The 72,089-nt window shown below is 37.7% G+C and overlaps 1 protein-coding gene across 1 annotated transcript; it reads right to left on the bottom strand.

The window, feature by feature from the left end:
• Positions 1–39,613: 39,613 nt before the first annotated feature.
• On the bottom strand, positions 39,614–40,309 carry LOC307184198 (transcription initiation factor TFIID subunit 11-like; the record flags this gene model as incomplete). Its single annotated transcript, XM_079917521.1, has 1 exon — positions 39,614–40,309. Exon 1 carries the CDS (start codon positions 40,235–40,237, stop codon positions 39,614–39,616), a length of 624 nt encoding a protein of 207 aa, XP_079773647.1. The 5' UTR covers positions 40,238–40,309.
• Positions 40,310–72,089: the final 31,780 nt, after the last annotated feature.

Genomic DNA, 72,089 nt, shown 5'->3' with positions numbered 1-72,089 from the left:
TCCAAGAGAAATGACATCCTACCATTTTTGGCATTATGCTAAGGAAATAAGTCAGATAGAGAAAGACAAACATTGCATAATACCGCTTATATGTGGAATCTAAATAAGCCAAACTAGAGATTATCATACTAAGTGAAGTATTGTAATTCAGAAAGAGAAAGGCAAATATCATATGATATCACTTATATATGGAATCTAAAATATGATATAAATGAACTTATTTACAAAATAGAAACAGAGTCATGGCATGGAAAACAAACTTAAGGTTACCAAAAGGGAAAGGGGGTGGGGGAGAGATAAATTAGGAGTTTGGGATTAGCAGATACAAGCTACTATACATAAAATAGATAAACGACAAGGTCCTACCTTATAGTAGAGAGAACTACATATAATAACCTGTATTAAACCATAACAGAAAAGAATATATATATATATATATATACACACACACACACATATATAAAACTTTGCTGTATATCAGAAACCAACACATTGTAAATCAACTATATTTCAATTAAATTTTTTTAAATAATTAAAATTTTAAAAAGCCAAACTCACAGAAACAGAGTAAAATGATGGCTACCAGGGGTTGCAGAGCAGGGAAATGGAGAGATGTTCAAAAAGTACAAACTTCCAGTTATAAAATGAATAAATTCTGGGGCTCTAATGCACAGTATTGTGATGATAGTTAACAATACTGTATTATATACTTGAAGGTTGCTAAGAGAGTGGATCTTAGATGTTCTCACCACAAAAATAAATTATAATTTATGTGACATGAGAAAGATGTTAGCTGACACTACAGTGGGGATCATATTGTAATATACAAGGGTATTAAATCAACACATTATACACCTTAAACTTACACAATGGTGTATGTCAAGTATACATCAATAGAGCCAGAAAAAAATATTTTCAGCCAACCCACATGTCTTGAACATGAATTGTTTCACCAACTTGAATTGAATTGTTCGCCAACATCCATTATATAATTTTTTAACTTTCTAGGACTGATCAGAAAAGAAGCTAGCTAGCACAATTTTACCAGCCACCTCTGGAGGCTTTCTGGGCTTTGATTACTTTTTAAAATGCTAAACAACCACTTCTGGAGTGTGTATTCTTTGTCAGCATACTAAAAATGTTAATTAACTGATCCAAGAGCTAGAGTATACCGTGTGTGTCTCTGCGCATGTGCCTCCCACTGACTATGCCAAAGAACTTCAAAATAAATCACGTTCAATATAGTCATTTTCAAGGATTCAGATAAAACCCTCACTCAGCACAACTTATGGATTCTCTGGGAGGTGTCCTAGATTTGACCTGAGAAGTGTGAATTAAAGGTTTCTGAATTATTCCCCTTCCCCTCAAAATCCACCACTCTAATTACTGTAAACAGGACACAGGCATAATCAACAAATATTTTTGGAATCAAATTGAACTGTCTGGACTCAAAAAGAACAGAGTCTTCTCACACCCCTTTAGGCTCCAACTTCAGAACAGCCAGCAACCACACTGGAACCTGATTTGTTGTTGATAAAGTTCACTGCCACGCTCCCAGAGCTCAAAAGTCAGGTTCAGGGATTTCCCTGGTGGTGCAGTGGTTGAGAATCCGCCTGCCAATGCAGGGGACACAAGTTTAAGCCCTGGTCCGGGAGGATCCCACATGCCGCAGAACAACTGAGCCCGTGATCCACAACTACTGAAGCCCGCGTGCCTCAACTACTGAGGCCTGCATGCCTGGAGCCCGTGCTCCACAACAGGAGGGGCCACCGCAATGAGAAGCCCGCGTACACCGCAACGCTCGCCGCAACTAGAGAAAGCCTGTGCACAACAACGAAGACCCGACACAGCCAAAAAAATAAATAAATAAATACATTTATTAAAAAAAAAAAAAGTCACGTTCAGATAGGAGCTAAATTACCCCCGTGGAACTGTGAAGACAGCCCTTATCCCAGGGCTCAGACTTTCCTTTAAATAAGATTTCAGTTTTTTTTTAAATACCATCAAATACTTTATGACCATAACGCTTCAGATGTCACATATTGATATTTCCACTGTCTTATTTTTTTCTCTGCTTTTTGAAAAAAAAAAAAAAAAGGTGTTTTTAAAAATTGCCCAGGATTATGCTAAGAAAAAAAAGAAAAAAGCCGTTTTTCAAAGAGGGAAATAAATATCTACATTTGATAGCTCTGGTTGTAAGGATGCTCAAGAATCTGGAACAACCTCCCTCGAAAGCTCATTGACTTTTATTGCTGGCAGACCGTTGAATGTCGACAGGTCCTTAGTGTTTAGCTTAGTGGGACGTTTCTGCTTGGCTCACAAACTACGTGACTGCTGGGAAACCTGCCAAACTTGAGTGTTTCCTGACAGATCTAATCGATCTCACAACTAACCTCTTCTTAGTTGGAGCTCTATTTTTCATACCTGCCCATTGAGAAGGGCCGTGGTTGAAAAGGAAAGGTCCTTTAGTCACACAGTCTGAAGAAAAAGAGATTATATTTCCCCCCATCATTTTGGTATTTAGCTGCCAAAGCAATTTGATTTCAAAATCAAAGTTCACAGTGCATGGCGTTTAGTGTTACTGTCGACATTCAGATGTGAGACAAAGGTCACTTAACGGTACTGTGTGAACCTGGAACCGCACTGCTGATTTGTGCTGCCACTAACTTCTTTCCTGCCTCGCTTGAAAAAAATGACCTTTGACCCCTACTTTAGTTCAAATAATTCTCTGTGCTGCACACCAGCATTAAATAACATTAGAATCAAATTTTTTGTGTATGTTTATCTCTCCTACAATAATACAAACTCTTTAAAACCAAAGGATTCATGATTGTATCCTTAGCACTTAGCATGACAACGTGCCTGGCATGTTGTCAATACTCTTGATGGGTCCAGGGGGGTTTAAACATTATGCACCTACTCCTACCCCTGCTAGATAAGTTCTCAGCCCAACAAATTTAACCAGTGACTTCATTAGCCCTAAGAATATGAAATCCAGGCTATGAAATAAATCCACTGGGAGCAGGACAAGAGTGGATTTTCTCCCCATGACAAATATCAGAGAAAATGAGCAGGACAAAGGATTGGTTATTTCCAATGTTCTGTACTTAAATAGCAAGAACAAGCCTAGGTACACTAGAAATGGCAAGAGTTTCCTGCCAGGCAAGAAAGGAACCTGGCAATTTGAGACAAGAGGACCCATCAGAGCAGGGATGACATTGAGACCGGCTTCCCCAAATTCATCACCATGCCTTGTGTCAGCTCTGGCATTAAGATAGGATTAGGAAAATTTGAAAGCAAAGGAAATAAGCAACCTACTTCCAAAGCAAAATGAAGAGTGAAAAATATAGTGTGATAAGATTTCCTTAATCTAAACGGAAAGTGTAAATTACTATGATTAACATGAGGCAATTTTCCTAACTCTGTCACTGAATGCTGAATTAGCTTTTAGCCATCCAATTAATCATACTACAAATATGAAATATGATTGATGACTGGCTAGAGATAGAGATAGTTGATTGATAGTTGATAGATAGATAGATAGATAGATAGATAGATAGATAGATGGTAGATAACCTGCCATAATTCAAAATACACAGTGGGGTCAGTATCATATGGAATAGGAAAGGAAAGTTGCTTGAAATTAAGTACTTTAATGCATCATGCACAAGGGAATAAGCAATACTGAGTTGCAATCTGGATGCCTGAATTCATATTTTGGTCTCATGTTGCTTCCCTTTCAGTTCTTGCCTGTCAAAGGAATAAGATGAAAAGACAAAGGCTGACCCCTATTAGCCTAATTTTGATGAGCTAAAAGTCCAAAGGAGGAAAGAAATTACAACATTAAAAGGACAGAAAAAGAGGAGCATGCCTGATTAAAAGAAGCTATTTTCTTCAAAGAGTAAACATATTAAAAAATGTACTGTTTGCAAAATCACTTCATTCAAAACATTAATATGTGACTTTCATTAATGTGTTGAGGGCTGTACATTGCAAAATAACAGATAAGATAAAAGATGGGAATAAACCTTCCCTAAACCATTGCAATTGCATGGGGTACAGGGTTATCAGATAAAATACAGAACACTCAGTTAATTTTGAATTTCACATAAATAATGAATTTTTTAGGATAAGTCTATCATAAATATTTTATGGAGTATGCTTATACTAAGAAAGTATCTGTTATTTATTAAAATTCAAATTTAACTGGGCATCTCATGTTTTCATTTGCTAAGTCCAGCAACTCTACTTGAGTGTCAAGATACTTCTGAATTTCTAAACACAGCAAAAGTCTCATTTAGCTTGTCATAAAATTACAGTCAAATGCTCAAATTCTGACGGATATTCAGAGACTATTACAGCTTCCTGCCGCTTGCAGCAAAAACTGAACTATAAACACTGCCTGTATTTTAAATTCATAGCAAAAAAGAACATTAGGAAAAACAACGAGAATTCTTCTCTTCTTCCAGTACCTGAAATCCTGGCCATGCTATTTCCCTTGTTTTTTATAGCAAATCAGCAATTGGCAGGTATAAAGTTGTCTCACAAAGTTCTATGGTGACGAATACAGTGAGCTCTCACCAGAGCACAAAATTTAAGGGAAGGTACCAAAAAAAAAAATCAGTAATCATACTAAATAACATTTTATTGCAATATTTTTTAAAATAAAAATTAATGCAAAAAAATTTCATGATGAACAAAATATCAGACATTTAAATGAAGACGGGATCTGACACTGCATTTTCGTAATTTGTACCTACTTGCCTCCCTCTAATTCCAGCCCTAGCTTTTAATCTTCATGACCCTGATCGACACCCATGTTCACCTTGAAGCTTTTCCTGCCTGCTCTTTGGTAGTGATAGCTCTCTCCTCAGCTCCTGTGATCCAGCTACATGTGTTGTTATCTTCATAGCCTGGACTGAGAGTCCCTGAAACCAGCCCAGGCCACCCTTATATCACCATGCAGTACAATGCACTGCAGTGCTATACCTAAAGGGATACCATTTCTGTTGTAGATATCATTGTTGAGGGAAATTTTCATTTTTCTAATTTGTATTCAAATGCTCTATGGACAAGCAGTGACTCCATGACTTTTTAAGATTAGTCTTAAACTGTAAGGTAAACATCTTACCTCTCATAGCCAGAAAGTGCTGTCTCTCAAGATGGAAATATGGGATGTTTGCTTGCCCTCATTTTAGGTAGATAATCCTCTTTCTGCATGGTAGTATGGACCGTATAAATAATTGATACTGTCCATAATCAGTGGGGAAAATTACAACTTTCCATGACCTTTAAAAAGTTTTGGAAACATATTTTAAAATTTCTGTTGGTTATAAATATACATGAAAATGAAAAATAATAAAACTGATATTTATTTAATGCACTCTAATTGGAAGCATGAAAAATATGGAGAATTAAAATATTTTATTTCTTTACAACCAAAACAAAAATTTCTCAAGGGCAGTTTGAACCTCCTTTGATTTTCCTCATCATACAATTCACAATATGGCATGATCATCATTTCTATGCCTTGGTGAATTGTCATACACCTTTCTAAGTTTGGATTAGCTTTCAACATTTTTTCCTTTACGTTTTTATGTTGTGAGATATCACCAAAAGTTCCTCTAATGTGAAGTTTTTCACCAGTTTTTCGTCACTTCCTCTGAGATATCTTCATCCTTTTCGTCACGGCCACTTTCCTCATCCATGTCGGTAAGTTCTCCACCAAGTTCCTCTGGCTGCACATCTAGAGCCTCTCAAATGGTGGGAGTGTCAAGGTTTCCATGGTCAGCTAGTCCTTCTATATCTCCACTTGCTTTCATGCAAATTTCACTCTCAGCATCATCACTTTTTGTTTCTCCCCTGGGTGTTCATCTATGTTGGTCAATTTCCTCTTCCTCCTACCTGCTTTTGTAAAATGTCATGTAGGTTTATCACTGAAGGAGGCAACACAATTACATACTTTGCTCTTGGTATGTGAACCAAATAACTGATGCACAGTAGCCAATTGCCAGTAGGCTTTAAAAGTGATATGACTGGTCACTAATCATGATTCACATCTGTTATCTACTAGTGATTTGTGGATTACAAAGAGTTAGCAGTAAGTTTATACTTTATGCAATTACACACAGTTAATGTACCATAGTAACTGAAATTTGAACAATATTGTACTACTCAACTAGATTATGGTAACTGAAATTTATGCATATTGGAACTATGCAAAGTAAGGACTGCCCGTCTTCTAATCTCTCTTAATACTCCCTCTAAAGCTGAAGTAGAATTTGCTGAATATAAACCAAGTTACATAATGGAATTTAGAAGATTTTTCTCCTATTTTTCTCCTATTCTCATTCAAAGTATATTTTATACAAAATGTGTTTTCTTAGTTTCTCAGGTTCTAATAAACCTGTCCATGCTAAGATAGTCATAGAGAAGGATAAAGGGGATGCCTAGGACCCATTCTCCTTTCTAGATAAAACATGTAGATTATTGCCTAAAGTTTCAGCAATGCTGCTGAGGTCAGCTCCATCCCAATCTCCTTATGGCATGCCTCCCTATATAAATCAGAACCTGGAGGATTTCACAGCCTCCCCGGAAGTGAGGATTCTGCATGTGAACCAGTATGTACTAGCAGATACAACCACGGAGACTTGGAAGATGGATTCAGCACTATGAGCCTTAGGCTTACCTGTGGTCCTCTGCAGCAGTAGCAGCAGAGGTATTTTAAGGTTCAGTCTTTAATTTCCTGAGAGCCATGAAGCAATCACAGCCTCAGAAGTGGGTTTCTACTGGAAGAGGCTCATGTCCTGTTGTAACATACAAGTTTGGTTATCTGGCACTCCTGCAAATTACGTAAGCAGCCCTACACCCTCTAATAAATCCCTGTCTGCTTTAACTAGCTAGAATGGAAATTGTTAGTTTCATCAAGCACCCTGAGAGGGACAGGTGTTAATTTGCAGCCTAGCTCAAATGATGCTACTTTCTTTCCTGCGTAAATTTTCTACAGATAAAAACAATTTAAGTGAAAGAGAAATCATCTCTGACAACAAATCAAGATAGTTCTACCTTAATCTAGTGAACTATATGTATTCTATTTTCAATTCATCAAACTTCTTAAAATTAAATCAATGAGACAGAAAATTCAGACGTCTTTAAGTTCAAATGTGTTTTGAGATTCCCATTTGATTAAAAACTGGCTTCCTAAACACCTAGATTTCCAATTCTTTCTACTGGCCCATGATGATTCTCTCTTAAAACTAGAACCCATACCTTCTATTAATGGCATGCCTTTCAAAGCAAAGCAAGGATGGAGTTAAAAGAGAAAAAACAGTTGTAGGAAAAACAGTAAGAAACTGCTCACTATATCCCTTCAAAAAAGATAGATTGGCAGTTAGTTCCACAAGAGAAGAAAGTAAATAAATACATTTTTTTTAAATGTCATGGAGATGTTTATCTCCAGTAAAAGCCTAGGTTCATATTTAGTCTAAAATATTGAAAGTGCCATATTCTTTACTGTTCTCCCTCTTGCCATGATATTTAACATTTACAATTAGACTTTGGCAAATGAAAGACCTACATTTTTATCCAAGTTCTGGTACCAAATACCTTTGTGAGTTTAGGTCAGTCATTGAACCCTGAGTCGCAATTTACCAATCTATAAAATAAGAACTGTGGTCTAAATGGTCTCTAAGATTTCTTCCTGTGCTAACCTGGTTAGTTTTTACAATTATGAATGTAAATTTACACTAAATTGTTTGTTGAATTAATAAATAAGACAATTATTATGAGGTCTGTGAATAATTCTGCACCCAATGGAAAAGGAGAATACATCTGAAAAAATTTATTGCAAGCTAAAAAATTAATAAGAGATTATCTTCTCAGTGTTCTCACTAAGATACAAGAATAGATGTTATGTAAAACTGGAGTGGGAATTCATAGAAGAAAATATGTTGATATGAATGCAAAGATGAAGAGGAGGCAGGCTGAAGAAACAAAAAATGCAATAACAAAATGTAAGTCTACTTTCATGGCAATAAAGTATAGAATTGAGATGTATTCTATCCCATGATTTTGCATTTTCTGATTACAACTGAGGTTGACTATTTTCTTTCTCACTGGACATTTCTTTACAGTTTAGCAAAGATTAATATTATATTTACTCAAATAACTTTAAATTGATTACCTACCATATGCCAGTTGCTGAATAAAGAACTCTCCATCATTGTCTCATTGAATCACAACCATATGAATTCAGTAGGGTTTCCCCCCTATTTTACAAATCATGAAACGAGAGCTGAGGGCAGTTAAGTAACTGTACCAGTGTCACTAAGCAGGTGTACTACATAGAGCAGTGCTCAGTGCTGAGAAATGGACTCAAAAGCTCTTTTACGCATATAATATGAAAGCTCCCACTTTATAATTTCTCATGATTCTGTGAGATGACTGGTGAATTCTCCTCCCTGTGGTCACTACTGGGGCCACACTTGTCTGAGTCTGATCTCGACTTGTCCAGCTCCTTCACATGCTGGAAAATTGCCTGACTCTTGCCCAGGAGGTCAGCCAGAACTGTCAATCAGAGGGCCTTAGTTCTCCAGTGGCATTGGTTTCTCACAGTATCGTAGCTGGGGTCCAAGAAGCAGGAAGTAAAAGGTTATGAACCTCTTGCATCCTGAGAACTTCTCTTCTGCTGCATCCTAATAGTCAAAGCCAATCAAAATGAGCACAGAATCAAAGAGAGGGCAAATAAACCCTACCTCTTTTTCTGTTTTTTTTTTTTTTTTTTTTTTTTCAGTACGCGGGCCTCTCACTGTTGTGGCCTCTCCCGTTGCGGAGCACAGGCTCCGGAAGCGCAGGCTCAGTGACCATGGCTCACGGGCCCAGCCACTCTGCGGCATGTGGGATCTTCCCGGACCGGGGCACAAACTCGTGTCCCCTGCATCGGCAGGCGGACTCTCAACCACTGCGCCACCAGGGAAACCCCAACCCTACGTCTTTACCTGAAGAGTGACAAATGTGTACCACAAATGAAGAAATTCTTGGTGGCCATCTTTATAGAAACCACCCAATAATTCATAATAATATATGAACAAGAAATAAACGTAAGTTATTTCAAACTAAAAACTTCTTCACAGCAAAAGAAACAATGAGGAAAATGAAAAGGCAACATACAGAATAGGACAAAATCTTTGTAAACTGTATATCTGATAAGGGGTTAATATCCAAAATATATAAGGGACTTATACAACTCAATAGCAGAAAAAGAAAGAATCTGATTTTTAAATGGTCAGAGGAACTGCATAGACATTTTCCCAAAGAAGACATACAAATAACCAACAAGTACATGAAAAGATGGGCAACATCACTAATCATCAGGGAAATGCAAATCAAAACCAAAATGAGACACCTCCTCACACCTCTCAGAATAGCTATTATCAAAAAGATAACAGGCAAGTATTGGTGAAGCTGTGGAGAAAAGGAAGCTACTCTTGGTGGGAATGTAAATTGGTGCAGCCACTACGGAGAACACTATGAAGATTCCTCAAAAAATTAAAAACAGAACTAGAAAATGAACCAGCAATCCCACTTTTGGATATATATCTGAAGGAAATAAAATCACTACCTCAAAGAAATACTGGCACCTACATGTTCACGGAAGCATGATTCACGAAAGCCAAGACACGGAAAATGCCTAAGTATCCAACAGCAGATGAAAGAATAAAGAAGATAAGGTATATATACAATGGAATATTATTCAGCCAGAAAAAAGAAGAAAATTCTGCCTTTTGCAACAGCATGAATGGACCTTGAAGGCATTATGCTAAGTGAAATAAATCAGACAAAGATAAATATTGTATGATATCACTTATAGGTGGAATCTAAAAAAGCTGAACTCATAGAAATAGAACGGTGAAGCAGAAGTAGAACGGTGGTTGCCAAGGGCTGGGGAGTGGGGGAAATGGGGAGATGTTGGTCAAAGGGTAAAAATATCCAACTGTAAGGTGTGTAAGTTCTGGGGCTCTAGTGTACACCATGGTGACTATGATTAACAATACTGTATTACATACTTGAAAGTTGTTAAGAGAGTAGATCTCAAATACTATCACAACAACAGTAAGAAAAAGAAAGGTAAATACAAATATGTGAGGGGATGGAGCAGTGTTAACTAACCCTATTGTAATCATCATTTCACAGTGTATATGTGTATAAAATCATGTTGTGTACCTTAAACTTACATAGGTTATATGTCAATAATATCTCAAGAAAACTGGGGTGGATGCAGAAACATTGAAGTGCTTCATGGAGATTCACCTTAACCAAGCTGTGCTTTTAGAAAGTAAATGGAGTATGGTTTGGAAGAATCGAATTTAAAGTACTGCCTTAGACTGTTTGGCTTGCTATAACAGAATACCATAGACTGGGAGGTTTCTAAACACCAAGTTTATTTCTCACAGTTCTGGAGGCTGGGAAGTCCAAGATCAAGGCTCTGGCAGATTGGTGTCTAGTGAGGGGCCACTTCCTGGTTCATAGACAGTGCCTTTATCACTGAGCCCTCATATGGTGGAAAGGGCAAGGGAGCTCTCAGAGGCTTCTTTTATTGGGTTGGTCAAAAAGTTCGTTTGGGTTTTTCCATAATATCTTACAGAAAAACCCAAACGAACGTTTTGGCCAACCCAATAAAAGGGTATGAATCCCATTCATGAGGGCTCCATCCTCATGACCTAATCACCTCCCAAAGGTCCCACCTCCTAATAACACCTTGGGGATTAGGTTTCAACATATTAATTTGAAATAAACACAAACATTTAGTCTATAGCAGACACCTGGACCAGTTAGAAGTTTATTACAGTCATTTAGTATGAAATGTCAAAGAAAAGATTGGAAATTCACATCTGGTGACCATGTAAGAGACTATGGTTATATAAGTTTCAGGATAAGAATAGACAGTCCCAGTTTCCTAGCTACTGGTTCCTAGAAACTACATTTTGGCATTATCTCCTGGGCTTTAGTCAATAAAGTTTGCCACATATTTATTTGGTTTATTTGCTTGGGATTTATTGGTACAGGCAGTGTGTGTGTGTGTATGTGTGTGTGTGTGTGAACACACACACACACACACACACACACATGCACATATGCAATTTATCCTGACTAATGCAAGAAAATAAATTAATCAGAAACAAAAATCATAAAAATTATTGACTCAGGACTTGCCAACTTACTAGTTTAATATGCCAGAACACTCAGCACAGTAACAACTGAATTGTCCATGGCAAGGAGAATGTATTTTCTTTCACAGTAAAAATTGCCACCTAGGGACTTCCCTGGTGGCGCAGTGGTTAAGAACCCGCCTGCCAATGCAGGGGACACAGGTTCAATCTCTGGACCGGGAAGATCCCACATGCCGCAGAGCAACTAAGCCCGTGCACCACAACTACTGAGCCTGCATGCCCCAACTACTGAAGCCTGTGAGCCTACAGCTCGTGCTCCACAACAAGCGAAGTCACCACAATGAGAAACCCACGCACCGCAAAGAAGAGTAAGTAGCCCCCGCTCTCCGGAACTAGAGAAAGCCCCACGTAGCAACGAAGATCCAACGCAGCCAAAAATATAAATAAATACATACATACATACATAAATACATACGTAAATAAATACATTTTTAAAAAAATTTAAAAAAATTGTCACCTAACAAATTCTTTTTCTATTGCTGTCATTTGACATTTACTTATACTCTAAAGGATTACTGCACAGCCAAAAAAGCACATAGTTATTATGACTATATAATAATTAACTTTTTATATCCCCCAAATCACAAATTCCCACAGATCAAAGCTCCCACTACTTAATAAACAAGTAAAATTTGGACATGATCATAAAACTGAAACTGTTTAAAGTTCTTATGAAATTTGAAGTTAATAAAAGTCACATGAAATAATCCCCTGCATATAGAAATCTACTGATTTACATTTTAATGAAAACTGAGCATTACTTAAGAAAAGTAGACCTTTAAAATCATATGAAAAGAAATTCACTTGAGCACACCATTCTGGAGTTCTGAAAACTTTTCTGGTCTTTTAAACCTACATCCTCAGAAATTCTTCAGAGACATAGAATTTGTAGACATACTTCATTCTTCCTATCCCTACTCCTTATCTCTCTTTTTTTATCCTAATATACAGCATTTGTCAAGCCCAGATAGGATGAATGTAATATAAACAGGCAGCTATGGACAGATTTTGTTACAAAAATAGAAACTAAAGGCTTGGAGCTGTATCCAAATCTCATTTGCTTGGCAGCAATGTAGATGTTCAGACAGGACAAACTTTCACTGGAAGGTATGGCTATAAATAAAAATGTTCCCAAAGAGAAGGCAACAAAATGGCATCACTTTCTATCTTAGCCCATCTTTGAGATGGATTCTTTCCTCTTCTTTATTAATCAGAATTAAGTTGGGTTCCCTAACCTTTAGATGAGAGACATTTATTAGAGTCCTAGTTATAACCTGGAGCAAAACCCCTCACTATTAACATGAACTGACGCATTTTATAAGTAAGTAGTCAGAGGAACTTAAAGGCAGTTCAGCTAGTAGTTGGTATGAAGAAGGACTTGGAGATCATAAAGGCACCTTGCATTGGCTCAGGGCCCATCTCTGTCCCCTCCAGCTCACACTTAAGACAGGTGCCCTGTTCTGTGTTTTAGCACCAGTGCAGTCTCTCCCATGGCAGCAAACATTGAAACCCATTTTTACTGGAATAAAAACTAGTTCAGGGCTTCCCTGGTGGCGCAGTGGTTGAGAGTCCATCTGCCGATGCAGGGGACACGGGTTTGCGCCCCGGTCCGGGAAGATCCCACATGCCGCGGAGCGGTTGGACCCATGAGCCATGGACGCTGAGCCTGCGCGTCTGGAGCCTGTGCTCCGCGACGGGAGAGGCCACAACAGTGAGAGGCCCACGTACCGAAAAAAAACAAAAAACAAAAAAAACTAGTTCAGATAACTGATCTGTCAAGCAATTCTTAGGGGCATCCTTGGCTGAAGGAAGTTATGAATCATAAAAAATGAATAACTATATCACTTTTCAAGGGCAAAACAAACACACATTCTTTTCAACCAGAAACGTATGTGATCCATATATTTTAAGAACTGGAAAGCTGAAAAACAAAGAGTGTTGACAGAAGAAAGGAGAAGTAGTATCCGAGGTTGATGGCAGCTTAAGGCAGCAGAGTCAGAGAGTGTAAGCAAAAATTCACCTTATCTAAACAGCATTTTGAACTAACCTAGTGGAGATGAGGAAGTTGATTGAGAAATAGAGACCCTGCTTCTGCTTGCAGCCTGGAAACTCTGTAAGTGATCTCAACAAAGCCTCCTCACCTAAAATTTCCTTCCCAGACTTTCAGAAGGTACATATCCCTGTTTATGAGCATTAAAATTCCATATTCTTTTTTAAAATACAGAGCTTGTATACAAATAAAGGTACTTCTTTATTACAGAAATATAAAATTATATATTAAATATAATGTTTTAAACTATATACACTACACTCAGATAGTATGCTTTGCCGTTGTTTGAACTTTTTTAAAATCTAATAGTCAATAGGAGTGTCCTTCCACGTGTTTACAGGTGTTAATTTAATTAGGTACTATGACATTGTGTGTTACCAAGCAATGTAGATTGAATGGAAATTGTCAACTGTAGATTCTGGTAGAAGACCCAGTGCCACAGTCACTGGTTTCCCTGCCACACTGCTGCCAGAATTCCCATCTCTCCAAAAAACAAATTTGATGCCATCACATACCACTTTTCACACTTCCCTTTCCTTGTTGCCTTCAAGTTGAATTCCAAATCTGATACACCATATACAGCCCTTCACAGTTGACCCCAAATTGACATTTCGATCTCACCTCCCATAATCCACATATTCTCACAAAATCTGGGCTTCAGCTAAAATGACCCTCCCTTTCCATTTATAACTTCATCTGTATATTTTATTATCTCTACCAGGAAAATAGCCTTCTTCGCTCCTTGTGGCAAAATGCATGCTCCTTGCTCATGTTCTTCCTCAAAGTTCCTATCTTTTGTGTGACCTCCACACTACTCTAAGCAAAAATAGTTACCCTGCCCTCTTTGCCCACAACATCTATCTATAGCACAGTTACAGAGTGAAACTGGCCTCTGCATAGCCTGACATTCAGCATTTAGGATCTTCCCATTTATTACGTACAAAGGACTGAGATAGATACAAAAGGAATACCAGGATGAGAAAGACACGATCCCTATCCTGAAGATGCTACATAAATAGCTCTTCATTCCAGGCATAATAAGGATCCCCAACAATTTAACCAACACATTATTGGAATTCAAAGGTGAATATAATTACATCTAATTTTGGAGATCAGAAAAATCTTGCAAGAAGAATTTGAATTTGAGGGTGAGCCATGAAACTTAAGTAAAACTACTTGAAGAAAGTTGTGTTAAGCGAGTGGAGGAAGTGTGTTTGGGAAAAGTGGAGTCCTCTCATTGGCCTGGAGCATGGGAATTTGGGAAGAGAGGGCAGCAAACTTTGAATGAGGTCTTCCTTTCAGACAATGGTCATGCATTCCTGACTGAGAAATTTATGTCTCATTTCCATAGCAACATGAAACCTTTAAAGACTTTGGAGCAAGGAAATGTCAGAACCAGAGCTGCTCTAAATTTGCTAAAAGTCCCTATGAAATTTTCAGGGAAGCTTGTAGCCAACAAGAATGACTGTCCCCAAATGATTTTAGAAGATTCAGCCAAAAGAATATTAAAAAAAAGATTTAACTGTCTTAAATTTTACCACTTGGCCATTAGAAGATAAATAACATAACATATGTGCATGTTTGAAGTAGGATAAACAGAGAAAGAGGCTGTTGCTATACTATAACAAAAACTGTATTTTGAGTCGGCATGATTAAAAAGTTGTTTAAGTGAAAATAAATTAATCAAACCAATTAATATCAAGTAAGTGAAGCAACAGGTACTATGAAATTTTTGTTATTCAGGGTTTCTTTGTTATATTTTCAACTGGAAATCAGTGTTAGAGAGTTTCTTCGAGCTTATGGTATTGGAAATATAGCCAAATCTAAAGTAAATTTACCTCCTAATTCCTGCTTTAACCATTACATAATTAAGTTAACATTTATATTCAAAATAATGGTTCCAAGTAATATTTTAATATATTTTTATTATGCAGAGGTTAATATGGTAGTTTATTATAATATATTTAAAAGAATAATCCCCTTCCCAAAAGGGCAAAGTAATGATTTTTGAACCTAATGGGAAAAAAATCATTAGCTAGGAAATAAAGATTAGGCAGATAGACTTATCAAAAAAAGAAATAGAATCCTGAAAGACAGTACCAGGAATCACTTCAAATTTGCAAGTCTTAAACTGGTGATCTTACTGATACCCAATAAGATATATTTAGTCGCAGGATTGTGAAAAATAATATATTTTGCCATTCAATTAGTTACACTTCAAGCTTCAGCCAACCTATTTTTAACAGTAACCACTGCTGCTTATGTTTATGATAAATCTAAAAATAAACCTAGTGCTATGTCAGCTCTTTTGAGTTATAAATATTGGTTTCTCCTATCTACAAAGGAAAAATGGTTTTATTAAATCATTAGTGGTAAAGATGATAAAGTTAAAATTCTACTCATTTTCCCCAAAATTCTAGGAACTCATGTTGATCTTAACCATGGATTAAACTAGAAAATTGTAAAATACCACTAATTTTTTTATCACTTCATCCCCAGTGGAATTTCTCTGGTTAGGAGGAGAAAAGTAACCATTAAGGAAGGAACACGCATCCCCTAAAGGCATGACTTACCAGCCACCAAATGCACAAATGCCATTAACTCAGGAAAGAGTTTGCGGAAAGTATCTAAGGATGTACATGTTTCCACGTAGACAAATAAAAACCATACAAATGGGCACTAAACCACATACTCCAAAATTTAAAGAAGTCACGCACAACTGAAATGGCCAAAAATATAAATTTTAACAGTGTTTCTGTAAGCAGTCTTTGGAGAACAATGCTTGCAATCTTAGTTAGATCTATCACACCAGGATCCTAATCAAAACACCTCCATAATAGACTGTTTAACCTGAAATTGTGTAGACACAGTAAGATGATTGAGAACTGAATGAAAAGTTTTGAGTGTATTATGTACACATCATTTAAGATATGATGCTATTTTTAATTGTAAATAATATGTAAGAATAATTACAGAGTGGTTCCGGTGTTAATGACTTCTTGAGAAAAGCCAAAAGTCATGGTTTTCATCTAGAAAGAGAATATCATCTCAGTGTGAACCTCTCCAAGAGATGGGCCCGCCTGCTTTCTGCCTCTTGTCTATTTCTACATCCTTTGCTACTTCACACCAATCACCTCCTTGTATTAAACCAATATACTGACTGCATGCTGTTTTATTTGTCTGAATTTGCTCAAAGTCCAATTCTTAAAGTATATGCTTTCTGTCTCAACCATCAATAGCTCTTGCTTTCTATTTCTGTTTCTTCTGATACTGCCTTTTTCTGTTTTTAATTGCAACAATTAGGAAATCTGTACAAAGCTGGAACCCCAAGAGGCATGACACTCCTGAGAAACTCCCTTGGAAGGCAAATGTGTTTTACTAATGCCTTTTGCTATGACTATCAATGGAGGAATTCTGGGGTTTTTTCTTTTCATAACTTCAAAATCCTGAAAAAAAAAAACAAAAAACCTTTCAAGGGTAACCTAAAAATATCTTTTCCAATGGGCAAAAGAACTTTTCTTCTCTCATTGTGTCCTGTCTCAATTCACAGAAGTGGCTGAAGTAAAACCTATTCCTTGGGATATTGTTTTAAACTTTTAAATCCACTATGTACATATTACATATTAACATGGTTTCTTTGGGATTTTTTTAAAAGTATAAGAACTGTACTTGTTAGAAAATATCGCAATATGTTTTACACAGATTATCAATATATATTTATTGAACAACTATTAGACAATGAGCAACGATAATGTAAAAGTCACTGGAGGTTATACAAAGGAATACAAGAAAAGATCTGAGCCCTTATGAAGTTGATAATCTGTTTATAAACATAGGAAACAAATTCACTAAAAGGTAAACAACAAAAATGTCAAATGAGGGGTATAGAGTCTTAAATCTACCTGGCACTTTACGAAGTACTCTCATATTCATTACCATATTTAATTCTCATGTATTAACCTCATGGTATAGGCAATTCCATATTAAAAAAGAAAACACTAAGGTTCAGAGAGATGAAATTATTTGCTCAAAAATATAGCTAGTAAACAGCAAAGTAAAAATTTTTTTTAATTATTTATTTGCTGAATACAGAGTTTTTCCTACTATATCACTCTATCAGTTAAAATGTAGTCAAGAAAATAGAGATGATGCAAGAAACTTTACAGAAGAAATTTGACTTGAGAAAATTAATTACAATTATTAATTGCAAATGCTTACAGGCAAAACCATGTTACAGGGAAAGGTGAGGCATACTAAAAGTTAACAATGGCCACTACTCTCTCTAGGTCTGGAAAGACATTAAGATGCTATGATGATATTACCACAGCCCATTGGCTCAGTTGCCTAGTGAGAAATAACCCTATGTGAGAGATGCCTGGTAGGTCTAAGACCATGAAGGATGGGCTTCCTAGAGGAAGCTAGAGCTCCAAAGAAGTCATAATCTGATGCTGTGGGAGAGAATACAGAAGGAATAAAAAGAAAATAAGACACTGGAACTGAAGAAAAAGCACTCAGTAAGTTTACTTCCAGGCAGTGAACCTAATACAACAGATGTAACATTCTAGGGGTTGATTCTTAAGAAAAGTGGTAATCCCTTTTAATATTTTTGAAAAAAAAATTGTATCCATATTAAGAAAGTGAAATATCTATGTGCTATGGATTGGATGATGGTGTCTGGGATAATTGATTAGGCATTGTGTCAACTCTGGGTTGGCCACAGTGGTCTTTCCAAGAAGAAGTCTTTGCCATATACTTGAGATTATGGCTATGGTGTCCCATTTGTCTTCTCTGTGAATGTGATATGCCAGATTCAGCATTATGGTGCTTCAGTAGCTCTTGGAGCAACAATAAGTTCTTCTCCAGTGTCAGCAGTCCAGACAAGCTTATTAGGATTTGTAACTGACTTCTTATTTTCTCTCAATTTCTAATCTCCCTCCAGTGCTTCCAAATGGCCTAACATGGAGGGAAGCCATTTGCCAAGGGAGACTGGCAAACATACTGGCAAAGTCCAGCTCTCTGAGATACAGAAAATAATAGAGAAAGAGTAGAATATGGGTCTGTGTGTGAATGCTTGAATATGGGCCTGAGAGCGAATGCTTGAATAAGATGCTATTCAAGAAGCAATTCAAGATGTTATTCATACATCAGAGTTCATCTTTACCATAAAATTATTCTGATTTTTTTAGCACCAAATGACCTTTTCTTCCTCTAAACTCCGATTGCCCTGATTTTTTTCATTTCCAATAGAATTGAGTGAGGCAATAACTCACCCCCCAAAAAAATCAGAAAAATTTTATGGTAAAGATGAACTTTGATGTAGGTCGTGAATAGCATCTTATAAACATGTAAAGAAGAGGGGAAGATACAATAGGAGAGTAAGGGAGAATACAAAAAGTTACAGAGTCCAAGAAAAAATATCTTAAAAATAAATAATGTAAGCAGTTGGCAGAGATATCAGGAGCTAGTGGGAAAGGAGATTGAGAATACATCGGGGAGAGGCTCAAAGTGTAGACCAAGGTGCACTGTTAAACACATTCAGTGTGCAAGAGCAATAGCAGGAACTCTGGCAATCTAGAAGGAGAATGAGACAATGGAAGTGGTGCGAAGCTCAGGCGAATGTGTCAGATAAAGCAAAATGTTGATTGCTAGTCAATTTGACTACTCATATCTCCTGAATCTATCCACTTGTCCCCATAGCCAGGACCTTAATCCAAACCACCATCATTTATCACAGGGCTGCATTCTGTTTGTAAGTAGCCTTCCCACAGCTCCTTTTATATTCCACCTACATCCTAGTCCACATAGTAGCCAACATGATCTTGTAAATTTTTAACTGAATCTGGTCATCCCTCTGCTTAGAACCCTTCACTTGTGCCCTGTTGCATTTAAGACCAGAATTTTTAACATGCCACGTTTCTCATGATGTGATACTGCTTCCCTCTCCACCTCTTCCCATATTATACTTTCTCTTGTTCCCTCTGCTTTAGTCACACTGGTGTTCCCTTCTTTCCTCAACTATGCATGTTACTCAAGGCTACTGTTCGCTTCACCAGAAACAATTTCCTTCTTCTCATTCTTCCATTCAATGGAGGAAATTAATTCTTTCAACTTCAGGTCAAAAGTTATTTCTTCAGGAAAGACATACCCAATTATCTAGACTAAATAAATCCTCTCAGTTATATACTTTTATACTAGCTTCAAAATGTTATCACAGTTGGAATTCAGTAATGTATGAAGAGAGATGACAGAAAAGGAGGAGTCAAAAATAAACCACATTTCTGACTGGCATAGTGATTGAGTTATAGGAAGGACACATAGGGAAGCAGAAATTTACTTGGTGAGGAAGACCAGCAATTGAGATTTGGACACGTGGAGTTTAAGGTGCCTTTATGAAAAGCAGATGAGATAATTAGATAAGAGTTTTGATGTTCTGTTCTAGGTCACATCAAAGAAATCAAACCAGGTCCAAACATGCTGCCTTGAGATTTGGAGGTACCATCCTTGACCAATGGTTCAAGATGGCAGAGTAGAAAGACATGCACTCACTCCCTCTTGCAAGAGCACTGGAATCACAACTAACTGTTGAACAATCATCAAGAGGAAGACACTGGAACTCATCAAAAAAGATACCTCACATCCAAAGACAAAGGAGAAGCCACAACGAGATGGTAGAGGGGCGCAATCACAGTAAGATTCAATCCCATAACTGCTGGGTGGGTGACCCACAGACTGGAGAACACTTATACCACAGAAGTCCACCCACTGGACTGAAGGTTCTGAGCCCCACATCAGGCTTCCCAACCTAGGGGTCTGGCAATGGGAGGAGGAATTCCTAGAGAATCAGACTTTGAAGCCTACTGGAATTTGATTGCAGGACTTTGACAGAACTGGGGGAAACAGAGACTCCGCTCTTGGAGGGCACACACAAAGTAGTGTGTGCATTGGGACCCAGGGGAAGGAGCAGTGACCACAGGGGAGACTGAACCAAACCTATATGCTGGTGTTGGGGGGTCTCCTGCAGAGGCAGGATGGGCTGTGGCTCACCATGGGGACAAGGACACTAGCAGCAGAAGTTCTGGGAAGTACTCATTGGTGTGAGCCCTCCCAGAGTCCGCCATTAGCCCCACCAAAGAGCCCACATAGGCTCCAGTGTTGAGTTGCCTCAGGCCAAACAAGCAACAGGGAGGGAACCCAGCCCTGCCCATCAGAAGTCAAATGGATTAAAGTTTTACTGAGCTCTGCCCACCAGAGCAACAGTCAGCTATACCCACCACTAGTCCCTCCCATCAGGAAACTTGCATAAGCCTCTTAGATAGCCTCATCCACCAGAGAGCTGACAGCAGAAGCAAGAAGAACTACAGCCCTGCAGCCTGTGGAATGAAAACCACATTCACAGAAAGAAAGACAAGATGAAAAGAACAAGATAAAATCCCAGAAAAACAACTAAATGAAGTGGAGGTAGGCAACCTTCCAGAAAAAGAATTCAGACTAATGATAGTGAAGATGATCCAGGACCTCGGAAGAAGAATGGAGGCAAAGATTGAGAAGATGCAAGAAATGTTTAACAAAGACCTAGAAGAATTAAAGAACAAACAAACAGAGATGAACAATACAATAATTGAAATGAAAACTACACTAGAAGTAATCAATAGCAGAATAATTGAGGCAGAAGAACGGATAAGTGATATGGAAGATAAAAGAGTGGAAATAACTACTGCAGAGCAGAATAAAGAAAAAAAATGAAAAGAATTGAGGACTGTCTAAGAAACCTCTGGGACAACATTAAATGCAACAACATTCGAATTATAGGGATCCCAGAAGAAGATGAGAAAAAGAAAGGGACTGAGAAAATATTTGAGGAGATTATAGTTGAAAGATTCCCTAATATGGGAAAGGAAATAATCAAGTCCAGGAAGCACAGAGAGTCCCATACAGGATAAATCCAAGGAGAAACACACCAAGACACATATTAATCAAACTATCAAAAATTAAATACAAAGAAAAAAAATTAAAAACAGCAAGGGAAAAAAGACAAATAACACACAAGGGAATCCCCATAACGTTAACAGCTGATCTTTCAGCAGAAACTCTGCAAGCCAGAAGGGACTGGCAGGACATATTTAAAGTGATGAAGGAGAAAAACCTGCAACCAAGATTACTCTACCCAGCAAGGATCTCATTCAGATTTTATGGAGAAATTAAAACCTTTACAGAAAAGCAAAAGCTAAGAGAATTTAACACCACCAAACCAGCTTTACAACAAATGCTAAAGGAACTTCTCTAGGTATGAAACACAAGAGAAGGAAAAGACCTACAATAACAAATGCAAAACAATGAAGAAAATGGTAATAGGAACATACACATCGATAATTACCTTAAATGTAAATGGATTAAATGCTCCCACCAAAAGAAACAGGCTCGCTGAATGGATACAAAAACATGACCCTTATATATACTGCCTAAAAGAGACCCACTTCAGACCTAGGGACACATACAGACTAGAAGTGAGAGAATGGAAAAAAGATATTCTTTGCAAATGGAAATCAAAAGAAATCTGGAGTAGCAATTCTCATATCAGACAAAATAGACTTTAAAACGAAGACTATTACAAAAGAAAAAGAAGGATACTACATAATGATGCAGGTATCAATCCAAGATGAAGATATAACATTTATAAATATTTATGCACCCACAAAGGAGCACCTCAATACATAAGGCAAATAGTAACAGCTATAAAAGGGGAAATCAACAGTAACACAATCATAGTAGGAGACTCTAACACCACACTTTCACCAATGGACAGATCATCCAAAATGAAAACAAATAAGGAAACACAAGCTTTAAATGATACATTAAACAAGGTAGACTTAAGTGATATTTATAGGACAGTCCATCCAAAAACATCAGATTACACTTTCTTCTCAAGTGCTCATGGAACATTCTCCAGGATAGATCATAACTTGGGTCACAAATCAAGCCTTGGTAAATTTAAGAAAATTGAAATCGTATCAAGTATCTTTTCTGACCACACTGCTATGAGACTAGATATCAATTACAGGAAAAAAATCTGTAAAAAATACAAACACATGGAGGCTAAACAATACACTACTTAATAACCAAGAGGTCACTGAAGAAATCAAAGAGGAAATCAAAAAAATCTAGCAACAAATGATAATGAAAACACGAAGACCCAAAATCTATGGGATGCAGTAAAAGCAGTTATAAGAGGGAAGTTGATAGCAATACAATCCTACTTTAAGAAACAAGAAACATCTCAAAGAAACAATCTAACCTTACACCTAAAGCAATTAGAAAAAGAAGAACAAAAAAAACCCAAAGTTAGCAGAAGGAAAGAAATCATAAAGATTGAATCAGAAATAAATGAAAAAGAAATTAGTGAAATGATAGCACAGATCAATAAAACTAAAAGCTGGTTCTTTGGGAAGATAAACAAAATTGATAAACCATTAGCCAGACTCATCAAGAAAAAAAGGGAGAAGACTCAAATCAATAGAATTAGAAATGAAAAAGGGGAAGTAACACCTGACACTGCAGAAATACAAAAGATCATGAGAGATAACTACAAGCAACACTATGCCAATAAAATGGACAACCTGGAAGAAATGGACAAATTCTTAGAAATGCACAACCTGCTGAGACTGAACCAGAAAGAAATAGAAAATATAAACAGACCAATCACAAGCATTGAAATTGAAACTGTGATTTAAAATCTTCCAACAAACAAAAGCCCAGGACCAGATGGCTTCACAGGCGAATTCTATCAAACTTTTGGAGAAGAGCTAACACCTATACTTCTCAAACTCTTCCAAAATATATCAGATGGAGGAACACTCCCAAACTCATTCTACAAGGCCACCATCACCCTGCTACCAAAACCAGACAAAGATGTTACAAAGAAAGAAAACTACAGGCCAATATCACTGATGAACATAGATGCCAAGATCCTCAACAAAACACTAGCAAACAGAATCTAACAGCACATTAAACGGATCATACACCATGATCAAGTGGGGTTTATTCCAGGAATGCAAGGATTCTTCAAGATACACAAATCAATCAATGTGATACACCATATTAACAAATTGAAGGAGAAAAGTCATATGATCATCTAAATAGATGCAGAGAAAGCTTTTGACAAAATTCAACACCCATTTATGATAAAAACCCTCCAGAAAGTAGGCATAGAGGGACCTTTCCTCAACATAATAAAGGCCATATATGACAGACCCAAAGCCAACATCGTCCTCAATGGTGAAAACTGAAACCATTTCCACTAAGATCAGGAACAAGACAAGGTTGCCCACTCTCACCACTCTTATTCAACATAGTTTTGGAAGTTTTAGCCACAGCAATTAGAGAAGAAAAAGAAACATAAGGAATCCAAATCAGAAAAGAAGAAGTAGAGCTGTCACTGTTTGCAGATGACATGGTACTATACATAGAGAATCCTAAAGATGCTACCAGAAAACTACTAAAGCTAATCAATGAATTTGGTAAAGTAGCAGGATACAAAATTAATGTACAGAAATCTCTTGCATTCTTATACACTAATGATGAAAAATCTGAAAGTGAAATTAAGAAAACACTCCCATTTACCATTGCAACAAAAAGAATAAAATATCTAGGAATAAACCTACCTAAGGAGATAAAAGACCTGTATGCAGAAAATTATAAGACATTGATGAAAGAAACTAAAGATGATACAAATAGATGGAGAGATATACCATGTTCTTGGATTGGAAGAATCAACATTGTAAAAATGCCTATACTATCCAAAGCAATCTACAGATTCAATGCAATCCCTATCAAACTACCAATGGCATTTTTCTCAGAACTAGAACAAAAAATTTCACAATTTGTATGGAAACACAAAAGACCATGAATAGCCAAAGGAATCTTGAGAAAGAAAAACAGAGCAGGAGGAATCATGCTCCCTGACTTCAGACTGTACTACAAAGCAACAGTAATCAAGACAGTATGGTACTGGTACAAAAACAGAAATGTAGGGGTTTCCCTGGTGGCGCAGTGGTTGAGAGTCCGCCAGCTGATGCAGGGGACATGGGTTCGTGTCCCGGTCCGGGAAGATCCCACATGCCATGGAGCAGCTAGGCCCATGAGCAATGGCTGCTGAGCCTGCACATCCAGAGCCTGTGCTCCACAATGGGAGAGGCCACAACAGTGAGAGGCCGCGTACCACAAAAAAAAAAAAAACAAAAAAAAAAAACAAAAAACAGAAATATAGAACAATGGAACAGGATAGAAAGCCCAGAGATAAATTCACGCACATATGGTCACCTTATCTTTGATAAAAGAGGCAAGAATATACAGTGGAGAAAAGACAGCCTCTTCAATAAGTGGTGCTGGGAAAACTGGACAGCTACATGTAAAAGTATGAAGTTAGAACACTCCCTAACACCATACACAAAAATAAGCACAAAATGGATTAAAGACATAAATGTAAGGCCAGAAACTATCCAATTCTTAGAGGAAAACATAGGCAGAACACTCTATGACATAAATCACAGCAAGATCCTTTTTGACCCACCTCCTAGAGAAATGGAAATAAAAACAAAAATAAACAAATGGGACCTAATGAAACTTAAAAGCTTTTGCACAGCAAAGGAAACCATAAACAAGATGAAAAGACAACCCTCAGAATGGGAGAAAATATTTGTAAATGAAGCAACTGACAAAGGATTAATCTCCAAAATTTGCAATCAGCTCATGCAGCTCAATATCAAAAAAAAAAAAACAACCCAGTCCAAAAATGGGCAGAAGACCTAAATAGACATTTCTCCAAAGAAGATATACAGATTGCCAACAAGCACATGAAAGAATGCTCAACATCGTTAATCACTGGAGAAATGCAAATCAAAAGTACAATGAGGTATCACCTCACACCAATTAGAATGGGCATCATCAGAAAATCTATAAACAGTAATTGCTGGAGAGGGTGTGGAGAAAAGGGAACCCTCTTTCACTCTTGGTAGGAATGTAAATTGATACAGTCACTATGGAGAACAGTATGGAGGTTCCTTAAAAAACTAAAAATACAAATACCATATGACCCAGCAATCCCACTTCTGGGCATATACCCAGAGAACGCCATAATTCCAAAAGACACATGCACCCAATATTCATTGATGCACTATTTACTATAGGCAGGTCATGGAAGCAACCTAAATGCCCATCGACAGATGAATGGATAAAGATGTGGTACATACATACAATGGAATATTACTCAGACATAAAAAGCAACGAAATAGGCTCATTTGTAGAGGTGTGGATGGACCTAGAGACTGTCATACAGAGTGAAGTAAGTCAGAAAGAGAAAAACAAATATTGTATATTAAACCATATATATGGAATCTAGAAAAGTGGTACAGATGAACTGGTTTGCAGGGCAGAAATAAAGACACAGGTGTAGAGAACAACCTATTGACAGTAAGGCAAGAAAGGGGGGGGGTGCGGGGCTGGTGGTGGGATGAACTGGGAGATTGGGATTGTCATGTATACACTAATATGTATAAAATGGATAACTAATAAGAACCTGCTGTTTAAAATATATAATAAAATTAAATTTAAGAAAAGTAAATCAAATCAGGTGTCCTTATGATATCTTAATGTCTTAGCCATTGATATCCAAGCTGGTCCTCATCCATCTTCCACCAGAGTCTACATGATCCTCAATCTATGTCATGAGTTCTCTTGCCCCTTATATTTTCTTCCTAGGTGATTTCTTCCCTTCCCCTGGATTAAAAATTTTATCTTTATAGACATAATTCTAAATTTCATACTCCAACCTGATTTTTCCTCTGGGCACTAAGAGCTGAACGGAGTAATAGTATTTTGAAACACATTGAAGAGAAGGAAAAGTATTCTAAGGATTTGGTGGGGAATTAAGATGAAAGTAAAAACCAAGGTAACACAAATAATTATAGATTATGTACATTATAAATCGTTTATATACATCTAAATTGTGATAAATATTATGAGAAAAATTAAAATAAGAATAACAAGTGGAAGCCCACGTTTTTTAGGTTGGTCAGAGGGGCAAGGAAGATCTTTCTGAATTAAACTGAACCTGAGAAATGAAAAGGACCAGATTTTCAAGCATGATACGTGTGGGCAAAGGCAAGAAAGGACAGTCAGGTGAAAAATACTTTTCAGACAGAAATGCAGCATATATGAGGGCTCCAAGGTAAGAAGGCTCATGGCACTGAAAAAGTTTGAGGGAACCTGTGGCCCATGGTGAGGTTAGAGAGGTCGGCACAGATGAAATAATGAGGGTCATCCAAGTTCATCATCACCTCCAAACCCTTATAGCTTGGCCAAATTGCCCTTCACCATCTACCCCCATCTTTCCTCTGGAGGTGGATTTCCTATTACTCCACCCCACACACACCGTGCTATAGGTCTACATGTCCTCATTTTCTTTACTGCAACATTCTCTTCTATTATCTCCCCTTTCTCTACCTTTCAGTCTTTCACTCATCTTTCAAGTACCAAACCAAATAGCAAGCAGAAGCAGTTTCTCCATCCTCCTATGACTGTAGTACAATACTTTGTCCATACCTCTACTTTAATGTTTGCCGCAATACATATGTAATTTACCTTTTATATGCTACTTGAATATAATATCCTCTTTAAATCCTTATCTAACCATATCTTATTTATCTTTGTATCCTCAGCACTTAGTCTTGGCAAACAATCAATAAATGTTCCTTAAAGAATGGACAGATTTGTAGGCAAGAGATAAATATTAATGGCTTAAAACATTATTTGTTTGGGCAGATGAAAGCTGCATGGATTACATCAAAAAGAATAACAATAATTCCATGTTTTATAATCTCTGCATAAGGACTGAGATAATTTGCATTTTCAGAGCTAAAAGCAACTTGTGCTTTTTTGGCCATTATGTTAAGGAAGATAGTGACTCTTTTAAGCCAGTCTGAGTCTTTGAAACATTAGCATAAGTGTGTTCTCTTGCTCCCACTGAGTCCTGCTTTGTATTCCCTATCTCACATAGCCGTTCACATACCTCTATTGTTTGGTTGATATTCAGCCAACAGGTCGAGCTGATGTGATAGAGCAGGCAGTGCAGGAGCTGCAGAGGAAGAAGGCAAATCCCTGCTCAGTTTACCTGTTTCCTCCATCCTTGGCAAACTATGTGAAAAAGAGATGGCTCTCACCACTATTCTGTTCCACCTAAGTACTAAGATTAGGGGATTTCCTATCATTCCATATTATATTGTCCTTCTACAGGTGACAATTAGAGCTACCAAGTGTTTTGGCCATTGAAAAGAGGAGTATACATGTAGGCCACTTTGGATGGAACTCAGCATTTCCTCAGTGCTAACTTGACTGTCTCAGTGGGCCTGCCAGGTGTGGTCCACACCGCCAAGGCCCTCTTGCAAAGACAAATCCCATCAAATGCTCTTTCCTACTCCTGGGAAACCAGGATGTTCTGACTTAGTCTCCTAGCAAATCGAATTCTTAAGATATTTTCTATTTCCTTTCCAATCCAGTGTTATGACCTAAACTCTATATCCTGCCTCCTTCAAGGATCTTTTTTGAGTCTCGTGAGCATTACTGCTCTCAACAAGATCAAGCTTTTACAGATATTGACTGATTCTTCTTCTTGCATTGCTGGTACAACAATCAGAATTCAACTCCAAGCAAAGTGGAAGTTTCCTTCCTCAGAGGAAGAATCACATACAAGGAAATGCAGAAAAGGAAAGTACAATGATTAATACATAGCATTTCAAAAGCTTATTTCCATGTAAGTTCTCAGCCATATTTATCCATTCTCAAAATGGAGATGTCTGCCTTTCCTGTTTCATGGGATTGTTGTGACAGTCACAAGAAATAATGTGTGAAACTATGTAAGTGGAATCTCATCTTAGGCAGGAATTTGGCTCCTAAATAGCAAGATAAAAATCCTATATGGTAAAAAAAAAAAATTACCACTGAATGTTTCTTAAACTGTCAATAAGGCACAGTACAAGGTTTGGTGTCTACAATCCTGTGCTCTCAGTTTTCGGCACACTGAATGTTGTGAACCACTGAGCAAGATGGAAGTAAGAGACAAGGGAAATCTATATGCAGAGTTTCAGGCACTTAACTAATTTTGTACTTAAGAAAACCATCAAGCCCCAGAAAATGACCAGAAAATGGGTGAAAATGTTCTGTACTGCCTACCTAGTTTAGTCCATTTGGGTTAATATTAAGCTACTATAATATTAACAGATTTGGGGAAGTTGTAAAAATTAAAGAAAATAGTAATGCAGTCCCTTGCTTTCTATTATGGTCTCAAATATCAGGGAGACAACATTGCAAGGCCTTAGAGCAGTACGCCAAAGGAGTCAGTTCACAAAGTGTCAGTGTCATGATCAATGACTGGATTTATACAAAAGCTTATCAGAAGACATAGCTGCTCCTTCTGAAAGAGCCCAAACCAGGGTCCTCTGCTGCCGGATACTGCTGTTAAGATCCAGTCCTCTCACCCTGGGCATACCCCTCATTATGCAAAGACATTTGTCCCAACTGCTTAAACTCTTACTGTTAAGATATAATTTTATTTGAGACGGAGACATCAAAATCTCACTTCTCACCTTAGTGCCAGACTAATGGTGACAGCCCATCGGCACTAGTCATAGTGTGGACGCAGCTGGCAGGCATTTTTCCTCTAATCAAAACCACCTGACATGTAAGACTTATGGAGTTTCTGGTACCTTTTATCTGGAATATTTTGGATGAGTGTAGGAGAGTTGAAGGCAAAAACCTTCCTAGAAATTCTACTTTAAAGCACTGGCCAGACCTTTCAAAACTAAAATTAACTCTTTTTGTAGCAGTGGAAAAATATAGAAATATATGCCCTACATTTAGCAGTAACTGCCACTCTATCCTGCTACGTAAACAAATACCCATCATATACAAATCAGTGCTTCCACTTTACCTTAAGTGGCACTAAAACCTGCTCACTACACATCTGGTGGCCATATGATTCTCCGAAATCGCATAGCTTTAAATTTTACCTTAGTCAGTATAAGAAGGACGTGAGCTCTGAAGAGCAAGAAATAGTACCTGCGCATTCCAAAAAATGAATGGTTAAGGGTTTAGGGACATGGACGAGGATGATGGATGTTGCTATAAAGAGGTAAAGAGATCTTTGTGATAGATCAAGACACTGCTCCGTGTCTTGATTATAGTGGTGGTTACACACATCTATACGTGTGATAAAATTGCATACAACTTTATATATACGCAGTTGAGTGCATGTAAAACTAGTGAAATGTGAATAAATTCCTTGGATTGGACTAATGTTAATTTCCTAGTTTTGATATTGTCTATAGTAGGCAAGATATTACCATAAAGGTAACTAGATGAAGGATGCATGAGAACTAAATCCTCAATTCTACAATTCCCTTATTTTTGCTAGTTAGTGGTCAAATTTTACCATATTCAAATTAATTTCTACAATATCAGAAACTATATGAACAGCCTTTTCATTTTGTTAGCAGAAAGCCTTTAGGATTTATCTCTTCTCATTTTTGAATAAGAAAAATATAAAATGATGAATCTGATAGATTTATAACTTTTAAACTGCATGTATCAGTGATCTTTAGTCCATCAATACCTTATAAAAGTTTTTCTCAAAGTGTGGCTTCTGGACCATCAGTATTAAGAATCTTGTTAGAAATGGAAATTATCTATTCCTCTTAAGAAAAACCCTCCAGATGATTTTTATTCATGTTAAGGTTTGAGAACCACTGTTCTACACCATCACTGCTATAAGATATCAAGCAAACATTCACATTAGAAAAAGAGAAATCCAACAAACAAGCAAATATGTGCAATTTTAATCTCTGGCGTGGAGCCCTCTCTGTCACACCTCCGTCCACAATATGAGAACTACTGATAACTCCCTGAAGACGCAGGTCCATCATGCCAGATTATAGAACTCCAATTTGCTAATTCGAAAACAATTCTTAGAAGCTCCATCAAGAATACTGAATGTAGGGCTTCCCTGGTGGCGCAGTGGTTAAGAATCCGCCTGCCAATGCGGAGGAATGGGTTCGAGCCTTGGTCCGGGAAGATCCCACATGCTGCGGAGCAACTAAGCCCGTGCGCCACAACTACTGAGACTGAGCTCTCGAGCCCGCGAGCCACAACTACTGAAGGCCACGTGCCTAGAGCTCGTGCTCCGCAACAAAGAGAGCCCGCTCAACGCAACTAGCGAAAGCCCGCACGCAGCAACGAAGACCCAGCGCGGCCAAAAATAAATAAATGAAAAAAAAGAACACTGAATGTAGACGAAGTCTGATTCACTGGCATCCAATTCTGTTCAATTAATGTTTGAAAACTGTTGTCTTCATGAGCAGATTACGTTATAAACCCCCAATAAATATTCATTGATTATGCTTTCTATATATCCCTGTTTTAATCCAGTATGTCTAAAGAAAATCTGTTGATTGACAAGACTAATGAAGTAGTCTGCTCTGGATAATTCAAATCAAATAAGTAATCTTAAAGTCATTTCTGTTTAACTTAGAGTCGAGCACATGATTTTTCATTTGTTTTTTGGGGGGACAGTAGATGAGCTTCTTAATCATACTCTTCTTAGGCTGATATCAGCATGAGTTCACAGTGTTGGTATGAATTTAGTTAGCCTGGAATATTCTGAGTGATATTAACAATAAAAAAAACAGTGCTAAAATTGGCTATAATTAATCCCCAGAGGTCACCAAGCCATAGGCTTCAATCCACTTCCACATTCATACCAAATGTGTAACTCTCCACTTCAGACACTACCTGAATTGATATATCTTACTTGCATAAATGAAAGGGCAGTGAAACTTTCTGATCAGATAATCATACCACATTGTCCCAGATGCTTTGAAGTTAATTACTTAAAATTAAGTATGCCTAAACTGGCAAAATGTTAGCCTTTAAAATATTTCAGAGAAGAAATGGAATAAGAACAGCTGTGGGTCCAGACCCACCCATCCCTGTAGTTACTAGTATTCCAAGAGGTAAGAGTAATGCTGTTTCACATGTTATCTCAAGATGTCTCCAAAGAACAAGAAGAATAATTCATCTTTACAAAATTCAGACTTGAGAACTGTGCACTAGTAAGCACTTCAACTCTTAGTAGATATCTACCTGTAGTGTCAAATAAACCACCACCACTCTGAAGGCAAAAATGAGGATAAAGTCATAAGAAATATAAACAGGAATTTCACATGGTGAAGGTGTTCTCCAAAATGGTGATATTTCAGGTAAACAGTGAGAACTAAGTTTACTCTTTTTTAAAATAATTCATTTCATTTTTTAAAATTACAAAATCAATATATGCTCACTAAGGAAAAAACTCAGAAAATAAAATTTAGCAAAAAATAAATAAATGCAAATACCTGTAAAATCCTCAAAGGGAAAGTAAAAATGATCTTGCTAAATCTTTCACAGTCATACTTTACCTGTGAGAGAGCATTATATCATGAGAGATGCCATGCTGGAGTGCAATTTAAACAGAAAAATGCAGTCCTTATTAGAATTCATTGCTTTTCCACAAAGCACCAAAGCAAAACAAACACAGGAACACAAATAAAACAATACAGGTAATACGGGACCACTGTGCCCTGTTATTTATGATAGCAGAAATTTGTCTTTGTTATGAGAAAAGCAATTATAGGCAATGAAGGAAGTGATTGGAGCATGCACCTGCTTTAATTCATTCAAAAACTGTGTTTTAAGTACATACAAAGTACTGGGGCTATAGCAGTGACCAAGACATAAAATCTCTGCTCTTGGGGAATCTTACAAGCTAATAGGTGAGACAAGAATGTGGATTTACTCTGAAAATAAGAAAGCAAAGCACCAGGGCATCTTATTTGCCAGGGTCTTTCCAAGAGATCTTGTATTTAATTTGTACTCAAAATTCTGAGTTATTTTCTTTAAAAGGATGACTAAAATTGTGTAAGCTTCAGATTTGCCCCTGGATTAGATAGATACTTACTTGCTCAGTATACAAGATCATTTCAAGTACTGACAACTGCTACGCAGGAAGTAGAAGAAGCTGATTTGATACAGAGTGACAGGGCTAGTTTAAAATGCGAGATCAGGAAGAACTCATGAGCTGAACGTAAATGAAAATGCCTTAGAGGGATTTGGAAGAGAAAGGGCTGAAAATTTTTAAGCTTTTACATTGAGTTTATTTACATACTTAGCATGTGTTAGATAAGAATTTATTCTTGCAGTAGAACGATGTTAAATTTAGAGAGATTAATTCTAAATTTGCGGAAGTTAAGCCCTGCTCATGTTTTGTTTTTCACAGGTATGTTCAGTAGAACTCACAAAAAAAGATCTCTTTTATGATTTCCAGAGTTTACAACAAATATATTGCTGTTTGTTCTAGTTATTTTTCTTCTAATATCTCATGACTCTTCTCCTAGAAATATTTGAACATTTAAAAATCAATACAAATATATATTATCTAATATTTATAGGTATACTGTAATTTATAAATACATAGAAACTATCTTAAAAAACCTAGTGAACTAAATTATTCCGAGTTAAAACACGATGTGCATGTGTATCTAGTTCTGACTGTAATTGTTTTCATTATTATTCATCTACATGGGAAAAATAAACCAAAGATGTTTTACTGAAAGTAAAGTGTAGAATTAATGTCCATATAATCTTTAAATGACTTTTATGTTCTACTGTAAATAGGATAATTAGGAAGTAAGAAATGCTTAGGTTCTAAACACCATATTTTAGGTCTAATAGCGATGTAAAAATATTAACTGTGATAGTTTATATTCATACTGACCAAATAGCTTTTTTTATATCTTTTCATATTAAGAATTAGAGACACCTTGCTATAAGTTCTCAAAGTTAGTGGTCTTTTTTTAAAATTTTCATTATAATGCATTTGTCCTGCGTGAAATGTTTCCATTGTTACAAGCTATACTTCTGAGTTCTGAGTCCACAAGTATACATTAATAAAGATATTTCTTAACTACTGTTAATTTCCAAATCAATACATTTCAGGCCAAGATCTATTTGGAAAATACCTATGTCACTAGAATCAGTTAATCAAAAATAGCTTTCATGAGACTCACATCCTACTTCATAACTGTGATTTCCTTTGTAATAACAAGAAGAGTATTGATGTTGCAATGATGACTACAGAGGTGAAGAGGAGAAAAAAGATAAAGAAGAACAGAGGGGAAAGATAGAGTCACAGGATAAAAAGGAAAGTAGGAAGGGTTGATAGAAAGATAAAACCCCATAGTAAAGGAGACACTCAGAATTGAGTAGGCATCAACTCATACTTTCTTTGACTTTTCTTCTCTAAATGAGCTAAACTTCTACTCACTGTTTATTAAAGTGGTCAACTCTGCTGCTGGTGCCTCACATTTACCCCTAAGGTCAATGGCAGTCTCGTGTCTTTTTATTGCATTCTGTACTACCCAACATTATTTTCAGTCTCCTCTTGCAAAGCAGTAAGGTCCCCAAACCAGGATTCAACATCTGAACTCCTCCAGATCTTTGAGAATTCCCAAGTCAGGAAATTCTGTCTGACTCCTGATAGCCAGGTCTATGCTTTGGTAAACATGATTCTTCCATTTTTTTCATGAGTACTAGTATTGACATTATATGATGAAATGAATTAAATTCTGAATTCTAAAATCTAATTGAAATAATTACATGTTGGAAAATCTTGATAAATGCAGTATCTCCATAAGATGAATAGTGCAATATTGCAATATCACTCCCATATCATCAGGGGTAGATAATCTTCATATAAGAATAGAGATTCTTTACCATATAAGAATTCTGACTACCACAATATTTTATCATAATTCTAAATATTTTCTGTGTTCTGATATGTCTCAGACAGTGTTAACATTTTTTCTATTGTGGGTTTTGATTTTTTTTTTTCTCCCAGAAATTGGTTTTATTTGATGGACCCAAGTCTTAAGTTTCTCAATAAAGAAAAAAAATCTCCATTATATATATATATATATATATATATATATAAGCTGAATGTATCAAGTCTGTTCAAAGTTGAAGTGTTGATAACAAGATATTATCGATATAGGGGATCAGAGAAACAAAATTGTATAGTACCAAACAGAAAAAATTAGACATTCAAAGAAAGAAATTCGTTGACTGCAGTTAAGGAGAAGAATTTAGTGATTATGGTATGAGAAGAGAGATACAAAAGAGAATCAATTTAACAAGTTAGAGTTAAATGAATTTTCTGACCTTAGGAAAAAATCCATTCCCAACAGAGATAATTCTTAGATTAAAAGCTGCTAAAAACATTGACTTGTTTTGTGCCATAAGAATCAGATGTCTGTTGGTCCTCTAGCCTCTTGCTATTCAGGGTGTGGTCTGCTGACCAGGAGCAGCCGCATCACCTGGGAGCTTAATTGGAATAAGGAATCCTGGGCTCCACCCCATACATACTGAGTCAGAACTGATATTTTAACAAGTCCTCCAAGTGATTTACATGGGCACTAAGACTTGAGAAGCACTGCTTGATCCTACAGTCTCAATGATAAGCAAATGTACATACATTGATAGGTTCTGAATTTATTCTGATAAGTAGTAATTAAGACTTTTCAAAACTGAGATCTGCCATATTGTTGATTTCTGGTAGCTACTGAATAGAAATTATTTTTATAACATAATTTAGAAATATTGTTTAGAGTACATCATTTAATGGACTTGATATTATATAATAAGTAAACCATGTGAGCTAACAAAAGTTATTTATATGCTGGTATGTATATCTAAAACCTAGAGCACAGAAAGACAAAGAATAAGAAAAATAAAACATCTGTTTCAAAAATAAATTCTGGATCTTGATAAGAAACTACTGCTGTCAATAGCAAAGATACTGACAGTTTCAGGTAGAAAGATCCTTCAGACACCCATGAACATATGACAATATAATTATTGTACACACAAATGTCAAAAGATTGGCCTTTTAGTTCCTACAGCAGAGATTAATTACCAAGAACTATTTATGATGTATTAGACAGTAGCTGCATCAATTCTAAACCCAGTCCTTCTAGACTCTTTCCTAGATGATTCCATATGTTCTAGATTTCACTGGTCCTGTTACCATTTTTTTCTTATTCCTATACAAATAGTCTCTTAAAAGCTATTAATCCACTCAGGGCTCAAAATGTTAAGAGAAACCCAATAGAAATAAAAATCAATACAGTAAAATGGTGCCTTAGCCATGGAAAACAGTGTAGCAGTTCCTCAAAAAATTGAAAACAGAATTATCATGTGACCCCCAAATTCCACTTCTTGATTTATACTCCAAAGAATTGAAAACAGGGTCTTGAAGCAATATTTATACAGCCATGTTCATAACATTATTACTCCAATAGCCAAAATGTAGGAGCAACCTAAGTCCTTCAACAAATGAATGCATAAACAAAATGTAGCATATATGTACAATAGGATATTATTCAGGCTTAAAAGGAAGAAAATTCTGACATGTTACAATACAGATGAACCTGAAGGACATTGTGGTAAGTGAAACAAGCCAGTCACAGAAAGGCAAATACTGTATGATTCCACTTATATGAGGTACTCAGAGTAGTCAAATTCATAGTAAAAGGATAAGGGTGGTTTCAAGGGGCTGGGCAGGGGAGGGGGTAGTGGAGATTTATGGTTTAATGGGTACAGAGCTTCAGGTTTGCAAGATAAAGAAAGTTCTGGAGATTGGTTGCACAAAAATGTGAATGTACCTACACTTAAAAATGGTTGAGATGGTAAATTTTATGTTATGTATATTTTACCACAGTTAAGAATTTTGTTTTTAATTTTTTAAAGGGGAAAAATACAAGACAGAAAAACATACATATTCAAACATAATAAACAAACATAAGATGTTTATTTTAGCATTATTCGCAATGGTAAAACACTGGAAATTTTTTTTAAGCTGATTAGGAAGAGAATGGCTGAATGATTTATGACATATTCACACCATAGAATAATATAAAGACATTGACTTAAGGTAAATCATTTGATTTAAAATGATAACTGATTGAGGAAAGTAAGATAAAGAAAATTGTACATATCACATTTTTTAAAGCAAGCTATCAACAAATGTAATAATATAATAATAATTATTCTAGAAACTGACATTATTGTATATTCATTATATAGCAGGTACTTTTCTAAACACATAACATGAAATAATGCACTTAATATTCACAACATTACTGTTAACCTCACTTTAAAGGAAGAAAACTGAATCACTGAGAGGTTAGAAATCTTCTTCAAGGTCTCAGAGCAAGTGCCAGTACCAATGTGCAAATCCAAAAAGTTGACCTCTGGAAGCCTATTCTTCAATGTGTGTATGTATGGGTGTGTCTTTGCATGCATGATTCCAGATTAAATATATACAATAATACATAATAGCTTGATGATATGAGGTAGAACATGCTTCATAGTCAAATCAGTATGGAAGAAACAGCATTAAAAAAGTTAAACACATCATTTGTACCTCAAATCATCCTGTATCACTTAATATGCTAACGATTATTGTGATCCCCCAAAAGGAACTATAAAGTATGCATCATTTTCCCACCTTCTTTGGCTAAAAGGCACTTTTTAAATGCCGCACCTATTAAACATTGGCCAAAAAGTGATTCCACAAAGCAGAATCTAGGAGCTAATTACCTACAATATAGCTTTTCTTAACCTTCAAAACTGCCAGAAAACCATTCTGGAAAGAGGCAATGGGATGGAGAAATAAAGAGTAGAGAGGTTTTGCTTTTTTTTTTTTTTTTTTTTGGTTCACCATATCATGTTTTTGCATTTGATATTTTGCCTTGCACAATATATTGGTAGCAGAAAATTAAATAGAAACTCAGCTAAATGTTTCACTTATCTTTTTGAAAATATTTTCACTCACATAATAAAGTCAGTTTATTGACCAATAGTGTCATAGTACCTAGTTTTCATGGATGAGCTTCATATTATTTACAAACTAATGTCTAAAGCTATTTCTGTTAATGTCTATTTTTATCTATTTTACTGTGTTAAAAGTTTTGTTATCAATCCTTAATAGCCTACTTCAAAGTAACAAAAAACTCCACCCCCAAATTAATTAAGATCCCTATAACTGCTCTGATCTAATTATTACCACATAGGAAGTAATCAGTATTTAAAAGTTACAGGAGATTGATTCAATGAGTATCCATGTTTAAGGCATTTCCTTAAGGGCCATGGGAATCCTAAAATAAATACCTTATACTTCCTTCAAGGTAGTCATAATCTACTAAAGGAAGCAGAAAATCTACACAGTGACTGAAATATGTTTAAGGAAATAGGAATAAAAAGAAAGAAAAAATATTTTATAACATGGTCAAAGAGATCATTTCTACTAACGAGCTGCCTTTGTTGGAGGTTTGACAAACACGCTGGCAGGAATACAAATGTGTTATGAGATCTTTTTTTAAAAAATAAAAGTATAATAGATTTACAATGCTGTGTTAGATTCAGGTGTACAGCAAAGTGAATCAGTTATACATACTTATATATATTTTTTTCAGATTGTGTTCCCTTACAGGTTATTACAAAACATTGAGTAAACTTCCCTATGCTATACAGTAGGTTCTTGTTGGTTATCTATTTTATCTATAGTAGTGTGTATATGTTAATTCGCCAGAGTGCTTTCTTTGACCGTATTTGCTCTGCTGAAGGCCCTAGCCCCAAATAGAGTCCCATTGGCGGTTTGGGCTTCAAGAGATGAATTTGTCGCGGGGCATGCCCCTCTAACCATTCACAGTGGCTGTCCAGTTTCGCATTCTCAGCAGCAGTGAACGAGGGTTCTTTTCTCAGATCGTCAGTCCTAGCTGATGCTCTACGTCAGGCCAAGCTAATCAAACGCACAGGCCTCGGGAAGAATGAATCAAAGCGGGTTGGTTCAACAGATTTCCTACACCATTATGTAGGAAAACCAGAAAAACTCGACCAAAACTCAGGGCGGAAATAACCCTCCTGGGATTGACAAGTGATTGATCCTAGCAAGGTTGCAGGGTACAATGGGAATGAAGGTACATAAGTCTGCTGCTTTCTGATAGGCCATCAGCAAACAGATGAAGATGCTTTGATGCTTTCTTCCCGATCGCTAAGCCTTTTAAAACTTTGCCTGACCTCGGCCATTAGCTAGGACCTCCGGCCCCAGGTAGGAAACGAGTGGTGAGAAGACAGATGCTTGCCTCTTCCCAGGATCTTGCTGGGAGAGCTTCGAGTTCCTTCCTCACCATTTGCAAGAGTGCTGACAAGCTGCAGCTCTTTGCAAGAGGTTCCTGATCAAGCTACAGTCCTCTGCCTTCCTAGTTTGATCAGGAGTGGGTGAGGGGGGGACTTTGTCCGAGGCTTTTGTCTTATCTCTCGGTAGGGTCCTGTGATTTTTCTCCCTTGGCCTGTGCATGGGTCATGGATCCCATCCAAGGGTGTCTGAAGGCTGAGCCCTCCCTGGATACCTAGGATCCATCTCACTAGCTCCAGCCATCTATGCTTCTTCTTACCCATGGCTAGATGTGGTTAGCTGAAAGGTGATTCAGGGTTTTGGCATCTCTCTGTGTGAGAGATCGTCACGTCTAGTTCTCTGGGAATGCCTTGGGTCACGGGATGAAGCTAAGGCTGGTCTCATGATATGAGTTAGGAAGAATTCCCTAAGCTCCCACCTCCTGGAAGAGATCGTAGAGGAGCGGTATGATTTCTGCTTTAAGTGTTTGCTAGAATCCATAAGCGAACTCCTCTGGGCCTGGTACTCTGGGATAGGGATGGTTGTTGAGTACAGATTCAATGTCTATGACAGGTAGAGGCCTTTGCAGAGGTCTGTTTCTTCGTGGGTGTGTTGTGGCAGGGGGTGCCTCTCAAGGTATTGGTTCCTTTCTTCTGGCGTATCAGATGGATGGGCGCGGAACCGTTCACAACATCCCTTTCTTACAATTCCATTGCCCACGGGTTCCAGAGTGATGTTCCATGTTTCACGTTTCGTTTCTGATACGTGTACACTGGGTCTTCTCTCTTTTCTGATGATTCCTCCAGCTGTCTAGAGGCTTCTGGGTGTTCTTGGTCTTTTCAGAGAAGCAGCTGGAGGTGTGGTGGATCTTCTCTCTCCAATTTTCTTCTGTTTATCCATCCTGGGGAAATCCCCAGTGGCCTGAGATACAGGAGCTGCATGGGTGGGGCAAAGTCTCAGAGTCAGGAGGCTGCTCTGCCAGCGGGACTGGTTCCTCAGCGACAGGCCTTCGCTGGCTCTGGCCTAGAAGAACAGGATCTTCTTGTGCTTGCTGCCGGGGATTTGCCCCTTGGAGCGTAACCTCCGAACAGCCTCCCTCATATGCTTGGGTTGGAGTGGGGGCGTTTCCCCCCACTTCTCACACACGTCCAGGGCCTCCTCAACCACCTGCCCGACGAAGACCTTGGCCACTCCGGACATGGCAATGACCGTGTTCTGGGACACCGTCGAGCCGGCCACGGTCTGGATCAGACGCTTCATGGTGGCCTTGGGGAAGGCTGATCGGCGATACACTTCGTAACGGTCCAGCTGCTCCTGGCTCATAGAAGACACGAGGGTTCTCATCTTCTGAGCCTCCAATTCGTCCACTGCCCGTTTCCCGGGTCTCTTCCCCTTGGTGGCCACTTTCCGTCTCTTGGCTGCAGGAGGACGTGACGAGGAGTCTGCCTCTTCACCTGCCCTTGGACGCGGGCCGTCCTGACGCCTGAGCTCGCCTTCCTCGTCACAGGCTTTCCTCAGTTCCTCAAATCGGTCCCGCGGGATTCGGTCCAGGCAGCTGGGGCTGGGGTCCAAGGGCACCACTCCTCCCTCACCCGACACACCTGTGACCCGACCTTTGCCTGGGAGCGACGCGCTGGCCTCGGCCATCCCAGCGCCGCAAGATGCAGGGGCTCGGGCTAGGCTCGTCTGATCGGCGACCTACAATGACAAAGACGAGACGAGGGAAGGTCAGCCTTGCTGCTGTATTTATACGTTCACACACACACACACACACACACACACACACACACACACACTCACACACAGAAACACAGGTTTCCACTGCCTCCCACAATGCAAAGACAGTTGCCCTTGGAGATGCCTTTTCTATGAGTGGATAACGAATGCCCGCAAACTCGGCACCTTAAGCCCCACTGACTGGTTGAAAGCCCGTAGGTCAGAAAGCTCTCGCCCTGGGTCCTTTATTCTGCAGAGTCCGCCGCGGAGAACCTTCCTCCGGCTGCAATCCCCTCAGCGGCAGGATCCCTGGACAACAGTAAGGGCCCAGCCGCTTTATATAGCACTCCGGGGCTGGGGCCACGCCCACCTGGAAGTCAGGTGATTCCTCAGCCCTCGGGGGCTGGGCTCCTCCCACGCACAAGGGAAGGGGCGGGCCGAGGGTTGGCCGCCCAGACTTCCTCCCGCTACAGTTTCTGAAGGCTTCACATTTGTTTGAAGGAAATATATTTGAAGAAATATATTTGAAGGAAATATAGACCCTCAGAAGAAGACAGGTCTTGAAAGCTGGCTTTCTGAAAGCCTTCCAGGACCCGCCAGAGAACCCAGTTCAGTAGGCAACAAGTCCTCTCTCGGGTGCACCTCAGAACTCGCTGGCCTGCAGAGGGGAATACAGAAAGCCCGGAGGGTCACTCCTGCAGGCGCCTTTTGTGCCAGGCCATTGTGACCCAGGCCATATTCTCCCCCAGGTCATAGACATGGAAATAGGTAGGTGGGCCTCATGGGAAGTCCTTCTTCCTCTTTAAATACTCTTGTATTTTCAAACATTTTCGGGTTTCCTTGGGGTCAAACCAAATGGACCCGTCCCCTATCCACCCTAGTCCCTACCCCCATCTTCAGACAGGTCTTCCCCCACCATTGACATCCAGAACCGCAGGGGGAACATTTGTTTTACGGGATGCACCCCCTTTGACACATCCTCCTCCCCCAAGGTCCATAGTTTCCATTAGGCATCACACTGACTGTTGTATATTCCATGGATTTTGACCCCTCCCTTATCATGTCTTGCATCCACCCTTAGAGTATTGCACATAAGGCTTGGCTTTCCTGCCCTCAACCTGCTCTGTGTTCCGCCTAGCCCTCTCTTCCTCCACCCTAATCCCTGTTGACTCGTTTCCATGGTCTCCGTGGCTTAACCCCTCCCACAGTGTCCCTCTCATTGGAATGCTGAGGTCTCTAGCCGTTTCACATTGGTTTCTTTCGCTCCATCAGAAGGACTTTGGAGCTCCACATCTCATGTAGGCCTGCTGACTCTTTTCTTTCTAGTGCCGAATACTAGTCCAGTTTCTGAATGGACCACAGTTCACTGACCTTTCTTCCCCACCAATTGGCATTTGTTTGCTGCTGAGTTCCGGCAGTTTAGAAAGCAGATTCCATTAACGTCTCTGTGCAGGTTGCCCTGTGCTCGCACCAATGTTCTCCTCTTTTGGGTAAACCTCAAGGAGCTGGATTGTATAGAGCGTGTGCTATTTTGTAAGAAACTGCCACAGTGTTTCCCCAGGTGTCTGCCTTAGTGGGCTAGCGTGTCCCCATCCGAAGACACCACAGCCTGGAGGCTTGCGCTAACACACGTGTATTTATTTTCTCACCCTTCTGGAGATTGGAAATTGCCTGATGGGGTTGTGAGCCGACTCGTTGTTCAGTGATGCCTCTCTCCTGGGCTGCACCTGCCCACCGTCCGGCTGTGTCCTGGCATGGCCTTGGCTCTTGCTGTACTATCCCCGGTGCCTCGGTCTCTACTTCGAAAGACACCAGTGCTGTTGGATCGGGGGCCCTCCAGAAGTGGTTCCTTTGATCTGAATCACCTCTTTGAACTCCTGAGGGAGCGCATCCGCTCTAATACCTTTATTTCATACTTCTCGTCATCTGAATGATGAGAAAATAAGGGTGTTTTTTGCACTGTGATTGTTAATTATATTTGTCAATTTAACTGGTTTAAAGAATGCTCAGACTGCTGGTAAACAACATTTCTGAGTGTGTCTTTAATGGTATTTCTGGAAGATATTTGTTTTTGAATCAGTTGACTGAGTAAGAGATCCACCCTCCTCACTTTTGGTGGGCACCATCCAAACTGTGAAGGCCCCAGGAGAACATGAAGAGGGTGAGCAAATTTACTGTTTCCTTTCTTGAGCTAGGACTTCCATGTTCTCCTTCCCTCAGGCATCAGAGCTTCTGGGTCTCAGGTCGACTGACTCCAGTAGTTTCATCAGTGGTTCCCTACCCTGTTTTTCAAGCTTTTGGCCTCAGACTGGGGATTACACCTTTGGCTCCCCTAGTTCTCAGCTTGTTTACTTTGATTGAATTATACTGCAGGTTTTCCTGGTTCTCCATCTTGCAGTTGGCATTTCATAATATCGTAATCTTTCTTTTTCCCTGTAGAGTACTTTGTTCTGACTATCTGCCTCTGGGGCTGTACCTCCTGCATACCTATTCTTCCCCTATTCCAGGTTCTGTAAACTTGCATTCTAGAACAGAGGGTTTAAACTTGAACCCTTATGGCAAGTAATCAAGAAAAGAGACTATTTGTTTAGTCCAAACTTAAAACAGATTCCCCTATTTTATGGAAAAGTATAAGCAAGATTACTTCTCTGTAAAACCTTTAAATACCCCTGGTCTAAAGGATTCTGGAATTATCACTGTCTAGCCATGTTACTCTCAATATCACCTAGATTACATTTAACTTGTATATTTGTTCTTAAAATGACGGTACATAAAAATAGTTGCCTAATAGTAAAGGATCAAATTCCTCTCTCCCTCTCCTTCTCTCTCTCTCTCTCTCTCTCTCTCACTCTCTCTCTCTATCTCTCTCTCTCTCTCTCACACACACACACAAGGAAGACAGAGATTCCTACCATGCACTTATCCCAAATACAGTTAGAAAAATGGAAGTGCACTGTGCAAAGTTCTATGTTGGAAGACATATTCAAAGAATATGGCCTTGGATTTCACTTAGAAGCTTGCAATATGGATTTACAAACCAGAGAGCTGAACTTGTATAACTGAAACTAAACTATCCAAAGACTGCAAAAGTAAAGCAATATATAATATACTAGCAAATCTATCAGTTAACTATCCTTTGCTACATTCTCTCATTATCCTTTGTTACATTGCTGTTCTTAAGATAGGGCTCTCAAACATTACAAATATTCTTTCTTGAATATCTTTACATAAACGTATGCTGTGATTCAGCTTTCTCATATTCTTTATCATTTTTATTTTCTGAATGATTTTTTTTTTATTTTGACCACCTCTTTAGGTTAATCCTTTAAATATTTTGTTATCATATTTCAAACTCATCTTATAAAAGATAGCCTATCTCCTGCATCTACATCCCTAAGCAAACCAGTACACATACACATACACCAAGATGCTGAAGGATGAAAACAAATTCACAAGGCCAGTCAATAGCAAAATAGACACACTTTGGTACAAATAGTTTTACACGCTAATTCAATCGATATTCTGCCTACTGAACCATGCTACTTCAGTAGGACATCCAGTTCTCTGTTACCGATCAGCAATTGCCAAAAGTTTAACTACCAGTGAAAATAGCTTTGTGCTCAACCTATGAATGATATCCATATCAAAGCAAAACTGCTCCCAAGCACCACATTATTGTCCCATCTATTGTTTCCCAAATCCTAGGCCAAATCCTAGGCCAGCCAACAAAATCAGCCTTTCTTGGTGGGCTTAATTACCTTTTTTATCCCAGTCATAGCTCCCCCAGTAAGAATAGCAATCCTGACTAAAGCAAATCACAGTGTTACCATTCTGGAAAGAAGGGCTTGAATGTGGGTGATTACTGTGCCGGCATTACTTGCCAGGTGAAAACACGGTGGAGTGTCATGAGATTTCCCAACAAAGACATGTTTGGTCCCCTCGTGACACAAAGGGTTAGATGTGACTCTTTAGATATTTATTAAATTTTATCACTGTTCTTCATATCCTCTGTATTCATTGAGCCAACTCTACCTGGAATTTTCTCTGATGAACTGAACTTTTAGCAGCATCAACTTTTCCTCCAAACCATCAGTCTATAATAGAGCTTATTCACTGATATAAGTGAGTTAAAAACTTGTTCCAATGGTATACTTTTACTTTTGATGTTTGTATATATGTCTTATTCTAGTAATGTTCTAGTCTCATGACAGCAAGCAAAGAAAGCGTATTTTGACAGGAAATTAATTTTAAATCTTTGGAGCTAAAAGGGCCTCAGTTGTAAATTTTATAGAGTAGAAAACTGAGGGCCAGAGAAGTTGAGAGTCTGTCAGGTCACACAAACCAGGCTAATATCTGAAACCGAAGTCCCCAAACTCTCCATTTAAACCCGTCATCTTCCACAGTGTGCTGCTCTGTATTCCATCATGTAGTCACTAAATACAGTGAGTCAAAAAACATCAACAAGTGGCTTCACATGGGAATGTTAACTTTTATTCTAATTATTGCCTGTTTATTTCCTTTACATTGATTAACAAAGGTAAGAAATATCCCAACAGTTCTTGGAAACTTACCTATTCTTAAACACAAAACAAGTGAACAAATAGAAAATTGTTATTAGATGCTAAATAAAAGTATTAGGTATATTCATAAACAGTATGATCATATAGATAATAGCACAAAACCCTTAGTAATAGATTGGCTTTAAAAAAAAAAAAACTAATTTAAAATAATCAAGAAGGCTTTCTTTCACTGTTAAATACCAGGATAGCAGAATATTAAAGACATGAAACATCTTTCCATTCTATAATTATTTAGAAAGAAAAAATAAAATTAATAGGAACTGGCTTGCTTTTAAGATTTAGTAGTATCACAGGAAGCATGGCACAGCAAAACAGATTTTGTTTGGAATTTCTTTGTTTGTCTGTTTCGTTTATTACTTAAAACAACAGAGATTTATTCCCTCACAGTTCAGGAAGCCAAAAGTCCAAAATCAAGATGTTAGCAAGGTTGGATCCTTCTGGAGCCTCTGATGTAGAATCTGTGCCATGTCTGTCTCCCAGCTTTTGGTGGTTGTTGGTAGTCTTTGGCATCCCTTGGCCTGTAACTGGATCACTCCAAAGTCTGATTCTGTCACCACAGAACTTTTTTCCCTGTGTGTATCCTCAGTGACTGTATCCAATCTGCCCCTCCTTTTTCTTATAATGACACCAGTCATAGGATTCCGGGCCTACCCTTATTAGTGTGCCTCAATTTAACTTGATTGCATCTGTAAAGACCCTATTTCCAAATAAGGTTATGGTCACAGGTGCTAAGGGGTGAGGACTTGAACATATCTTTGGGGGGGACACAACTCAAGTCATTATACTGTACCACGGACTTGTAATTAGTAGTTTATATGACAATTCAGGGAAGCATTTAACACAGTGCCTAACTCATAGTAGGTATTCAATAAATGCTACTTCCTTTCCCCTGATAATATGACCTTTTTTAAAAAAAAAGTTTCTTTGCCCTGGTCTGTAATCAACATAAGCATCAGATTGCGTTTCTAAATTATAGGCATAAAACTATTATTTGAATGGAACTCTGTATATTTCCAAAGAATGTTTTTATCTTATTTAGGGATGTAACAGGAAAGCTACAATAAGATATTTTTTTTAGAAGATGTAGTATGTATATGTGTGTGTGTGTGTGTGTGTGTGTGTGTGTGTGTGTGTATAGACACACACATGGAATACTACTCAGCCATAAAAAAAGAATAAAATTTTGCCATTTGTAGCAACATGGATGAACTTAGAGGGTATTATGCTAAATGAAATACATCAGACAGAGAAAAACAAATACTGTATGACATCACTTATATGTGGAATCTAAAAAATACAACTAGTGAATATAACAAAAAAGAAGCAGACTCACAGATATAGAGAACAAATTAGTGGTTACCAAGTGGAGAGAGGGAACAGGGAAGGGGCAATACAGAGGTAGGGATTAAGAGGTACAAACTATTATGTATAAAATAAGTTACAAGGATATATTGTACAACACAGGGAATATAGCCAATATTTTATAAGAACTATAAGTGGAGTATAACCTTTAAAAATTCTGAGTCACTATATTGCACACCTGTAACTTATATAATATTGTACTTCAACTATACTTCAATTTAAAAAAAAGTATGTGGTTCTTAATCTTAACTGCACATTTGAAACATTGGGGGAAATTTTAAAATCTCAATAGCTGGATAATAGCAAAGGCTAGTTATAAAGTATCTCTGGAGTTAGAACCAAGGCACTAGCATTTTTAAAGCTCCCCAGGAAATTTCAATCTACTTCTAAATTTGAGAATCATTGGAATAGTCAAAATAACACATTTTATATTTAACATATATGACATTGGATCCTGCATCTGTCCCTTACTTTAAAACTTTCACTGTTTGCTTCAGTTTCTTATTTTGTGAAATAATGATGATGATGATGATACCTACCTTGTACCATTGTTATGTGAATTAATGTTCATATATGTAAATCTCCTACACAGCACATGGCAAAGGACAGGCAGTCAGTTAATATTAGATACTAATTTATGGTGAGATTCTGTTTCCCTTCATGGTGCAACAGGTTGTATCAGATTAAACTTTCTGTAGTAGCAATTATAAACTCTACACAAATATAAAACAACAACTGTTTGAAGGCATCATTGTACAATCCAAAAGCATGAAAAACTGAAGAAGATATAATCCTGAAGGGAAAGGAAGTATGCTAGGTGAGCACCATAATTCGTTGAGCTTTCCCTTGAGAACATTCTCAGGCTTATTGCAATCTAGAAATAGAATAGAAACAAACCAGTAAACAATATCCTATTGGGAAGAGAACACAAAGTTTGAAGTTTAGGGCTGTTAGCAGAGCAGTAAATTGGAAGAAAAATTTCAGAGAGTAAGGAGACACAGAGGAAATACTCTAAAACCTGCATAGAAATGTCTCGCAAATCTTTGGCTTACACCTAAACTGCATACAGTTTTGCTGAGAATCTAAGGAACACAGCTGAAAGCAGCTGCTGAAAGGATTAAGAACTGAAAAAAAAAAAAAAACTCTATCCGCAGATGCTTAGTAGTGCAGGGAGTTTGTAGATCAAGTCTGACCTGGCTAACAGAGCTTGATAGACACTTTGGCTTTCCATTGAAACTCTAGAATGGCAACACCTTAGGAGTAAGAAACACATATCCTGACTAAAGTCTATGGCATGGGAATAAGGGCGAAAACCAAAACAAGAATCCACACACAAACCCCAAAACCAAGCCTCCAAAAGATCAAGGGACTATGCTGGCAAATTAATAGCCTTTCAGGACAAAATTTGACACTCTTTAGAAAAAGATAACATAATACAGAAGGTTTATTATCCAAAATATTCAATATCCAATCAGAAATTAATAGGCATACGAAAAGTATGAAAATATGACCAAACAAACAGAAAAAAATTAATCAGAAGCAGACCACATATGATTTAGATGTTGAACTTAACAAAGACTTTGAAACAGTTAACAGGATTCTGATAGAATTTAGAGAAAAAGATGGACAAAATAGAAGACCAGATGTGAAATTTCAGCACAGTAGAAAAAAAATTTTTTTAAAGAACCAAATGGAAATTATATACTGAAAATACAATATCAGAAATAAAAAGTTCATTAAAGTGACTTAACTCCAGACTAGACCTACAGAAGAAAGAACCAGTTAATTAACTCAAAGATAAAAACTTTAAAAAGAAATGCACAATAATAGAATATGCAATATTGTGGGATGATATTTTATGATCTGACATATGTGTAACTGAAGTCCCAGAAAGAGATAGGAATGAGACAGAAGAAATACTTAAAGAGAAAATATCTAAAACATTTCCAAACTGATAAAAAGACATCAACAGACCCCTTCCAAAAATATGAATCTCAAGCAAGACAAACACAAAGATAAACACATCTAGACACCTTATTTTCAAACTAGTGAAAACCAATGATTAAAAAGAAAAATATTAAAAGCAACCAGAGGAAAAAACAACACATCATATTTATGGGAACTGCAATAAGAATTATAGCTGAATTCTCACGAGAAATGATGGAAGATAGAAGATAATGGAATGACATCTTAAAAATGCTAAATGGAAAATCTCTCAACTTAATTTTTCACCAGTAACTATATCCTTCAACAAATGAAAACAAAGTCATTTTTCAGAAAAAGCTGAGAAAATTTTTTATTTAATAAAATTTATTATAGGCAAAACTTCACTACAAGAAATGCTAAAGGAAGTTCTGTAGACTGATAGAAACAACACCAAGTGGGAAAGCAGGTCTACAGGAAGGAATAAAGACATAAGAAATGGTAAACATACCAGTAAATATAAAAAATGATTTTTCTTAGTTTCTTTAGAAGGAGTCAACTGACCATTTAAAGTAAGAAAAAACTTTTGATGTATAGAGAGAAATAAAATATATGACAATATGAAAAATACCTGGAAAGAGGGATAAATGAAATTATACAATTATAATATTCTAATCTTACACATATGGTAGTAAATATTAATTTAAATTAGCATCTGATAAGTTAAAGTTATATCTTATAATGCCTACAGCAAGCAAGGAAAAAAATAAAACATCTTAGCAGCTGCTAGTGTGGATAGAAAACAACAACAGAAGAGGAGATGCAACCCTCACCAACTCATTCTTGATTTCAGACCTGAACTTCAGGTGGGAAGGCAGAGATGATTTCCATGAGGAAATTTTGGATTGGCTGAGATCATTCTATGTTCTGAGATTTTTATTTCTTCTAATCCCAGAATGGGGCTTAAAAGAGAAATGACATTTAAGAGGAATATACAAATGCATTTCTTATACTATCGAGTTTATAGACATATTTTACACTTTCTGTATGTGTCTACATTTGTATGGGACAGAAAAAAAATGTCTGGGAAGATCTATACAAAACTATACATCAGTATATCTAAGAAATGAGGTTAGAAGAGGAGGAGTAAAGTATTTAGAATATATACTTCTTACACTCCTGGGGCATTTTCCCACATTTACTTTCAGACAAAAGAAGGGAAACATATGTCAAACAGTTCTAAAAATTCAACAGGGCTGATTCATTACTTATTAGCTTTATGACCTTGAGTAGGTTACTTAACCTCACTAGGTCTCTCTGTTGGTATAATGGAGATAAGTATTGTACTTACCTTATGAGGTTTTTATGAGGATTAGATAAACTAATTCTCTTCTCCTTAATCTGGCCATTAAGTCCAAATTTATTGGAATGTTAGACAATATGTATATTTGCAATATTTTATGATACATCTCAAGCATTCAGTATTCAAACACATTACTTCTGAGGTAAGTGTATAAATATTAAAGCTATGTGAGGTAAAGAACTATTAAAGAATGCTCACATCAGTTAAGGTTAGGTTTTGCCACCAAATTAATTTATAAAATTAAAACCTGTTAATTTCCCATAGATTTTAGACTCTGGAATTGCAGATGAAGGATTGATACAAGAAGGACTAAATAAGGGTCACTTGTTGGTCGATCCACTGGTTGGTTAAATAACACCAGAATCTCAGCACTCTGCAACGCTCATGCCATGAATAGCATCCAGGAACTAGATGAGGCTGAGAGATTCCAGCTTCAGGGTCCCATCTCATTCTCATGGCAGGGTACCCATTCAATGAATGGAATGAAAGGCGTTATCATTCCCTATATGTATATTCTTATTCTATTTTTCCCTTAGTCAAGCTAAATTTTCATATCTTAAACATTCATATAACATGAATCTATTGTGTCAGCAAAGGGTTGATTCTTCACATAATTTTAGCATTTATTGAGCCTAGAAATCAGGAAAAGACTCATGTATTTATGAAAGATTAATGACATAACAACAAAGTGAATACAAATAAAAATGTCTTATGTTTCTTATTCCTTTCTTATTTTTCTTTTTCTTCTCTTCTTTTCTCTACTCCCAGAAAGAGTAGAATTTAAATAGGGAGTATCCATCAAAACAAGAGACTGTGCTGAATTACCTACTTCACATATACAGGGATAAATTGAAGGACCCTGAAATTTATAACACAAACAGTTCTGATAATTACCTTAGGGAGAAGAGGCAATGTTGGTGGCACTCAATTCCAAGGCACACGCAGCAGTCCTCCTCTCACTTCACTTTCTGAAACCTTCTCCTTGCCTTGCTTCTTGTCTATGGGTCTTCCTAGAGCCAATATCATCATTTTGTCCATTAGCTGCCCAAAGTCCCTCATCTTTACCAAAACAAACAAACAAACAAAAATATCTCTTTCTAAATGCTTACCTTGACTCCTTTCAAGACCCTTAATCTGATTAAAATAACTCATACCTAGATTCTGGTCGAGGAAAAAAATACAAAGCTTCCTGGGAATAATGTGTAATTTAAAATAATTTTCTACTTAAAATAATCTTTGCTCTAAGTTTATAGATGAACATTCCTGAGTTCTTTGTTTATTCCCTGCTACCCCAATACATCTCATGCTGTGTTTCCATGTACACCCAGACACATACTCTCACTGTGTTTAAAACAGAACTAAATAAAAATAGTCATTCTTCCAGGAAAATACAATGACTGGCTCAACCAACCACAAGTCACAAATAGGAAGTAAGGAGAACCTTTTGAACTTTATTTCTGGCCAACAGCTTCAGCCTGTGTCTCAAAAGATGCCTTTACTCTGGCATTCCATACTAAAATTATCTCAAATAATTAATATAAATAAATGCTTTATTCTGTCATTCCCTGCTAAAATTATCTCAAATAACAAATGTAGAAGCAGCTACCAAATCAATTGCTTTTCACCCAGTGTAGGGGCTTTGACCAAATTCTCTATCGTTACACAATCAATCACAACTTCCATGCAGATGTCCAACTTCCATTATCCTAGCTAAGTGGTTCAGATAATACATTCTCAAATCAATATTTCACCACTTCAAGTTTTGTGATCTTATTTTATTTCCCTCCATTGTCATCAATGTTTTCTGGTAAGTTTCATAATTCCCCAGAGCTTGAACTTGCCTAAACAGTCATTCCATTATTAATTGCTAATATTAATAATTGACTCTTCACTATTGAAAATCTAAACATACAAATAATAAAAGTCATTAAAGTTTTTAAGATTTTATAAGACAGTATATATAGTAGACATTTAGTAAATGTGAATAAGTGCATGAACTAATGAGTAAATTAATTGGCAAATATTTCTAAGCTTCAACAAAAAGAACTGATGTTTTGAAGAGATTACACCTTTTTCATTCCTGAGCGTTATCATCTACTTTAAAAGTGTCTCTCTGCTTTTTCTTTTTTTGTTGTTTTTTTTTTTTTTTTTGGTTTTTTTGGGGGGTTTTTTTTTTTGGTTTTTTTGCTGTACACGGGCCTCTCACTGCTGTGGCCTCTGCCGTTGCGGAGCACAGGCTCCGGACACGCAGGCTCAGCGGCCATGGCTCACAGGCCCAGCCGCTCCACGGCATATGGGATCTTCCCGGACCGGGGCACGAACCCGTGTCCCCTGCATCGGCAGGCGGACTCTCAACCACTGCACCACCAGGGAAGCCCTGCTTTTTCTCTTTTATATAATTACAGATATGTTCCAGTTTTGAACTATGCATCAGAAAATAACTTCTTTCCATTTTCTCAAACACTGTCATCAGACAGAACTTATTGATACATTCTGCAAAATGCACACTCAGGCTTTCTTGAAATCGCACATCAGTTCTGCACACACACAGGAAAGAGAAGATGTTGTGGCACTTATCTCACACCTTGAAATCAAGCTTTATTCTTGTTCCTGGTTCTGCACAGCTCAGAGCGTGTGCTGAGAGCCTGATCCCATCCTTTTTTCCTAATCTTTGGCCAGTGTAATTGATCTTTTCTTTCCAGGCTCTTGGTTCTCTAAGCTTCTTCTCTGCATTTCTGATTCCTATTGCCTGACTTCCATGTTTCTTACCTCCCTAGACCCACTGTGCCCATTGACTCCTCCATGACCAGCAAGCTTCTCTGGACCAGAAATCATGACCTAGTCCAAATCCAAAACCAGCCTCTCCAGTCTGTCATGTCCTTTTGCCATACCTGCTTAGCACTCAATCTGTACATGGAAGGGAAACCAAGGCACATTCACTCGCTTTATGAAGGCTACTTTGCTCCTGAACTAGACTTTATCTTATCTACAAACCAGTTGCTCTGTCAACCCCACTCCAACGCTCACTACAATTTTTCATTCTTCCCTGAGCTTTGCTTTCTCAGTCTAGTGAACAACTTATTTGGCTTTTTCTGACCCCACAAGCCTGCTTTATTTCTCAACTACAACATTGTCCTTTATGAACTGGAATAGCAGTGATAGCAAACAAACAAACAAATGAAAACAAAAGAAACCAAAAATTACTTTTCCTTGGATCAAAGCACTCCATACATGTGAATTGGTGGATAATACTGACCAGGTACAGTGCAACAGGGATCTCAGGTGTTTTCTGCTGAAAACAAAATAGGGAAAATAGGATAGTGTTAAACCTCAATCTATGTGAAGGTATGATGGCGGCTACCTACTCACCTAATGTTTGGCTGGCACATACTGGACCTTTAGTGTAAATTAGAAAATTTCTCTATCTGGGTGGGTGATTCACAAAAAGATATCCCTCTAGGTGTTTGATGCACCAGAAGTTGATCTAATTCTAACAAACAAAGCTCCAACTACCCTGCCCCACGCTAAGCCAAATACTGTCTCATTATAGTTTAACCATAGGGTAGTATCTAGAAATTCAGAATCCAATAGAATAATGCTGTTCTTAAGTACAATAAATGTTACAGAATATGTTTGTGTGTGGAGCAGGCGTCCTACGCCCCTCACCCTCCCGCTTAAATTCTGATTACCAATTTCTCCTTATGGTAGGCTATTTTTGGAAAAGGCACAAAAATTGCCCCATATTTAAATCTGAAAAGAGATGGTGGAATGTTGGTTTAAATCTTTATTGTTCTTGTTTTGATCATCTCAGTCCTAACAAAAGACAGGCATGGCTGCAAAATTGCATGGAAGATGCAGACAGACACACAGGGATGAAATGTGCATGCGGTGGACTTCGACATGTCTACCTAAGCATTTCCAGATGCAAAAAGAAAAAGAGATGGCAGACTAATCAGAGAGAGTTGCTTTATTTTACACATTTATAGTTGCTGCGTGTTTCTCTCCTCAAATTGGAAGAAAACCCTCACCATTGAGAAGTAGGAGGTTGAGAGAGGAGTGATATAAAAATTCTGGATAACTGATTTCAATTTTTCAATTTTATAGTTTTCCAAACTGTTTGGAATATATTGTCCTTTTTAGATAGAGAAGACAGAAGACTCTGATTTCCATCCAAATTTTAAAAAATAAAGTTTACTCTTCAAACTGATGAGAGAAGAGAGGAAATCGTTGTTTGATAAATCAAAAGTCATATGACAATTGGAACAACTCTAAGCAAACACGTAATTTAATTTAATTTCATATTTAAAATTAGAATATGTAAGTGTCTTGTGCTTCACCTACAACTATGGCCTTGGAAAAGTTGCTTTGCAAACTGGTTACATTCCGTTCTTTGAAGGGTCTCAAGACAAAGTAACCCTCGTGACCTATTTTACGTGGCTGAGAAAAATAACACTGTTCAAAGTGTAAATCTTCCCTAGAAAATATAACAATTATTGACAGAAGGAAAAAAAAAACCCTAAAATCAAATATCATGGTGACTGTGAACAAAGAAGTATACAATTTATATATAATTCATCACTTAATTACACAAATAATTACCATTTTTCATTGCTTCCATGGTTAGTTTCCACACTCGAGTACACTAACACCCATCTTCTTTTTCCTGAATGTGATTTTTTTTCTGCAAGGCAACATAATCTTTGTTTCAAATGCATACTATTTATCCCATTTATGTGAGCTCATAAGAATATTACTCAGCCCTGCTACTCCAAGGCATATGAAAGAGAGGAAAAGACTAGACAGAGGAACTGCTAAAAGAAAAATACAAGTCAGAGAAAATACCTAAGGAAAAAAAAAGTCAAATATTAATTCTTGAAATGATTGAAAAAGGAAATGAAATTGGAAAATGGCAAAAATTTCTCAGTAGAAATTATTTCTGGACTGTCCCATTATAAAGGGCTTTCACCTGTTACCAAAATTCATTTAAAAGGGATTAAAAGGGGTACTAGGAATCCTTTGGGGTGATGAAAGTATCATATCCTGATTATGTTGGGGGTCTTACAGGCATATTCAACTGTCAATACTCATCAAATTGTACACTTTAAATGGATGCAGTCTATACTGCACATAAATTATACCTCAATAAAGTTGATTATAAAAACAAAAAGAGAGCAAAACACTTATTTATGGTGCTTACATTAGAGTTAAGTGTACTGAAAATAAATGATCTATAAACAATTGTTAACTTTCACATTTCCACAAAAGCTATTGCTTTTGAAAGTACTCTTATACTCCAATATTTCTCAATAAAATTTTTAACTTATGATATATGATAAATGTGAAGTATCACAGACATAACATTTATTTGCAATCACAAGAATATCACAAGAAAAAGTGAATAATTTTTTTTGTTATTTGATCTACAACTTAGAGTTATACCCTATTAATGCTGAAAATATTGAAATGTTTTCTGTTTGATAGTAGATTATAGAGTCTATGGATCAGAAGATAAAAATACGAAATATGGTAACTATCAAGAACTGTGAGGGGTCTGAGAATTCACCCTATTTGCAAGCTGACAAGTTAGCCTGCCAAAAGTTTCATGGATAGAAGACACAAGAGTCCTGAGTCAGAGACAAAGGAAAGTTTATTAATCACAGCAGTAGTAATAGCCACAGTGACCAGATTTTCGGTGCCAGTTCCCCAGGTCCCTGTTCTTGCAGAATGATGCAAAGAGGGCCAGATGACATCTGCATATATGGTGGGTTGTGTTATAGTAGAGGAACCCTGAATTTAGGAAACATGAATCTTTTATAATGGGCAGTAAGCAAGCCTGTCCTTTGCCCCAGAGGGAAACACTATCTTTAGCTTCCAAGGCTATTCACAAGACACATATCCATGAAAAGATATTCCAGAACAAAGGGCAGTCAGTCCCTCACTCACATGACATCTAGAAATACTAAAAGCTTATGGAGAACTGTCTTCCAACGATAATTCTATTTTAGAGGAAGCATTTTAAGGTAACTTGGATTCTTTAAAGGAAATTATAACTCATTTATTAAAAGCCTCTCTTTCTCCAGATCCAATTTTATGTTAATAAGCTTATATAAGTGTGTACACATGAACTCAGTTTGAGTCAGAATACCAAAAACAAACAACTAAATATATATTAATAGTCAGAAAACAGATATGGCAATGATCAGCCCATTATGTGAGGCAAACACTGAACTTCTTTGTAAATCACCTACGTAATCAATGACAAACCCAACTTTAACAGCTCTTTCAAATGATGAGCTGCTTGTCCATGAAATTCATTTCTTATTCCCCAGGGTAACAGGGGTAGAAATGAATCCTTCCAATCACCTGCTTGTAATCACAAAGTACATTTCATTAATATGTTAAAGGAGCTATAATTGGGGAGTTTTATTTGGTTTCCAGCCTGTCACTATTTAGAAATAAGATGCCAACATATTCGTTTTCAAAATAATTATATTCCCCACCAGCTCAATAACTAAAGCCAGAAATCTGTACATCATCCTAGACTCCAGTCCCTCTTTACCCTTTTCACATGTGGTCAGTTGCCTACCCTTGTTGCCTTTATTTAATAAACAGTTATCGTATCTGCTTGTGAGCAGGGACTGTGCCTTGTATCTGAGTATCAACAGCATTTCCCATTATGCCAGACACATAGTACGTACACAGTAAAAGTTTGTGGAATGAATGGATCTACCTCTTTATCAATATCAAAAAACAATGTACAAAGAGGGCTTCCCTGGTGGCGCAGTGGTTGAGAGTCCGCCTGCCGATGCAGGGGACGCGGGTTCGTGCCCTGGTCTGGGAAGATCCCACATGCCACGGAGCGGCTGGGCCCGTGAGCCATGGCCGCTGAGCCTGCGCGTCCGGAGCCTGTGCTCCGCAACGTGAGAGGCCACAGCGGTGAGAGGCCCGCGTACCCCCCAAAAAAAAAAAAAAAATGCACAAAGAGACATAGAAAAAAATAGATTTTCTTAGCAAACATGGATTCTACCTAGTAAATAATTATAGGCATTTTCACACAATTGATAACACGAGTATATATTGTGTTTAATGGTAACCTCAAAACCCATTCAAAAATGGCAAATTTCTTCTCTGGCCTTTGATTAGAACATCCACCTGCACTTATCTGTTTATATTTTAGAAGAAGAAGGCACTGTCATTACAGGACAGGTGCATCTGTGGATAAAACCTGAGATGTGAGCTACAGGATGCTGATAGCATTCTTGGCCCAGTCAATTTGTTGTTGTCAAGTCTAAGATCATACCAAAAATGCCCATTCATTAGAAGGTATTTGTATTTATTTAGGGCTATTTTGCTTATAACCCGGTGGTTATTCTCAAAACGTACAGCTTCTGTCGGGGAGGGTATAAGGAGAAAAATCAAAGAAATTAGTCTCCAATTCTCATGGACAAAATCTTAAGAACAAGTTCTCCCTGTTAAAAAATAGTACTAAAAAATACTTTAGTGAAAAGATAATGTTATGGTAATTTAATCATTTTAACATGATGTAATAATTTTCTTAAATGTAGATACAGTAGTATTTGCTACCTAGTGGGATGATGACTTGGGAAAACATTTCTGGAAGAGCTTGTAGTAGCTGCCTGGCACAGAATTAACCTTAAGTACAACAGAGTCCGCAGCATAAGCATTTTCACTATCCCCTGGACTCAAAACTTACTCTAAGGCAAGAAAAACACCAAGAGTGTTTTCAGGATACAGGTAAGTCAAGACCCCATCTAAAAAAATAGTTAAATGAATTTATATGTTTAAATTAACTTAAAATATCTATAAATTGTTTTACTCAATCTGCTTCTCAAGTGCTACCCTTCATTCTGTCAAGTGTAAACCTAAAACTGCTTACAATTCAAATAAGAAGAATATGAAGCACAATTAGAATTGGTAATTATCAAAAAACTCATTCAGAAAACTAATTATATTTATTCATAATTCTATCCATACTGTATTAGCCAGCTCAATATGCCTTAACAAAATACCATAGATTGGGTAAGTTAAACAGAAGAAATTCATTTCTCACTGTTCTGGAAGTTGGGAAGTCCAAGATCAAGGTGCTGGCTGATTAGATTTCTGGCAAGAGTCCTCTTTCTGGCTTGCAGATATCTGCTTTTTCTTGCTGTTACTTCACATGGTGGGTGGCTGGCAGTGGGGAGAGAGAGATATTGAGAGAACACTCTGGTATCTCATGTTATGGAGACACCAGTCCTATAGGATTAGGGCCCCAACTTTATGCTTCATTTAACCCTATTTACTTTCTAAAAGCCCTATCTCTAAATATGGTCACATTGTGGGTTAGGGCTTTGATAAATGAAGTATTGCCCGCCATATCAGAAAACAAAGGATGTCACAGTCATCAGTGATTACAGCCATACAGACACCGATGACAGTGAGCTGGTGAGCCCCTGAGGGAACTCAGGAAGGAAAAGAATACCTGCCATCTACCAACCATCAGACTGCAGCCACTCCCCATGGTGAGCCCTGAGGAAACTCAGGATGTGAAAACACAGGGTACTGGCCCCAGATAGCTGAGGTGCATGTCAAGGGAATGATTTCAGTGAGCCCAGACTCTTGCGATCCTCCCATATGTAGAAAAGCACTAAATCCTTTAACTTGAGATATCTAGCTTTCTTTAATTAACAGTAACCTTTTGTTCCTACTACCTGCCCTTTGTTGCAAAACTTCTATATATCCTACCACCGCCCCCCACCTCCTCAGAGCAGTTCTCTTGGGGTCACTTGAGATGCTGCCTCCTGGGTTTGAAGTCCTAAAAATTCCCACAAAATAAAACATAACTCTCAACTTTTCGTTTGTGAATATATTTTTTTACTCAACAGCTTCAGCCTATGAATTTTGATAGGTGATACAGTGTTTGATACAGTGTTTGAAATTAATTTTTCAGGATTCGTTGCAATTTTAAAAATATAAATTTGCTATTTATATTTTAAATCACACAAGTATTACACAAATTCTCATTCTCAAAAATTTCAATAAAATAACCTTTCAGTCTACCTCCCCACCCTCATCATACACCTGTGAGCACTTTTTTTCTACACATTTACCTAGAAAGTACTAGAATTATTAGAGTATCTACCATCTACAGAACCATTTTTTTTCCCAATAGAAAAAGCTACCAAGAGTGAAATGCCCTGCATTAGAAGGTGGTGATTTGCCTGTTGCTGGAAGTTTTTAAGCAGGCACTTGACTGTGATTTGGGAAGCTGTTATAGAAGAAATTCAAAGTTTGGATGAATGGTTTAGAGTATGGATTTTAAGGATTTCTTACCGCATTCTTCATGATTCTAACCCATAATTGTCTCAAAGTTACCACACACACACACACACACACACACACACACACACCCTTCCTTGATCCCACTGACTACCCAACTACCTTGAACTTCCTGACTACCCAACCCCTCTTCCAGACAAATGGTTGCTCTCTCTTTGTAAGCCGCTCCTCTGAGCAGATGGCCAGAAGAGCATGTTTCCGTGTAGTCATCACTTAACCATCTGATCACTCATTAAAGAATTTAACACTGGCTCAGTTTTCCTTTCATCTCAAGCCTGCAGGGGCACTGAGCAAATTCAACATCACATGGATGCATCATCAACACCTTGGCCAGCAGGGTCCTAACTTGATACTCGGTGATTTTCCCATCACTCCACCTCAAGCCTCAACTTCCACAATCACACCATGAATTTGGTCATGATTAGAAACGGCACTTGAGATACCTCCACAGTAACATACACACACACACACACACACACACACACACACACAACCTACCACCACCACCCTTAACCTCTTCTCTTTCTAGTTGCCTTGTTGCTGTCCCCTCACTGCAACACTTCTCCCTGCCTCAAGACCTACAATCCAATGACACTACCACTTCCTCTCCATCCATCAGCCTCCTCGACACTCCTCACCTCTCTCTCATTTCTACCCCCAGCTCCCGACTCCATATTTCACCTGCTCTGTTCCTACCCATCCTTAAGCTCTCATCTTGATTATCACTTTCTTAGGAAGGATTATCCCAATTCCTAAGCTAGATAAAGTTCCCCTGTTAAACCATGGTATACGTTCTGTGTACATTTTATTGCTTTTCCTCAAATACTGTAATTATCATATGGTAATTATATCATTATGGATTTGAACATGTGAAGTTTATTTTATTCTAGATTGTAAATTTGTTGAGGGAAGAGACCATTGTTGCTTTATTCTCAACTGTATGTCAATTAGCATCATACCTGGCACATAGAAGGTACTCAAGAAGAATGTATGGAGTAACACATACACACGAACACATATACACACATATACACACACTTACACAAAGTTTTCTTCCAGTGAATGAATATCAGTATTATGTAAGCAATGTTAAATCATTTGGAGGCTTTGTTTGCTGCCTAACACCAAAAATATTGCAGCCACTTTTTGAAGAATACAATAACTTATAAAAAAGCCTCTCTCTGCTGGATGGCTGAGAGAGATGTCCTACCAAGAGGTTCAGCACTCCTGTAGCAAAAAATGTAAAGAGAAGCGGCAGGGATAAAAGAATACATGGAGGGGAAAGAAAATGAAAACGTCCTTGCAATTCAAAGATGCCAAGAATAATCTTGCAATCAGAAGCTGTGTAACACAGGGGAGAGGAGGGAGGTTAGAGTTTTACTGTAAACAGCAGAATTCTTTAAAGATGACTACATCAGTAATCAGAGCTCAAAGATGGTGGAAATACAAACACCTCCTTTTCATTCAGCTTATGTGGCTGCAGCGTAAATTCTCTAGCCTGGGAAGATGGAGGAATCTTACTTCCCCACTCTTCCAACTACATCTCTAACCCAATCCCTGATTCCCCAAGGAGGTCAACCCCACATCAGGCAAAACATTACAAATCACTGTTCACAGCATTTTAATAGTTATCTGCATCTAATACATGGTGGCGTTCTGAAAGAAGAGAAAGAGGAAAAAGAAAGAAGGAGGGAGAGTTCTAAAGTATTTTGCAACAACAATGACAAAAAATCAATTAACACCAATATACATGGAGAAACGAATGACCAAAATCACAAGAGCAATGTGTTTCCTCATTACTCCTTCAACTGACCAAGCCTAAACCAAGATATGTGAGCAACCTAACAGCTGTATATTTTGGCACACCTTGCTATGTAAAGGTATCTTTAACATTTATTTAGAGGAGAGGATGTGGTGGGAGCAGGAAGAGGTAAGAAGGGGCAGAAAATAGAGATGACTGGCAGGGTGTTCCCCTGCATGGCCACTGCCCTGAGCATTTCAGCTTTGGTCCCAAAGTTGTGTGCCCTACTAAGATGCCCTACAAGTCATAGGAACCATTCTTTCTAGAGGCAGTTTAGCCTTTTCCTTTGGGATCTCTGCCCCACTTCTCAAGTGGTTTCAAAATACCCTTCATTTACCTACAGTGCTCTCTTTGAAAGGAGTTATGATAGATTTTTTTATACAATTTTACAAGTAGATTAACTGGAGTTCAAAGGAGCATATAATTATAATTAGCAAAAAAAAAAAAAGTTGCATCTACACATTGCCAACAAATAGAACAGAAAATCAAAAATATGCAATCATAGAAAGTATGGACTGGTATAGGCCAAATAGCTGAATGATTTACATGAGTAGTTTTTTTTTTAATCAGTCAATTAAGCATTTCTTTTTTTTTTTTTTCTTTTTTTTTTCTTTTTTAACATCTTTATTGGAGTATAGTTGCTTTACAATGGTATGTTAGTTTCAGTTTCACAACAAAATGAATCATTTATATATATACATATGTTCCCATATCTCTTCCCGCTTGCGTCTCCCTCCCTCCCACCCTCCCTATCCCACCCCTCCAGGCGGTCACAAAGCACCGAGCTGATCTCCCTGTGCAATGCGGCTGCTTCCCACTAGCTATCTACCTTACGTTTGGTAGTGTATATATGTCCATGCCTCTTTATCGCTTTGGCACCGTTTACCCTTCCCCCTCCCCATAGCCTCAAGTCCATTCTCTAGTAAGTCTGTGTCTTTATTCCTGTTTCACCCCTAGGTTTTTCATGACATTTTTTTTTTCTTAAATTCCATATATATGTGTTAGCATACGGTATTTGTCTCTCTCTTTCTGACTTACTTCACTCTGTATGACAGACTCTAGGTCCATCCACCTCATTACAAATAGCTCAACTTCGTCTCTTTTTATGGCTGAGTAATATTCCATTGTATATATGTGCCACATCTTCTTTATCCATTCATCCGATGATGGACACTTAGGTTGTTTCCATCTCTGGGCTATTGTAAATAGAGCTGCAATGAACATTTTGGCACATGTCTCTTTTTGAATTATGGTTTTCTCAGGGTATATGCCCAGTAGTGGGATTGCTGGGTCATATGGTAGTTCTATTTGTAGCTTTTTAAGGAACCTCCATACTGTTCTCCACAGTGGCTGTATCAATTTACATTCCCACCAACAGTGTAAGAGGGTTCCCTTTTCTCCACACCCTCTCCAGCATTTATTGTTTCTAGATTTTTTTATGATGGCCATTCTGACTGGTGTGAGGTGATATCTCATTGTAGTTTTGATTTGCATTTCTCTAATGATTAATGATGTTGAGCATCCTTTCATGTGTTTGTTGGCACTCTGTATATCTTCTTTGGAGAAATGTCTATTTAGGTCTTCTGCCCATTTTTGGATTGGGTTGTTTGTTTTTTTGTTATTGAGCTGCATGAGCTGCTTGTAAATTTTGGAGATTAATCCTTTGTCAGTTGCTTCATTTGCAAATATTTTCTCCCATTCTGAGGGATGTCTTTTGGTCTTCTTTATGGTTTCCTTTGCTGCACAAAAGCTTTTAAGTTTCATTAGGTCCCATTTGTTTACTTTTGTTTTTATTTCCATTTCTCTAGGAGGTGGGTTAAAAAGGACCTTGCTGTGATTTATGTCATAGAGTGTTCTGCCTATGTTTTCCTCTAAGAGTTTGATAGTTTCTGGCCTTACATTTAGGTCTTTAATCCATTTTGAGCTTATTTTTGTGTATGGTGTTAGGGAGTGATCTAATCTCATACTTTTACATGTAGCTGTCCAGTTTTCCCAGCACCACTTATTGAATAGGCTGTCCTTTCTCCACTGTACATTTCTGCCTCCTTTGTCAAAGATAAGGTGACCATATGTGCGTGGGTTTATCTCTGGGCTTTCTATCCTGTTCCATTGATCTATATTTCTGTTTTTGTGCCAGTACCATACTGTCTTGATTACTGTAGCTTTGTAGTATAGTCTGAAGTCAGGAAGCCTGATTCCTCCAGCTCCATTTTTCGTTCTCAAGATTGCTTTGGCTATTCGGGGTCTTTTGTGTTTCCATACAAATTGTGAGATTTTTTGTTCTAGTTCTGTGAAAAATGCCAGTGGTAGTTTCATAGGGATTGCATTGAATCTGTAGATTGCTTTGGGTAGTAGAGTCATTTTCACAATGTTGATTTTTCCAATCCAAGAACATGGTATATCTCTCCATCTATTTGTATCATTTTTAATTTCTTTCATCAGTGTCTTATAATTTTCTGCATACAGGTCTTTTGTCTCCTTAGGTAGCTTTATTCCTAGGTATTTTATTCTTTTTGTTGCGATGGTAAATGGGAGTGTTTTCTTGATTTCACTTTCAGATTTTTCATCCTTAGTGTATAGGAATGCCAGAGATTTCTGTGCATTAATTTTGTATCCTGCTACTTTACCAAATTCATTGATTAGCTCTAGTAGTTTTCTGGTAGCATCTTTAGGATTCTGTATGTATAGTATCATGTCATCTGCAAACAGTGACAGCTTTACTTCTTCTTTTCTGATTTGGATTCCTTTTATTTCCTTTTCTTCTCTGATTGCTGTGGCTAAAACTTCCAAAACTATGTTGAATAAGAGTGGTGAGAGTGGGCAACCTTGTCTTGTTCCTGATCTTAGTGGAAATGCTTTCAGTTTTTCACCATTGAGGACGATGTTGGCTGTGGGTTTGTCATATATGGCCTTTATTATGTTGAGGAAAGTTCCCTCTATGCCTACTTTCTGCAGGGTTTTTATCATAAATGGGTGTTGAATTTTGTCAAAAGCTTTCTCTGCATCTATTTAGATGATCATATGGTTTTTCTCCTTCAATTTGTTAATATGGTGTATCACGTTGATTGATTTGCGTATATTGAAGAATCCTTGCATTCCTGGAATAAACCCCACTTGATCATGGTGTATGATCCGTTTAATGTGCTGTTGGATTCTGTTTGCTAGTATTTTGTTGAGGATCTTTGCATCTATGTTCATCAGTGATATTGGCCTGTAGTTTTCTTTCTTTGTGACATCCTTGTCTGGTTTTGGTATCAGGGTGATGGTGGCCTCGTAGAATGAGTTGGGGAGTGTTCCTCCCTCTGCTATATTTTGGAAGAGTCTGAGAAGGATAGGTGTTAACTCTTCTCTAAATGTTCGATAGAATTCGCCTGTGAAGCCATCTGGTCCTGGGCTTTTGCTTGTTGGAAGATTTTTAATCACAGTTTCAATTTCAGTGCTTGTGATTGGTCTGTTCATATTTTCTATTTCTTCCTGATTCAGTCTTGGCAGGCTGTGCCTTTCTAAGAATTTGTCCATTTCTTCCAGGTTGTCTATTTTATTGGCATAGAGTTGCTTGTAGTAATCTCTCATGATCTTTTGTATTTCTGCAGTGTCAGTTGTTACTTCTCCTTTTTCATTTCTAATTCTATTGATTTGAGTCTTCTCCCTTTTTTTCTTGATGAGTCTGGCTAATGGTTTATCAATTTTGTTTATCCTTTCAAAGAACCAGCTTTTAGTTTTATTGATCTTTGCTATCGTTTCCTTCATTTCTTTTTCATTTATTTCTGATCTGATTTTTATGATTTCTTTCCTCCTGCTAACTTTGGGGTTTTTTTGTTCTTTCTCTAATTGCTTTAGGTGCAAGGTTAGGTTGTTTATTCGAGATGTTTCCTGTTTCTTAAGGTAAGATTGTATTGCTATAAACTTCCCTCTTAGAACTGCTTAAATTAAGCATTTCTTAATTCAGTCATTTTAGCAAGAGTCAGACAAATTCTTTGAGACTAAAACAGACCAACAGACGGTAGAAACAGTAAATACCACTATTGTTCTCTTGGCAAGGAAGTTTACAAATAAATCTCCTAATAGCCCAGGCATAAAGAAATGTTCTAACAAGATCCACTTGTATAAAATCAAACCACTGGACTCAGGCATCTGATTTCTTACTGTTTACTCAGAGCAACAGGCAAGAGGAAGACAGGGCTTTGGATTTATTTATAAAAGGGTCAGCCACAGGTAGGCAAAAGAGGAAGAAGTACAATGCAATTTGATGGTGGATGAATTTGCAAGCAAAAGGTCTAAAAAAGAAAAATTATGCTGACCCAAGTCTCACAGTTTACTTTTTAAAGTTGTGGGGAAAGGAAATGAGAAAGCTTTCTATTTTGGCAAACTTTTGTTCTAAAAAATCAAATAAAAAATAACAATACCCAATCATCTCTAAATTACTTCCACTAAAAACACCATCAAATGTCTTATAATGTTTTTAGAGGTTTTATTCTCGTAACTTCTTCCTTGGCCCTGAAAATAATGGTTTAAAATAATCTTATTTACATTTTACTTCTTTACTGCCTTTCTGCATATACATTTTGAGATGCTTACTTATGGGAAAACCATTGCAAGCTTATCATTCATCATTTATGAAATCTCTCTACTTCTTTCACCTCAAACTGGCATGCTCCCTGTTTGCAGCAACATGGAAGACTTTCCAATAAGGAAAGACATGCCTTTGCTAGAAGACATTTTAAAAACATAACTAAATGTATTTGAAAATACATAACTGTGAGAAAAGGGAACACTCCTACACTGTTGGTGGGAATGTACATTAGTACAGCCACTATGGAAAACAGTACGGAGGTTCCTAAGAAAACTAAAAATAGAATTTCCATATGATCCATCAATCCCACTCCTGGGCATATACCTGGACAAAACTATATTCAAAAAGATATATGCACCTCTCTGTGCATAGCAGCACTATTCACAATAGCCAAAACATGGAAGCAACCTAAATATCTATCGACAGATGAATGGGTAAAGAAGATGTGGTACGTGGGCTTCCCTGGTGGCGCAGTGGTTGAGAGTCTGCCTGCCGAGGCAGGGGACGCCGGTTCGTGCCCTGGTCTGGGAAGATCCCACATGCCACGGAGCGGCTGGGACCGTGAGCCATGGCCACTGAGCCTGTGCGTCCGGAGCCTGTGCTCCGCAACAGGAGAGGCCACAGCAGTGAGAGGCCCGCATACTGCAAAAAAAAAAAAAAAAAAAAGATGTGGTACATATATACAATGGAATACTACTCAGCCATAAAAAGAATGAAATAATGCTATTTGCAGAAATATGGATGCAACTAGAGATTATACTAAGTGAAGTAAGTCAGAAAGAGGAAAACAAATACCATATGATATCACTTATATGTGGAATCTAAAATATGGCACAAATGAACCTATCTACAAAACAGAAACAGACTCATAGACATAGAGAACAGACTTGTGGTTGCCAAGGGAGAAGGGGGAGGGAGAGGGATAGACTGGGAGCTTGGGGTTGGTAGATGCAAACTATTACATTTAGACTGGATAAATGACAAGGTCCTATTGTATAGCACAGGGAACTATATTCAATATCCTATGATAAACCATAAAGGAAAAGAATATAAAAAAAGAATGTGTATATGTTTATAACTGAATCACTTTGCTGTACAGCAGAGATTGGTATAACATTGTAAATCAACTATACTTCAATTTTTAAAATGCACAATAAAAAAAAAAAATACATAACTGTGTTCCCAAGAGAGAAAGGGATCTCAGATCGATGCCTGAAACAAGGAAAAGATTGAAAGTCAAATGTGGAAACATGTGAGCTGGCCCAGTGGAAGCTCTAAGTATGACAAAGTACTAGTGTTATTAAAGTTGCCAATGCAATCCCCCTAATGACATCTGCATTTGTAGCTGCAGGGTAATATTCATAGCGCTGCAAACATCTGTCTAATATATCACATCTTCAAGAGAGGATGAAGTTACGACTGAGAATTGGCTAATTGAACATTTAATATATTAGAAACTGGGCATTGTATTTTCAAACTGTGTACATGTATATGTTACATTGTCAAAGATTATTGCTTCAGAATAGAAAAGCAGTTATAAAATATTGGGTCAAATCATATAAAACTGCTAATATTTTACCATTTTTAAGCTACAAAATTACCAAACGAGAATATTGGCTCCAATGAGTTTGCTTCGCCTTGTACAGCTGATCCTCTTCCTCAGGGAACTTAGAAGTCCCTCATTCACTTCTGAGCTCCCCCATTTAATTGTCTTTCTTCCAGTTTATCAGAACATCTCCCCTAGGAACTTTCACTCCTCCAAGTCCCTCTTCTCTTTGCCTCAGCTAGACATCCAGACATTCAGTTCTGTCCAGTTTCCTCTAGATGGACCAATGGGGGAAGAAAAGGTAACCAATGCATAAGTGAAGCTGAAATTGAAGGGGAAGCAGGAAGAACTTACACCTCACTAGCGTAATTCAAGGTCGAGCCATCTCCAAGACCATGAGAACTTCCACACTTCCACCTGATGCTATGTGACACTGTGAGTCTATAACTTTCTCTGCTTTGAGTTAAATTATACTTCCCCTTTCTGTTACCTAAGATTGGAGAGTGCCAGGCCTCAGAAAGGAAGTTATGGGAGAGGGTAAAAATTCCTTTCATATTTATTTGTGCAGAATCTTCACTTTTCAACTATATACCAGATGTAAAGAAGTGTTTTGCTCTAGTGCCATCTGTCACCTCAGAACTGGAATCGATTCACATAATGATATAGAAAAAAAAAATACAGAAGTAAAACAACCTGATTTTAAATCTTGTCACTGCTGTTTCTGAGTGTGCTTAATTTCTCAGGCTATGATTTCCTTGTCTATAAAGTGGAACTTAGGCCAGGCCTAGCCACATAAATTCATTGTAAGGATTAAATCAAAGTCTGGTAAGTGTTTTAAAATGCCACGGTACAACCAGGTGGTCAGGGAAGTTTACGTGGAAAGCAGAGTTGGGATATCATGCTGGTAGAGAAACCAGAGAGAAAACCAGAGTGGACCCAAGTAAAGGTTTCCAGAAGTTCAATTCCAAAAGGAGTATTTCTTCAGGACACTCAAAAGGGTCTACAGAAGTCACAAACACAGCCACCATACTTAAGGATAAAGACAGCCTCTTCCTTAGACACTGGTCCACTGACTCAGTGGATGTTCCCCAGATCCAACACCTTCCCAGGTTCACATCCAGATTGACAGCCCCTCTTGCACTGAAGCTTTCAGGGCAGGCTCCGCCCGGGCAGCCAAATATCTCTCAGTACACCTGTTCCCTCTCTACTCGATATAGACAAAAAAGGAGAATCAAACCTTTCACGTACATAGGTCCCATGCCAAGAGACCTTTAAGGTCCCACTATTACCTGCAATACTCAAATACTGCAGTATTTCCTCATACAGTATTCACCTTAACAAATATTAGCCATATTGAAAAAAAAAGAGTGATAAATTTGGCTATTGGAGCACAGTCTTTATTCCTGTATATGACGGGAGTGAAAATTGCCAGAAAATATAATTCTCTTTGAACTTTTAGCATACACATTTAATTTTTAAACTCTATTTGTCACATACATCCACACTTCTTTTGGTTGTAGTCTCACCTGAAGCTCCTAGAAAAACAGGTGATGATCTCCTTATAGGCTATTAGGTTGGAAGGACATAGCTGCCCCCGATTCTTAAAAGTTGACCCCAGGCTTCCCTGGTGGCGCAGTGGTTGAGAGTCCGCCTGCCGATGCAGGGGACACGGGTTTGTGTCCCGGTCCGGGAAGATCCCACATGCTGCGGAGCGGCTGGGCCCATGAGCCATGGCCGCTGAGCCTGCGCGTCCGGAGCCTGTGCTCCTCAACGGGAGAGGCCACAACAGTGAGAGGCCTGCTTACCGCAAAAAAAAAAAAAAAAAAAAGTTGACCACAAGGGGACTTCCAGACTCACGTAGAATGCAGTTGGTTGCAGCAAAACACATTCTTGCTAGACCAACTGAAAAATATAACTTGATTTCAAAAATCGTGTTGAAAGAGATCAGATTATGGAAATGGAATTAAGTGAACAAAAATGCCATAGAGCACAGAGCTTTACCAAGGTGAGCTGTCTTTTCTTCCATGAGTCATTTGCCAAGTCTGACTATAGTCTGAAGATCAGACCTCGGCCATGCGGAAGGACTGTAGGATGGCAAAGGTTTTGGCATGTAAATAAGGGACTGCAATGATTCAGAAACTAAAGTGTCCCTAAATGCTTGTCAGTTTTGCTCATAGTACCTTTGTTGAATTCTGGTGCTGAGCATAAGGTTACAAAACTTCTGTAAGGTAGACTAAATTCTCAGTATTCCCATAATAACTAGGAGTACAAGTCCCACTTGAGAAAAGGGGCCTGGCTCAGAACCATGACTGGTCTCCCCAAGACATCCCTCAAATTTGGAAGTAGTGTGTGCAAGTTGCTGAAGAATCTTCTACAGTCTCTCAGAACTCTCAATCAAAAGTGCAGGAGAGACGGGTCTAAGGGGAAAACGCAGAACTAGAGGTGGAGGGAGTCTTGCTAAAACTCCCATCCCTGACCCAGCTCAGGTGATTAGCTCCAAACTTTGTCTGCCAGAAGTAGCATCATACAGAGCTTTGACACCTGCTTTGTTTATAGTATCTGCAATACAGTAACAAATTACTAACATGAAAAGAGGCAGGAAAATATGGCCAGTAACCAAGTGGAACAGACAACATAAGCAAATGCGAATGAAAAAAATAGATATTGTAGTAAGCATCCAAAGACTTTAATACAATGATTAATATGTTAAAGAAAATATGGACAAAAGTGATGAAAGGATGTGGAACTTCATCAAAGAATTAGAATCCATAAAAAAAATCATAATTCTAAGATTGAAAAATACAGTGTCTGAAATTGTCATCATTGGATGAGTTTAACAGCACAGCAGGTTTATTAAATGATCCTAAAAACAGATCAGTATAAAACACTGATGAAAGCACAGAGATAACAAAAAATACACATATGGGTTACACGCAGGTCATAGTGCAAAACTTTACATCCTTATTTTTGGAGTTCACTGAAGAAGAATAAAGAAAGAATAAGGCAGGAAAAATATATAAAGAAAACATGGTCAAGAATTTTCCAAAGTTCTTAAAGAGAACAACCCTCATAGAATAAAGGATATAACCCCAAATAGAATAAATAGAATAAACCCTAAGAAAATCATAACTAGGCACATCACAATCAAACTGCTGAAGACAAAAGATTCTCCCTGATTCCAATAGGCTGAATGATCACTGTGCCACAAACCTTACTTTAAACACAAGTGGAATGTGCTACGAATTATTTTTTTTAATCTTGTTAATTTTAAAAGGGAAATTAACTTCAAAACAAGAGCAAGTGAAAGATGCAGAAATTGTGTTCACTGTTTGAAGATTTTAGCTGCTTTTGAAAAATAATAGAAACTATTTGTTTGAAATCGCCCTATAATCGAGATAAATAAACTCATTTTCAAGAAGGGTCTCCTTGCCTGACTAATATGAGTACATTGGAACATTGAGAAAGCAATTCCAAAGATGGAGAGCTAAGAATACAAAGTCTTAACTCTTACTTCACTTATTAGCTTTAGAAAGCACAGATTTGTGTTTTAGAAAGCTTGGTTAAAGATTATTCACAATAGCAGAATGATAGAGAATCAGGCACAAACTGTGGGTGCAGTCAGAAGTAAAGAATCAACATTCATTGAGCTCTTAATAGGTGCCAGGCATTATTCTAAAGTCTTTACAGAGATCATCATGGATGTGAAGTGCACTTTACATAGATCATATGTGTATGTGAAAAGGAACTTATTTATCGCCTGAACCTCCATTATGTAAATCATTTAAGACAGTTCAATATCTTCTGGTCCATTTTTCTTCTGTTTAGAGATAAACATTTATTCTAGCTGTAAGCTTCTGGATTTTGTCTGGCGTGTTGTAGATCCCAGTGGGATCAGCCTGGGTTCCCACTGAGTCCCTTTTTCATGGACCAGATCTGCTCTCTTCTCCTTCCTTCTCCTCTCAGAATCTGCCAGCCCCTCTCCCTTCCTTAAATTACATCATCCCCTCCCCAGCCATAAGCCTGGCTGTGAAATAGGATATAGTCTCCCGAATTTTCTCTTCCCTTCCGGCATATACACCCATTTCCTCCTAAACTGTTTCTGCTGATCACTTCGGGAAACAGGGATAATTAAAATCATAAACATGAAGGAATTTAAAAACTCATATCCTTGGCACAGTGCTTTCTGGAGTACTCTTTGCATCTGAAATTATAACTAAGCTCAGTTGGGATCTTGCTCCCACTATCAGTCACCGAATTTCCTTCTCGGCCTTACCCCTTGATTAAGTTATATCCTGCTGATGTCATGAAAACGTCTCGTGTCTCAGTTCCAAGTACTCAATTCACAACTTGGAGAACTCTGGGAGAGGTCTCTGCTCTGACTCTACAAGCTATTTCCCCCATAACATGGGACTCGCCCAGGTAAATGACCCATCAGTACCCAGTCTCTCTCATTCCCCTTCCCCCTTGGAGGGAAAAAAAACCCCATAAAATTTGGAAGAGAAAGGTTCTCAGAATTAGAAAAGTGACATTTTGTCCTAGCCCCTTTGCATGGACCCGTGTACCATCTACATAAGTAAACCTACACAAGAATTTTACCAACTATTAAGAAAGTTTTAACATTCAAGTATGCACATCTACACTCAACTGAGTCATTATCTTTCCAAACTAGACACATAGGAGTTATTGTTCCCTCCTTCTTTATCCTGTTCATTTGATCTAAGGTTATTACTTATTCCCCTATATATCATAGAATCACCCTTTCATCATTACTCTCTTTTCTGCTGAGTGTATTTGCTAGTTATGTGTAGTCACTCTTGAAATAGCTTGTAAGAAACTGACACCAGTTGGGGCCTAAAAGATTTACTTTCTATACTGCTCTCTAATTTCATTTTAATGATTGTTATTCTATTGTTTTAGGGGAATATTTTTTTTTTCTCTTAAATAATTTTACATCCCCAAAGACAATTTTATCCTGCTAACTCTTTATGAACAAAATAAAATTGAAAAGGGAGGTTATTTTATATGTACCTTCCACTATTTTAACTTTGATTCTTGGCATTTAGCATCAAGGGAAGCAAATACAGCAGTATAGCAGTTAGCAACTTTCATCACTTTCCATTCTTTCCTCTCCCTTATTGAAGCTGCTTAAAAACACATCACTGACTGCTGGGAGATGTCAGGACTCAGAAAGGAATTTTAAAATTATGTAAGAAATGAACTCATAACCTCTATTTCCTTGCCTATTTGGTAAATAAGTTGTGGTTTTCAGAAACTGGAAGCATATTTTAGAGTTCAA

Source organism: Stenella coeruleoalba, assembly GCF_951394435.1.
Source record: "Stenella coeruleoalba genome assembly, chromosome: 3".
Classification (NCBI taxonomy): Eukaryota; Metazoa; Chordata; class Mammalia; order Artiodactyla; family Delphinidae; genus Stenella; species Stenella coeruleoalba.
This window is presented reverse-complemented; position numbering and strand designations above follow the sequence as displayed.